The 72,089-nt window shown below is 38.2% G+C and overlaps 1 long non-coding RNA gene and 1 pseudogene across 2 annotated transcripts; one reads left to right on the top strand and one right to left on the bottom strand.

Annotated features, from left to right (window-relative positions):
• Nucleotides 1–17,413: 17,413 nt before the first annotated feature.
• On the bottom strand, nucleotides 17,414–70,505 carry LOC149215391 (uncharacterized; annotated as a pseudogene).
• Nucleotides 19,465–22,889, top strand: LOC149215392 (uncharacterized). 2 transcript variants are annotated; one of them, XR_016251029.1, is made up of 3 exons: nucleotides 19,465–19,634; nucleotides 19,729–19,827; nucleotides 22,202–22,225. It is a non-coding gene; the product is annotated as an uncharacterized LOC149215392 (long non-coding RNA). The 2 variants fall into 2 exon arrangements; XR_016251028.1 differs by lacking the exon at nucleotides 22,202–22,225 and adding an exon at nucleotides 22,393–22,889 and having other exon boundaries at nucleotides 19,468–19,634.
• Nucleotides 70,506–72,089: the final 1,584 nt, after the last annotated feature.

Genomic DNA, 72,089 nt, shown 5'->3' with positions numbered 1-72,089 from the left:
ATCATCTTGTATTACTACTTCTTCATGCCATTGCCTCAGCAACCTTGAGTCTTGCCTTGTTTTCCATGGAGTCTTGTCTTTGCTATCATGGAGTCTTGCCTTTGCCTTGCATCACAACAATTCAACTCAACTATTATATGCATATAGCAACATAAACAAGCCAACATTTGTCATCAACATCTGTCCTGCACACATTTGTCTCACTAATTTCTCAACATGAGCTTATGCATTAACATTTCTCAACATGTGTTGAGCAACCAACAAGTATTACATCTGCTTCTTTTCATACCTTTGTTGATATTTTTATTGCTCCTTTGCCTTTGCTTCTTTTTTGCTACTCCTTTGTCATCACGTATTTTGCTTCTCTTTTTCCATCACATATTTGCTGCTCTCTCACTGCTTCTTTGCCTTGATCACAAACATAAATTCTTTCTACTACTCCTTTGCCAAATGAAAACAATACCTTGCTACTCTTTTTCTGCTTCTTTGCCTTGATCACAAACATACATGCTTGTAGTTTCTCTTTTGTCATTAATGACAAAAATTTCATCAAGACATAGAAGAAGAAGGGGAGTATTGGAATTGAAGTGAAAAGGAACTCTCCCGAATTCATGTATTCATTGAATCCCACAATGTACATAAGAAGGAATAACACCAATATATAGACTGTGGTATGGGCTAAGACGATTGTAAAAAACTAGAAGATAGTTACTACTAGAGGCTTCCAAAACCTGGTAATGAAGGTTAAAGTGTTTGCAAGGGAAACATCACCATGTAGATGGAAGTCGCCATGTACATCACCAGTGCAATGGATAACATCCAAAATTCAAAAGCTACGTTCGTCGTCTAGAGTTGTTCAAAACCCCTTGATTCCAAGGTTACCGGCTTGACCGATATAGTGATCATATAAAAGAATTTGTGATTTGATATATAAAGTACTAGAGTGTCGGCATCTGACATAACACCAGAGTTGCAAAAGACAAAGGGATAAATAGGGTGAAAGCGAAAGTGAGTATTAGATCATGGTGGGAGGAGTAGAGAAGGGTATTGAAGGCCTCTTCCTCGACATTGAGTAATTGGAGCTCTTCTTCCTCTCTCTCCATGGATTTTTCTTTGACCGCATATTTTTATTGGAAATCCCTTGGATATGTGAATCTTGACTTTGAGAGAAAATGTAATTGATGTTTGTCTTGATCCTATCTACATTCAATATTTACATGTAGGAAATTCCTCTACTATAGGAATTGATTTGGTTCGGGCCATTCCTCATTATGCAAAAGTGTGAAAGTTTATATTCCTTGCTCCGCACACCATCCTTCCACACATATTTGAAAGCATTATGTTGTTATTTCGACGCAAAACTACCATATGAAAATGAAAATCAGTGTATCTCTTTATTATATTCACAACTTGATTCAGAACACTCTTAAACCTGTTGTTGATCCACACTTATATAATACACCACACCAGAAGGAATATGAATGAAAGGTTCATAAAATATATATGTTAATGTACATTAGCGAGGATAGTTTAAGGCGTATATAATATTTAGAATTGTAGATGAAATTACCTCACTCTTGAATATCAAAGAGGTCGCTCTTGAATAACAGAGAGGTTTAAAAAGCTCAATATTGTCACCAACGAGCTCATTAATTAACATATTGAAAAAGCTCAATCTTGTCCCCAACAAGCTCATTAATTAAGATATTGAAGAAAAAATGATAGTATGCACTTGACATCGACAACCATTTAACAATCCTTTGATATTTCATGACAATATTTTGGAGAATTTGTAAGATCATTAGTTCAAAGTACGTGCTAAAATTGGTTGAGAAGCTTATGGTTATTGCTAATGAATTGAAAAACTTGGAACATTAATACATTGTGTGGAGTGTAGAGGAGCCCCACTCCCCACCCCTTGTTTCTTCCTTTGCATGTCCACACTACGCACAATTTATCAACATTATGGAGATTTGTCCCACCACCTCGCCTACATAAAGGACCTGCAACCGTGTCAGTTCTGGCATCATTGGGCAGAGCAGTAGCATAATAGTGTTAGTGTAAGAGCACTCACCGGCGGAATGACCACTCACAAAATTGGTTTTTATTTTATTTTAAAATGAATTGTCAGGCACTGAAACATACCATAAATAAAATTCCCTCCACCGGGGGAATTATGTCCCATCAGAGTTCACTTAGTGAATCGAAAATTAGAAATAAGATTTCTAGAAAATTAGAAAATTATTTTGAGTTTATGGGAAACTAGAAATATTCAACGTTCTCCCAAAAATTTAGTTAAAACTACAAAAACATAGCAAAATAATTCAAAATCAATGCACTTTGACTGCAAAGCAAATGCTATAGTCCCTAGCAAGGCAAGGACTAATAAAATATATGTTTGTTTAATGAATGATAATTATCAATATTATCATTATAAGTTGTCCTACAAAATCTATACTTAGATTACACTTTTAAATTAATAAAATCTAATAAGAATCCACATCGATATACCAACCAATTCCCTTTTGATATGTTACCAATATTTGATAATCCTTATGCATTTTGATATAATAAGATGATTTATATGACAATGCAACCTCTATTTCCATAATTAATCTTCGCATATACTTTTGTAAGGTTCTGATTTTATTTTCCAAGATGCACAATCTTGCACTCACTATTCAGTATACATTTCCTAATATTAGAGAACATTGAATTAACAAGGATGATCGCTAAGAAACAAGTCCCTTCCAAGCAAGATGTGTATGTCGCCTTTTTGTGAGAACTAGTAGAGTCCATGGATTTTGTGCTTGTTCTTCTCTATGGGCAGGGACTTGTTGCTTAGATCAACCAAAAGGGTCAGAGCAAGCTAAAACACACAATAAAATATTGTATGCTTGTAGCATGTGGTTTGCACATTATTTAAGGAGCTTGTATGTTTGTTTTTGGCACATTTCCCAAGATACAAAATTTGAACAGATTCCTCTCTAAAGGGCCTTGAGGCCACCTAATGTGCTACAATGTATCTCCTAGATCATTTGAGTTGGTTCTTTTTGCAGTGGAAAGCTAAGGCAAAGATCTATCCATCACAGTAAACTTGCAGGAGTTTCAGTCAAGGCTTGTAGTTCCTCAATTCAAGCAGTTCTGATCCGATGATTCAACGATCTAACATAAAGTTTTTAGCATAGCCCGAAATTCAAACCAAGGTGTTGAGGAAGACAAATAACATCCCCAACAAAAATTGTTATTATCTTACTCCTAACACTAACAGTGGAATAAGATTTACCCCATGCACTAACAATGGAGGAAGTGGAGTGAAAAATGAAAGTGTTGGCAATGACAAGAAAGCTTTAGAGTTTGATATGTTGACAAACGTTAGTAGTCTATAGACTTCACATTTTTTCGAAGGGATCTACCAACAAATACTAAATTATACAAACCATCACAGGCCGATAATTTCAAGCCAATGATACAAAAGCTTGGTTTGTGCCAGAAGAGAAATGCATATACGTGAATCCTCATAACTCCATTCCCCACAACATAGTCTATTCGAAAGAGATGGGAAATCACAAAAGTGGCAAGAGCAATGTAGAACTATAGCTTTGACTAGAGCAGAGAAAAGAAGGAAAGATTAAGCACCTCTTTTGTTTAATAGAGAAGAAGACGTTAGGATGTTGGGAGAATATCTGAAGTGTTTTTCCAGCGTATGGAAATCCCATGGAGCCTGGAGGCAATCATCTACCTCTAAAAAATAACACATGATGCCATAGTGTTACGAGCATATAATATAGTCCCACAACTATCAAGGCTGCTAGTAGAAGTAACTCCATTGTAGCCATGTTATGCAATAGATGCTATCCAATTCAGTTGCAAATTCCTTCGTTCAACAACCTCTCAATCATATTATTTTTGTTTCAAATGTAGATGGAAATAGAGATTAAGAAAAATTGAGAGAGTGAACCATATCCACCACCATTAAAATAACTTTAGAGAGTAGAAAAATTACAGTAAAAAAAACCACTAAAAATAATAATTTATGAAGAATAACAAAAATTAACAAAGCATCAAAACATGTGTTGGAAATGAAAATCAGATGCTAAGTTTTAGACTGACAATGTTTCTTCTTCCTCCCTCTTCCACGACTTTGTGTGTGTAGAAGGAGGCTTTCCTTTTGGGTTTTGATGAGTTCAGATACTTACATGATGGTGTACAATGCCTTTCATGGACTGAAAAAGGATATTTTATTCCTAATAAGTTGTAGCTTAGAGTCTTTCCCCATAAGTGAAAGCAAATGGATGGATTGATTAGACAGTGAGGAAGCAAGAGAAACCACACCTCACCTTTCACTAGATAGGTTTAGTTGAGAGCTCAGAGTAATTGGACTGCCTAAAGACCGAACTTCCTTCACTTCATTATGGAATTATGAAGATAGAAATAAGAAGATTATCTATCAAGGCATAGCGGAAGGGGGGTAGCAGAAGAAGAGACGATCATAGAGCAAGATGTTGATCTGGTTGTTTCACTAGTTTCATATCTCGCATTTGATCTGGTTGATCCAGTTGTTTAACCAGTAGATCCTTTAGATCTAGTTGGTTCAGTCATTCAAGAAGTAGTAGGGCCAAAAGTACATTCAGTAGTAGTAGATAGAGCAGATAAAGACACAACAACAACCGTTGACTCAACAACATAAGCAACAATAGAATTTGGACTAGACTCGTATCCGAGTTAGTTTATTATGATGTTGTAGATGAAGCAACTATTGATCCGAGTTAAGAACAATCGTTTGAGAAGACCTTTGGCAACAAGTTTGTTCTCCCCACCTTACTTGTTGAAGCCTAGATGCCCAGTCAACTCTTACATGCTTAGACATGCTAAGAGTGAACATTATCCTTTCATCGTGCTCTCTTGAAGATTTTTTATCAATTGAAACCATGATTTTATATGAATATTATCAAATTATCTTTTTTAGATTGAAAATATGTCTTAGGATTGACACTAATTGATTATTGTTTTAGTTTCATAACATCTCAATGAGCTCAAGAGTGGAATAAAATAGAAGGAAAATTACTCATTGCACAACTCAAGGACTAGGTGCCTATGGGTTCAGGCCTAGCCTCTGATGTCTCGGTCATACAGATAGCCTTGAAAGCCTTAGTGCTATGCCAAATTTCCCAAAGATCTTGTGTTTATTTGAAAATGGAATTTGGACTAGGGATCTCCTCCCCATAGTTTGTGATGTCCAAAATATCATTTTTGTGTAAATCTGGATCACTTCATTCAAATACACACACACCAAACATAAAACAAGAAACAAATCAAATGAATGGAACTTTGTACCAGCTGAGTATCATAGCCTGAAATCTGACTATGCATGCATAGTACTCCTAAACCATATTTCTCTCGTTTGATATACAAATAGTGAAAGGATCACTTTGTTAAGCCAACTATAGCGTGCACTCTGTACTGCAGATGTTAAACCAAATACAAAGTGAATGACAAAAAACAATATACTATGTTGTTTTGAATGTATGTGTGGTCACAACACTCACTCTATTTTTCTTTCCCACATTTGGTCTCAATGCAGTTTCTGTGGTATGTCATCATACAACAAATCAATGCAATTTTTGTGCTATGCCATCACACAACAAATCAAAAAAGGGAAGTGTGAACTGTAGTTCAGGGAATAGAATGCCTATTAATTAAACTCAACAATCACAAAAATGATAGGTTGTGGGGGTCTTGATCGGACATTCACCACATCCACCAACAAATTAGTCAAATTGGAAAGGAATAAGGTTAATCTTGGATAGGGCATTGTCACATGCCCATTCTTCTACCTATTCACTGAGTGCTATAGGGTCAGTCCAATGACATAGGCCTAGAGCATATGGATGTAGGTGAGATTACCAAGAATTCCTTCTGTGTTTTAATAGCTTTGATCAACCAAAAATATCCGAGCAAACTAAAAAACACAACAAAATATTGTATGGTTGTAATATGTGGTTTGCACATTATTTAATAGAGGAAAGGAATATCAGTGAAATCATCAAGCTAGTAATTAACTAAGGAACCAAAAATGAAATCCCATACAATCTTCATAGTGTTGTAACCATGTTTACAAAGCACAAAACAAAGTTTCTGGACAAAATAAAGTATCTAGATGCTAATCTATTTTGAAATGAATAAGAGTTCATTTCCTGACAAATATTCAACATAAGGACAAGCCTCTAATTTTGGAATATTGAAAGCCATGACCTTGGTTATATCGGGTAAGGTCAGGTACATTGGATTCCCACTCACAAACTAGTAGTCTTGCTGCACAATCATTTGGTTGCAGAGAATGAATCAAACCCAGTAATGTCATAAAGAAGATCTCCCAAATCTTTGAACATTTCCTGCAATAGAATATGCAATCTTGAGACTTTTTGAAGAAGGATTTATTATTGTTGTATGAATAGTGGGAAAATGTGTGAAGAGTACTTACAACCTACAAGAGCTAAGTAAGTATAGGCACACTGCACGTATGAGACAATGTTCTTTAAATGACTACGATCACTCTTTTCCTGCCAATAAGTGAGGCATTTATGTCAGTTGGGTAAACTTGCTCTTTATCCTGGTGGTAGATTACTCAACATTAACATCAACAATTATCTAATCAACAAAGATACCAGTTTCAAAGCCTAAGAAACTGAGCATTGTGATGAAATGAGCTCTAAAACATCAATGCTTGCAATATGTAGCATTAGTATAACAATAAATGCCACATGATTGATGATTCAATTTTTTGCCAAAGAAAAACAAAGTATTAACATCTACTTGAACCTAGCCTATGTTATACCATAAGAATTTATCTAGATCGTGAAAGTTCTCAGAAATAATGTCTTACACAAAACAAAACCAACAAACCCTATTTGAAAAATATATAAAATCAAGTTTGTCATGCACCTCTGGTGCCATGCAAAATCCAACAAACTCTCTTTGAAAAAAATATAAAATCAATTTTGTCATGCACCTCTGGTGCCATGTAACCTAGATCGTGAAAGTTCTCGAAAACACTTAAAATAACTCGATATAAAATAAAATAACATGATATACAATACTACTACAAGTGTATTATATAGAAGATTTAAAATTAATATGCATTTAAACACGAAGATGATATTCACTACTCTTTATGTCTCATGTGTAGCGCATGTGCCGACCATTCATAAAAATGACAACTACGTCCCAGGCATGCTTCAACAACCATATAGGCACTTATTGATAACAAAGCACCATAAGTTGGAAATAGTGGCATTATGTGGGGATGCATTTTGACAGATCATGCTTGTTTTAATTCTTATTAATTAGTGCAGTGTTGAACGATTATGTACAGTGGGTGCGCCTGTGGTTAGGATGTTTTGGATCTTTATATGAAAAAATAGTGAAAAAGATGTATTGGATTGAGTCGCAAATCCGACTCAGAAGCTTACAAGTTTTATCAGTACCCTGCAATTCGTACTTTCCTGATTGAAAGCTTGACTCAAGAATAAGTGCCAAAATCTATTGATCCAAAACTAGCAATATAGGGGATCAAGTGATCAAATTTTCACTCAAAAATGAAAGTTCCCATAACTTCTTGAAACCAACACCAAATCAAAGTGCACATCGTTTTGAATCCAAAGATATTCGTTTCACCTCAATCCAACAACAGGAGCCCAAGTTATAGCCTGCTGACTGTTTTCCCAAATAGGCAAAAAAGGGCAAAATTTGGGTTTTCACTAAGTTTTTTGGGTTTTTGAGGGCCATTGACACCCTGCCACTTGGCCTCCCTTCATTGGTCGAAATTCACAGGCTTCCATTGGTTGGTATTGGTTAAGGTGAACTAATAGCAGGGAGCCACATGGGCCAATGAGAGGCAACTACATGGCCACGTGGCCTCCCCACACTAGTCTAAAATTTTATTATGGAGGCCAAGAAGCCCACAAGAGTTGAACTTGTGACCTCCCACCAAGCAACCACAAGACTTACCACTAGACCGTTGCATGTTCCTTGTTATATCTATGTCAAAAACTATATTAAAGTGTTAAGCGCACGAAGTATGGTGGAGGGGACCAACCCCTAAGGGCCTAGCCCTAAGATGCATGCACAACCATGTGACCATAGTGTGGAGCTAATAGGAAGAGCATTACGGATGGGGAGCCAATGCTAGGTTCCATGACCGCCATGTGACCCAACACGGAAGGAAAAGGGGCCTGACGAGAAGGGCGGTCGGTTAGCCGAGCCCTTGGCCCCGTGGCCCATATGTCCACATTTTTCGGCCCTAAGGCATTAGAGGGTGAATTAATGGTCCAACAAATTTCACCTGTGAAGGAAGAATTTGTCATTCATTTAGCAATTTTCAGGGCGGAATTGTAGAATCGTTAGCAAGAAGGGTGAAGTTGTAGGATGGTTAACAATAAAGTTCATGGATGAGCTTGGAGCTCATAACTTTTTGAGTTTTTCACCAATTTGAGCTTAGAAAGAGGCTAGGTGGGGGTTTTGGATGCTCTAAATCCTAGTTGGTGACCTCTTTTTTTATGGTTTGAGCACATCTAGTTCGCATTTTTTTTACAGGTTGAAGGCTAAGGGATGTATGGATCAAACAAGGATTGGTAGTAGATCTAGAGGGTGTTGAGCATGAAGAAGAACTTGTAGGGGTTTATTCACCTTTAGAATTCATTTGCAGCAGTTAATACTTATAGAGTTCAACTCTTGGACAATTCTCTCTATGTCAAGGTGAGGGAAGCTTATATTATGTCCTTCTTTTTGCATGTATGCTCATTTTCAGATGAGGTCTAAGGTCTTTGTTGAAGACTCCTTGTATTGTTGTAGTTTACATGGTGATTGTAGGTTATCATGTTGTTTTTATGTGAGAGTTATCTGGAGGAGCACATTTCCTTGAAGAGGAAATAGCCACATGGTCATCAACATACTTTATGTACTTCATTTTTACATCAAAATATGAGTGGTCTAGTCATGTTGACAGACCCAGAGATGTAGCCCAGGAGGGGTGAACTCCGTCATCAAACCTTGTGTTTCTCTTCTCTATGCCTACATGAATTATATGTGTTATGTTCATTATGATTAACTTGCACATGAGAACTAATTCATGCTTGAAGGGACACTAAACAAACATGTTGCTTATGAAGACCCATTTTCATGCTTGCAAAGTATCAACATAGTCCTAGTTTTTTGTTTCATTTGATTTTGGAAAGAGAGACAAAAATCACCTATTCCACTTTCAGATCAATAGGTAACAACCTACTTCACCACTACCTGCTTCACATCAAAGACAAAGGCGAGGGTAGCACCACCTTGTTTACCAAGCTGAGTTAGAAGCGCAATTGATCCAACATTTGCAATAGAAATAAAGGAATCTAGGCAGATATTAAAAAATTATAGAACCAGCTTCCGGGCTCCATCGCTTCGAGTTCTGGGCACTTAGCTTGCTTCAAGACGATTGAGATATGACAAAGAGAGTCAAAGCCCTTGTTTTGAAGCACATCATCCATTGAAAGATTGATGGGAGCCGAATTGTGAGTAGAGAAAATCTAAGCTGAATCCAATATGATCATTCCCTAGCCTTTAGCAAGCTTGATGGGAGTTGAATTGTAAATAATGGCCTAAGAGTATCATTGATATGCGAGAGATCGAGGGAGCCAATGGAGGAATAAGCCTTGCCTTGGTAGCTCTGCTCTTCTTGCCAAATGAACGTAAGAAAGAATGGCAACGACACAGGTATGAGTAACACACAGAGTTATGGGATAATGCATGGAGTTATGGGATGTCAACAACATTGAGATAAGATGAGCACCGACCGATGAAGGGGAATCCATCGAGTAATTCAACTAACCCTCCCTTCTGACTCCCTATCTTTGTTCTCTTCTATCTTCACAACCTTTGATGAGGCAACAAATATGTTTTGGAAGCTGACGAAACCCATGCTATCAAAGGGTAAGAATAACTTTGTTTCGCATGTCAAGAGAATCACAAAGAGTCTAGAGCTATTGCAAGCTAATAAATGAAAATCATTGTTGGCATACTTACCATCTTGCAAGTAAGGGAGTTAGCAACACCGAGAGCCCTCCAAGGCTCCATTGTAGCTAGCGTGAGGAATAAGTGCATCTGTTGCAATACCGAGACTGAGAACCCTTCAAGGGGCCATTTCAACTCGCCTGAGGAATAAGTGTGAACAACCATGAGCTTGAAGAATAAGTGTTTCCTAAGGAATAAGTGCATCTACTGCAATGCCAAGACCGAGAGCCCTTCAAGGGGCCATTGCAACTCGCATGAGGAATAAGTGTGTACAACCATGAGGAATAGGTGTGTGAAATTGCTATTCCATGCTCTTGACAACTCAAGAGCTAAGAGCAAGATGCATGTGACACCTAATGAAGTTGCTCTTGACAACTCAAGAGCCAAAAGCAAGGAACATGAAGCTTATTATGCATTATGGAATATTAGCATTAAATGTTCAAAGATTAATGCTGACATTAATTCAATTGAGTATAACATAGAATCGATTTGCTCAACTTTATGCTAAATATTGCCTTGATATGAGGCCCAATAAGATGCCAATTTTTTTGGTTGGACAATGTTGACACCTAGTCTTCATGATTGGGAATTTGTAAAATAAATAAATCAGGAATGTGAACAGTCATTGAAAGATGAACTGAACAATCACTCCTAATGTATAAAACAATAACATACCTATGGAATAAACACACCAATCGGTTTTTCTGCCTTTGGAGAGTTACTGCCTAGCCTGACATGGTATCAGAGCCAAGTTTTAAAAATAGTTGTAACTCCCTTATCTCTGCCACTGCCTCTGTCCTGAAATGCTCTGCCTCCATTGCATTGCATTCATCTGATTACTCTGTCTGAGCGCTGCCTCTGTCCTGCGTCTCAACAACGTTGATTCTCTACGCATGAATACTTTGACTGGATTGCATCGGTTATACCCTTTTTTCGCTGCCTCTTTGCGCATGAATACTTTGACTGGATTACATCAGTTATACCCTTTTTTCGCTGCCTCTCTGCGCATGAATACCTTGGCTGGTTGCATCGGTTATACCCCTTTTCACTGCCTCTCCACACCGTATACCGCTGACAAAGGCTCAAGATTCCATCGCAACCCAAATTCGCTGCCTCTCCACACAAGATGCTCGACTCAGCTATGCAAGATAAAGCCCACATCCCTGGCTCATGATACCTGCGTGCCCGCACACTGAATGGTATTCACTCAGTTTTAAATCCCAACTTATAGAGAGTCAGCCGAATCAAGTGCTCAACGAAGCGGTGATTCCTTGGTGTTGAAGGAGGCGTCTTTGAACGCTGTTATTTTCTTCTTTCGCTTCCGGATGGTAGCAGCAGCCGCTACAGCAATTTTATGAATTGCCTGACGGTGGAGCAGAGTACACTGTCTCTGCGCATGGGAGACTCAATCTGCTGTGGTATCGTATAGCAGTGCTCAACGAAATTGTAAAGAAGCAGCACTAAAGAAATAAAAGAAGAATGGCTTAACTACTGTGCCTCAAGCGGCATTGTCAATTTCGCCTTTCTGCAGTATTCACAATCGCAAGAGTTCCCGAGTTTCATCGATTCTGATATTAGAACCAGAGGAAATGTGAATGGAGTTAAGATTTTCTTCAAGTCTGTCCAAGTTCCCGGATGACGAGTTCTCTCCTTGAGTGAGGTCTGCTGGAACAGTGAGATCCATCCCAGGAGACTGAGATGCATCAGAGGCGCCTGCAGTGAGAAGAGGAGTGGAAACTGAATTCGAATTGCGATGAACTAAACCCGTGGACGTGTTGCAATCAAGGCTGTGCGCAGTGTATACCATTCAAAACGTTTGTTGAGTTCATAGTGTTGAGTATTGTGCAGTATCATTCAAAACATTTATATCATTCAAAGCGTTTATATATTGCGCTGCTTTCAAAGTAGTATTGCATGATATATTGATATATTGAAGTGATATATTGATACATTGAAGTGATATAGTGATATATTGCGCTGCTTTCAAAGTAGTATTGCATATTGATATATTGAAGTGATCCCTTGTGCGTTTTTTCAAAACATAGTAGTATTGCATGATATATTGATATATTGAAGTGATATGTACAATGAAATGCTAATGCTTCTATCAAACATTAGAGGAAAATAAAGTGCATAAGGTTGTAACGTAAGGATTTTTTTCCAGCAGAAGTATTTTTTTTACAGAATGCATTCAATCATCTCTATGGTAGGGATAGTTCTCACTGGCAAGGAGAACTATCCTGAATGGTCCCAGATGATAAAACACACCCTCATCTTCAATGAGTTGTGGAAGGGAGTGTGTGTCGGAGAAGGAGACAATGACCTAGTATAGCCTACATTAGACAAAGAGCTCGTCATTTGGGATAACAAGAACATCAAAGCATATGCATTAATCGCAACATCTATAAATGAAGAAGTAAGTCACCATATTTCATCATATTCAACTGCCTTTGAAGCTTTACAAAAGCTCAAAGAACTCTATGACTCACATTCTGCACTTGAAGTTGTTCAGCTCATGATTAAACTCTTCACTCTTGAACTAAAAAATAATGATCCTCTTGCTCTTGCATCTGAAGTAAAATCCATAATGCATGATATCAAATCCACTAAGGTTGAGCTGGACATCCCTCTTATTGCTTTTCTCAAGGCACTCTATCCTACTTACTCCAATTATCTTGAGTCTTTACAAGCAAATGGAAATCTTAAAGATATAACCTTTGACTCTCTTGTGAAAAAGTTTGCTGAAAGAGAGAAAGCCTTTGGAAAGAAGACATGCCTTGAATCTTCTGAAGAGACTGTTTGCCTTGCTCATTAAGAAAAGCATCCTGCTCAAGATTCTACAAGAGGAAGAGGTGGACGAAGAGGAAGAGGAAGATACTTCAGAGGCAGGGGGGCAGACATTCTCAAGGAGAAAAAGCAGATATGCATTGCATTCGTTGCAAACGAAATGGATCACATGATGCTTCTACATGCAAGCTACCATGGGACAAAATTGAGCAGAAAAGAAACCAGCATAAAGGTAAAACTGATGATACAGACAAAGGTAAAGCACCTGAATCCGCTCACTATATTGAGGCACAATGTAACATTGGAGTAAATGAAGATTTGTTTAATGCTTCAGTTGCTTCTTCAAAAAATGATTGGTTGCTTGATTTAGGAGCAACCTGTCATATGACTCATATGAAAGATTTTTTTGAAGATTTCACTGACAATGTTGATGGAGCAGTATACTTTGCAAATCAGTCAAAAATCAAGCCATCAGGGCTTGGCACAATCAGGCTTAAACTGCTTGGTCTTCCAGACTTCCTTCTGGATCATGTTCTATATCTCCCACAGCTCAAGAGAAACTTGCTGTCCTTAGTCCACATCCGCCAGCAAGGTCACTCCATTCATATGTTTGATGGCAAGCTTGAGGTAAGAAAAGCATCTAACCACTCACTTGTCATGAGGGGAATAGAAGAAGAAAGACTTCTCAAACTGCAAGGAACCTCGCTCATGCACAACATTTCTCATATATTTCTCATCATGAAGAAGGTACACTTTCATCAAGTTTATTATGGCATGCTAGATTTGGACATTTAAACTATGACAGTCTCCGCTTATTGAAGAAAAATGGTGTTGCTGGTTTGCCTACAATTCCTAGGAAACATAAGCAATGTGATGCTTGCATTCTAGGAAAGCATAGCAAACACTCTTTTCATGATTCACATTCAAGAGCACATAGGAAGCTTGAACTCATTCATTCAGATTTATGTGGTCCAATGCCTGTTCCTTCTACAAATGTAAATAAATATATCATGACATTTATTGATGATTACACCAGAATGTGTTGGGTTTATTTATTGAAGAACAAATCTGATGCTTTTCAAACATTCAAGAATTTTCATAAATGGATTGAAAATGATGCACAATCTCATATTGGGTCTATTCTCACTGATAATGGAAAAGAATATACATCAAATGAATTTGAAAACTATCTTCTCCAACATGGGATCAAACATCAAACAACTGTACCTTATAATCCCCAACAGAATGGTGTAGCAGAAAGAATGAATAGAACAATTTTGAATATGGTACGATCCATGCTTTTCTTCAAAAATGTAAAGATAATGTTTTGGGATGATGCTATTCTATGTGTTGCATATATAAAGAATAGATGTCCATCTAATGCTATAAGAAACAAGACTCCTTATGAATTGTGGTATGGACATGTTCCTTCGGTAAAACATCTCAGGATCTTTGGTTCCACCTGTTATGCTTTGATACCAAGGGTACATAGAAACAAACTTGGTGCTAGAAGTCGTAAGTGTATCTTCCTGGGGTATTCAAACACCTCTAAAGCATACCGCCTCTATGATGAAGTAAATAAAAAGTTTGTTGTATCTAGAGATGTCATTTTTCTTGAATCATACAAATCTGACAATGCTGTTGAGCGGCAACTTGATCGCTTGGATAGATTCACAAAAACGAAATCATTTCAAGAATTTGATAATCAGATTCCACATCTTGAAGGGGGGATTCCTATACTAGAACAACATGTGGAATCTTCTTCTGAAGAACAATCTCCCCTGCATGAAACTCCAACAACGGATGATGCTTTAAGTGATGTAATTGATAGAATTGGGAGACTCAATCTTGATTCAGTCCCAACTCAATCAACAGAGCAGCCTGGACCATCTCAGAAAGGTCCCCCAAAGTGGCTGACAAAGACACTTGAAAGTGTTCATCCTGATGAAATTGGAAAAGCAGGAACCAGAAATTCAAACCGACAAAATGGAGGTGATGTAGATGACTCTAATTCACCTGTTGATATGGATGTTACTTATGATTGTGAATTGAACTTGTCTACAGATTTTGAACCAAATTCCTTCAAAGAATTTGCTTCTCATGATGAATGGAAAGAAGCGATGAAAAAAGAGTATGATGCCCTCATAAAGAATGGCACTTGGAAGCTGGTTGATCCTCCATTTGGAACCAAACCAATTGGCTGCAAGTGGGTCTACAAGAACAAATACAAAGCCGATGGCTCACTTGACAAGCACAAAGCTAGGCTTGTGGCAAAAGGCTTTGCACAGAAGGAAGGGGTCGATTATGAGGAAACTTTTTCCCCCACAACAAAATGGGCCACCATCCGGACACTCTTTGTACTAACTGCTCAGAACGGTTGGAAAGTTCATCAAATGGATGTAAAAACTGCATTCTTGAATGGAGATCTAAAAGAAAATGTTTTTATGTCCCAGCCTGAAGGATTTGTTGTGAAAGGACATGAACATAAAGTATGCAAACTTGTGAAGTCCTTGTTTGGCCTCAAACAAGCACCACGAGCCTGGTATGAAAAACTAACTGAGCATCTTCTGAAACTCAACTTCAATCATTTTGATCTTGATGATGAAACTTTATTTGTCAAGAAAGTTGGCAAAACAGTTGTGTATCTTGTGGTATATGTAGATGATCTTTTAATGACAGGGAACAATCAAAGCTACATTGCGTCCATAAAGAAGGAATTAGGGAAAAGTTTTGAAATGACTGATTTGGGCTATGTTCATTACTATCTTGGCATTGAAGTAACCCAACATCCAAAATCCATATTTCTTTCTCAAAAGAAATACATTGGAGATTTGCTAAACAGATTTGGCATGACAGAGTGCAATCCTATTTCTACTCCAATGGAACAAAACTTAAAGCTCACATCTATTGAAGGAAAGGAATTTGAGGATGCAACAAAGTATAGACAGCTTGTAGGAAGTCTCATAAAAAATACCTCACTACTACCAGACCAGGCATTTCATTTACTGTTGGAATCCTCTCCAGGTTCATACAAAAGCCTTGTGAGGGACATTGGTCTGCTGCAAAAATAGTTCTAAGGTACTTGAAGGGAACTCAAGACCTTGGAATCAAGTATACACAGATGGACGACTTCAACTTGATTGGATACTCTGATTCAGACTTCGATGGAGACAAAGAAACTGGGGTATCTACTTCAGGATATGCTATGAGTCTTGGATCAGGAGCTGTCTCCTAGAGATCACGCAAACAATCAGTTCTAGCAGATTCCACAACTGAAACAGAATACGTGGCAGCAGCTGAGGCAACGAAAGAAATTGTGTGGCTCAGGAAATTTCTTGAAGATTTGCAGGTAAAACAAGTACAATCAACTCCACTCATGATTGATAACACCTCTGCAATAAAGTTGGCCAAGAATCCAAAGTTCCATGATCGAATAAAGCATATCAATACTAAATATCATCTGATTCGACATCATGTTGAGGCCAAAACAATCCATCTTCGTCATTGTTCCACAAATGAGCAAATTGCAGACATCTTCACCAAAGCACTTGGAAAGGAAAAACTTGAATGATTCAGAATGATGCTTGGACTCACCAACATCCCTTCAGATTAAGGGGGGGAATGTTGACACCTAATCTTCATGATTGGGAATTTGTAAAATAAATAAATCAGGAATGTGAACAGTCATCGGAAGATGAACTGAACAATCACTCCTAATGTATAAAACAATAACATACCTATGGAATAAACACACCAATCGGTTTTTATGCCTTTGGAGAGTTACTACCTGGCCTAACAGACAAAAGAGAAAAATTAAAACAAAACTTTGGTTAAAATGAAGTAGTTTACATTGCTCTCTGTGTGCAACTAATAGCCAGAGTAAAATTGATTACTATCGTCCCTAGCACGAAAGGGAAGGGACTACTAATAGTCCATAACATGAAGGGGCAAGGCCTAATAAAGGTATATATATGTAGGGAAACTTTTCAAATATAATGAATTGATTGTGATGACACATTACACTATGTATAGTGCATGGCAAGAGAATTAATTCATTGGTGTTCGAGAAAGTGGTTGTGAGGCAATAACATCGTTCCGTGTATTATCTGACCTTAAGGTTAAATTTGAGGTTAAATTTTGATTTAAGTTTGAGGTTAAATCTTGATTTGTGTTATTTACACTGGTTTTTTGACTATATGCATTCAACGCTCTCAAAACCTATAGGGCACTTAGATTGTGTAGGAGTTACCCATCAAACTTTGTGATTTCAATAAATTCCTGCCAAATTTAAGAGAAATTAAATTGGAAATACCCACCAGAAAAATTTCCAAAAAATCACACTAAAAACAAATTGTTAAATAAATAGGCATAGTTTGATTTAATTTGGTGTTAAATAAATAAGCATATTGACTATAAGACTTTAAATAGGGATGGTTTGATTTAATTGACTATAAAACTCTAAATAGGGACGGTTTTGATTTAATTGACTATAAAATTGGAGTGTTGCGCATTTCCGTCGGGTTCGAACTGATACCCTTTGGCTCTCGTCTCAGTCGCCATGGTTTGAACTTTAAATCACAGAGGCCGCAAATTCGAGTCTCCTTGAGAAATCGGCGTCGAGCCGGAACTCCGGCTGTTGCTCGCCGCTGAGCACGGAGAAAACCTCACCGCCTCCGCTGAATTTCACGGGAATCGCTTCGCCGAGGTACTTCTTGACCTCCTCCTTTAGAATTTCAAAGTTTTTCGTCGACGTCGACTCTTGCGCTTCCCCGATCCGTTGAATTTTCTCCTCGCAGAGAGCGCTCAGGCCAGCGAGGCAGAAAAAGCAGGCCTCCTCCTAGAGCTCTCGCAGGAGGCCGGTGTACTGAAGCCACACAGTGCCGTTACGGAAATAATTCAAGACGTGCGCAAACCTCTAGCCGTCCCTGTCGATTCTGATTATGGAATTACTATTATTACGCCGTAAGGCGTTCCCTCTGAGAAAGACATCCCTAAAATGTGACGTGTGCGATTCTGAGCCATTGATTTTGTGTGTTAGATGATTGGGGTGTTTTCTGCCGTTCGTTTAATCTGTTTTTTCATAGAAAAATGGTTTTTTTCCCATGGTAATGGGCCATGAAAGGCCAGGCCTGGCCTGGTGGCGACGAGACTCTTCGGAGAGACTGCCTGCTGGCGATGACACTCTTCGCAGAGACTACCTGCTGGCGATGAGACTCTTCTGCTAGCGATGAGACCCTATTGACCCTAAGGACATGAAGGGCGTCTATGTCATTCCCTGTTCCTGTGGGACCCCTTATATTGGTGAGACTGGTCGCTCTATCAATCAACGGATTAGCGAGCATTCGGCTGACTTAAGACATGGTAGGACCAAGTCCTCAGCCCTGGCTGAACATGCAGGGAAGACTATGCATCATGTTTGTATAGAAGATGCTCAAGTCATTGCCAAAGTTGCGCAGTTTCACCATCGCAAATTTAGAGAGGCCCTGGAGATTGAGAAAAGGCCGAACAATCTTAATAAGGATGATGGCTGGAAGATTAGCAGTTGCTGGGTCCCAGCCTTGTCTTCCTAGCCTCCTCATTCCCTTTTTGTTAGGTCTTAGGGTTTCTGTCTTCCCTCTCCTCAAGTTCTGTTTTTGGCGGGTTTGTCTTGGATTGCAGGAGTTGTAATTTGTTATTAAGTAATTTCGGGCTAATTATGGTATTAACCTTATCCCAGGGGGTAATTAAATTAGATTAGATTCTTTACTTTGATTTTTAACCTTATAAGTAATAACATAGTTAATTTTAATAAAAAAATTTAGTAATAAACATTGATTGTTTAATGGATATAAATTACTAAATTAGATAAACATGTTCTTTAATTATGGTTTTTACATAATAATGATTTGGCTAGAATACTATTTATAATATTAGAATTAAAAATTATTAAGTAAATATAGATTATTTAATATACATAAATTATTGTATGAACTTATTATTTTAATTTCGAATGGGCCATTACATTTAAATAATTAATAAAAATGATTTATTTTAGAAGATCTAGTTCACCATTGGACCCTTAATTTTAATCTTTATTATTAAATAAATACTCAGTTACCTATTGTAACTTTATTATAAGAATAATAGTAATTTAATACTATTTATTGTATTTAAAAAATTTTGGAATAATAATAAATATAGGTTATATGAAGATTTAATTTATTAATGACCATTATATTTAGTTTACCATGATTTAGTTTACCATAATTTATTAATGACTATTATATCTAGGTTACCATTGGACCCTTTGGTTTAAACAATTATTATTAAATAAATACACAGTTACCTATTGTAACTAAATTCTAAGAATAATAGTAATTTTATAATATTTATTTGTATTTAAATAATTTGGGGTTAATAATAAATATGAAGATATAATGACCATTATATTTAAACAATAAATTTATTAATAATAATAAATTATATGCTTCTATTAATAATAAAATCAGGGGTTTGACTTTGATCGTCAGGTCAAAATTAGCCGTTGCAATATAGCCGTTGGAGTCTCTGCACACTCTATTTAATCAAGCTAAGCCATATTAGTTCTTCAACTTGTCCTGACGATGAACCACACTGGTTGGTTCGAAACGTGTCGACAAAAGATTGATTATGTGATTTTGCCGAAGATTATCTAGACAGATTTTTAACCATTGGCATTTCACAGGAAATCACAAGGGTTTTATCCATGGACATTTGATGGGAATTTCGAAGGGTTTTAACCAGTGGCATGTGAATTTATGGAGATATTCTAGGTAAAGCTTGTCTGCTTTTTATTTTCTTGTCTGTTGCTTTTTTATTTAGTTTTGGCACGGCTAATGATTTCAGAAGAACTCTGCTCTGCAACAGTTGAAGGCAAAGAAGAGGGTTCATCATTGTCGAAGAAGATGAAACGTGGAGAGTTCGTATAGGTCCGAGGGATCAACCTCATTCTTCGCCTGGAATCAGGTCGGTATACATTTGTCATCTTCCCTCTGTGTATGCATTCTGTCACTCTCTTTTTCAAAAATAAAGAAAAGAAAACACCTAGGTGAAACCCCATAAGATAATGTGGTTAAAATTTATAAAGCTGAAATCATTTAGGGGTTAATATTAAGAACTAGATATATATTCTATCGTTAATATAGGGAAAAAACGGCTAGGTAAGCCCGTAACGCGATGTAGTTAATATTTAAAAATCTGAAATCATCTAGTGGTTAATATTAAGAGCTACATGATTACATTGGCCAGTCATGGTATGTGATAACTTTTAATTGCAATTTTCTTTCTGTATGAGCAGTGTTGTTCATACAACCTTTCGCGCTGGTACCTTGTAGATAACTGTTTTTAGTTATGATCTAATTCAAGGCCCTGGTTTGAAAAAACAAAAACTAAAAAACACATTATTTTAATCCAGTGGCTGCAATTGGAATATGTGCTTTTTCAGAGAGCATCTTAACCTGATCTGAATTTGGAATCTGTGCTTTATCGTTTAAATGCATAACAGAAAATTCAATAGCTAGATATATACAGACTCAGATTTCTAGAACAATATTGACTGCATATTAAAATATGCATACAAATCCCTAAATACCTAGAAATAAATGAAGGGATTGCAAATTCTACGATTTCTATACATTCCATATAATCCTTTGTCCATCAAGAAAAATAAACAAACCAAGAAAACAGATGAAATTCAGAATACAGAGAACAAAAAATTGAATCTGATTTAATGCTGAGGCATATGTCACTGGCAACCCAACTGAAATATAGCAACCCAATTATGAAAGAGTTTGACTAATTGCATAATATTAAGTATTAACATTACTTGTATTAGTATTCATTTTGCTTGGAGTGAGTCTCTAGAGAACATGTCTTGAATAAGTGGGTATCCTAGGTTTACCTTTTGATGCCTTGGATTCTATTTCAGACTGTGGGAATCCATTAGTGAATCTATTCTCGAGGGGGGTGAGAAACAACAATAGGTAGTGATGTTGTAGGTACATTTGGGTAGTGTTGTTTCGAGCGCTGGCAGAATTTTCATCCTTTTTATATTCTCTCTTCATTTCCATCTAGAAATTATATGCATCTATTATATGTTATATTCAGATTGTCTGAATAATTCGTTATGTCTATAGATCTTGTTTTGTATGTCATACTCAACTCTGTCACGGTTCTGGTTCCTTACCTGCATCCACATACCTGGTAGTAACTTTCTATTTTCCTTATATCTATCATAGTTTTCATTCATCAAGTTTAGATGCACTTCTACAGTTGAGCATGGGAAATGTTGTAATATAATTACATTTTCATGTGTTTGAAAAACACTTAAAAGTGACATTTCCAAGGGTTTAGTAAAATTATCGGTTGAACCAACATTAGTTCCCAGAGTTATGTTGTTAGATAAACTTATTATCGGTTGAACCAACATTAGTTCCAAGAGTTATATGTTCTTAGATAAACTTGATTATGTGATGGAATGGAATTGAGATTGTGTTAACGGTTGTGGATTTTGGGTATAGGTATCACTGACCCATGGTAATAAGCTCATGGTATTATATGTAGTTGAAGTCATTAAAAGGCTAGAGGATTCTTCATTATAGTGAGTTATGGTTGAGCGGTGAAAGCTCAGAGTGTTTCCCAGCATGGCTGTGTTTTAGCCAAAGACAATAATAAATCTATTATTGACTGGTTTTTCTGCAATTAAGATTTTCTAAGATAAATCATGGTACACATGGTACACATAGTTTGAATATTTGTTGCTTAATTATTATATTTACTTCTCTCTATTGTTCTGAATCCTAACCTAAGTTAGATTCATCCATTAAACCATTAAACAATCTACCTATAAGTCACATATTGAACCATTCCTATTTTGCAAAGAAATATATAAACAAATCCATTGAAAGGCAATTGCATTTTCACCATTCTATATTGTACTATCTTTTCAAAATTTTCCTTCGGTCTTGATACTCAATTACTGCAACACAGCAGGATCTACAAGAAACAGTCTATTATCACACACAAGAAATTGCCTATTGTCGCAAGAAATTTACAGGAAAGAGTTTTTTTGCAGGGCGGAATCAAAGAATAAAATAATGAGAATTCTTTAAGCCAATATTTCAAAAACAAAGCTTCTACTTTTATAGGAAAAGAGTAACTAATCCATTCCCTGTGTATCGTCAAATTTGAACTATTTACATTTTGTACAGCAATGTGAACAAGTAGATGTAAAGGCAATTGCATTTTCACCCATGATTTTTGTATTGTATCATCTCTTTAAAAATTCCCATTGGTCTCGTTACTTCCATTAATGTATTCCAGTTGTATTTTCAATAAACAGTGCATTTTCACATGCAAGAAACAGCCCCATGCCAAGAAGTTTACAGGAATTTTATTTTGCATGGGGGAATGAAAGGATAAAACCATGAGAATTCATTAAGCCAATATTTGAAGTCTAACTCATTTCTAAAACGAAATACTTCCATTGGGAAAGAGTAAGTGATTGTTTACCCATTGGATGTGCTATATTAGAGATCTGGCGAAGTCCTTCAAGCACATCACATTCTCCCACATTTACAGAGAGCAGAATATGGTGGCTGATCTACTATCGAAACGTGGCAGATCTATCATGCTGGTGAAATAAGCTACAATTATTTTGTCAATGGATCCATTTGTAGCTCTGGATGTTTCAAATATAATGGTATACACTGCATTGTCTGTCTGCCCTTCTAAAGCAGAGACAGAGTATCATCATCGCTGAAATAAACAAGGAAAGATGTTCATCGGGTTTTTTATTGAGTTGAGAGGTTTTGTAATTCTGTCTTTCTTTTATCAAAATTGAGATTTTGCTAATGTAAACCCAAATTTATCATGTAATCCCAGCCTTAAGCAGATTAGAGCTCTATCCATAGAGCAGCAGTTGTAGTACTGTGTCATTTTGGATTTCAGAAGGGTGAATATTGTAACTATTTTTTCTTATTATAATGAAAGATAGCCTGTTTTTTCTTTTGTGAAAATAGGTAATTGTTTACCCATCTGGGATTGGGTATTATAGAAATGTATGCGCGGCAAATGCAACACAAAATTCTGTTGTGTATAGTGGTGATTTCAAACGGGAAAAGCGATATTTGATGCATTGTAGTGCCTTAGCCCAAATTATAGTATAGGTATTTCGTCAAACACTTTGTGCACAACCTCAAACAAAGGCAAATTGCTTCGTTTAAGCGTGTGCTTCACAAGGGTTTTCACACCGCCATTGAACCCATTATGGGTACCATTTTAAAGTTCATAATCAACATAATGAGCATACATTGTACCTTAGGCAAAACTAGAGTTAATCAGCAAAAACTTAACACCGACAAAGCAAACAGAAACAAACTTGTTTCAGGAATTTCTCCAAAAATCTAGGCTGAGAAATTTATACGAACACGGGGTAATGCAGTAGAATGAATACAAGCAAAGGTTCATTTAACGGCCATTAAAACGGTTCCATTCAATTCCATCATTAATTCAGTACGCGACAACAAAATAATGAGGACGATTTTTTTGGTAGAACACTCCATTAATGAGAAACTATATTTAGCTAGCATTACCAGTCAACTAATTTTCAAATCAACTGAAAATGAGGTCAGTCGCCATTGTTGGTTTCTTTTAAGCATGCCAAATAGCTTGACTAAAACACGTTCCTCGCTTCTAACGCGTTTAATATGGCTGAAAAAATCATATTAACTATCAAGCTCAAGCCAATTCATTTTGCTTCAAAATATATTTTCCAGCTGCCAAATATATAGAAAGTAAATGACGAATGTAACTACACAGGCACTCACACAACCCATACCAAATGGATTTGCATGACAGAAAATCCACTGAACTCCGCAAAACACTTCGAAAACAGAATTTAATAATTCATACACGCAATTTGTTTTGCTATTTCTCCAGTCAAATTAATCTTCCACATAAAATAATTCATTTCCCAATTTACAATAACAATTCAAGCAATACAAAACCAATATGTGCATCGATTTGTTTCCATAAATCGATTTTCGCATTTATTTGGTTGAGGTGTAAGTTCAAACAGTGTGCATACATACTCATTTATGTAAATGGATGTGACCATTTTGTTGAAGCATAAATTCAAATGGTCTGCATACATCCTCACGGTGGCTGAAATTAACCATTGTATACCCGAAAACATATGCCTAAGAGCCAGCATATCTGCTTTCGCTCCAATATCAAGAGAGTATATAGCTTTCCTGAGAATCACTATCCTAGCTGAAATCTGGATTGCATTGAAATAAAGTGGCTTACCTTTGCATTAAACTGACTTTGTGAAATTTCAAACAATGGATAAATGTTAATGTAAGAACGTGAACTTATTCTTCCTCATTGTTTGTCCATAACTTATTATGGCAGAGTTTGAAATTATTACGAGGAGAAGGAGATGACCTACCTTATTGGACCAAGAGGTAATTGACAATGTCCATGGAATTAGATGAATTGATTGAGGATGAGTCTGGAGAAAACTCTGGGAGTTGTGACATCCAAACTCATCTATCACTTGCAATGCTTGGAGTTGATGATGATTTGGTATCAAACAGTAGTCCAGATCAAAGTGTAAATCTTGTACATGAGAGCATAACATTGGAAGATTATTTCTATGGACATTATAGCCGTTCAACAAGCTTTGATTGATTTAAATCTACTTCTCTGAGCTTCTTAATTTTTCTTACTCCTTGCTTCTGTAAAAGCTTAAATATTTTATACTTGGTGTATTACTGTGAGCCAATGCCACTACTTAGCTATGTTCAATTTCAATCACTCTCCATATTGGCTGAAGCTGCGTCTGAAGTTGAGTGGAATCCATGTAAAGTCCCTTGCCATTTCCTTGTATAAATGTGAAAGCCATTAGTGGTCACTCGTTTTGGTGACCCACTGGTGCTCACTAGAGCTGAAAAATTTTCTTGTCCTTGCCTTTGGAGCAATTGTATGTATGTGGAAGGAAAAGCAATTATGATATCGCTATTGATATGCCAAACCATTGTTATGTACTTTTTTAGGTCTGAAGATGTGTAACTTGTGGTTTAGCTTGGTACATTCTCTTGTATACCAGTTTACTTTGAATTTGTCAATATCATAAGCCCAATAGTGATTTAAGTGTATGTCTGCATGGCAGAACTGCATTGTGGTTGAACTTTTTCGAAAATTAAGTTGTATTTAAAGAATATGGTGTCTAAAAAGCATAGAACTCCAAACATCAAATCTCTTTGCTCCTTGTAGGCTTGAACCAACATCTCTTCTAGAGAAATTCAACAATTCTAATTTAATAATCCTATCAGCCTCTCTTTGTACCTTTTGAGACAATTGCTAGTTCTAGATGGGACATATAACTCCAATGTGCGTTGTCCTTGTTACAGAGAACACAAAAATATTAATGCAGGGTATAACAACTATACCACTAGCACTACAAATCATTTCTGCTCAAAAAGGGGGATTTAAATCATGCAGCAGCTTAAGAAGGGCAGGGTCCAGCTTAAGAGGGGTAGGGTCCAGTTTCAAAAATAGCCTTACAATTGGACTAATCAAAACAAAATCTGATTCGCTTCATAGGCGTAGAGTAAACAGGTACCAATGAGGTAACGTGCAAGTGGACAATTAAATCATATTCAGCACAAGACCAGCCCTCGGCATACAATGCAATTGAAAGTCTTGTGTTATGAGCTCCGAACAAGATCACAAATGATATATTATTCACCAAATTTTAATCTTCCACAAAGAGACAAATTGATCCTCTCTAATTTGTCAAACAAATAAAAAAATACCAAAATTATGCATAGAATCATCTTTGAACTGTAAACACTACAGTATATAGTAACCTGGGAAAGTGATGAAGCACTCAATACCATACAAAAATAAAATTCCTTAATAGAAGAAAACACCACTGAAAATTGTGAAAAGCTGCCAAATGAACTTTGCCAATCTTTTAGATTTACAGAAACAAAGTCAAAAAACCTCTTCAAAGCTAAGTGCTTACTACTAGCCACATTCAATAGAAAAGGTTTTATGGGGCCTGATAAGATCAGAACTTGCTTGACCACGGTAAGATAAGCACCGTACCTACCTAATGTATAAAAGAAGACTGATAAGCTGGAGGAGGGGCAGGCAGTCTACTGCCAAAGTGATGGCTGTTGTAATTAGTAGAGGAATTGTAAGAATCGGAACCCAACAACGAAGGCCCCATGTTATCTGATGGATACATATATGGCCTTGAGAGCGAGACTGGAGTCCTATTTCCAACACCATAGCCTGCTCCATATAATCCTTGGTTTGATCTGTCATATGCATTTTGGCCCTGTAGGTTGTAGGATGTAACACCTGGAGCTACACCAGAATATTGTACTCTATCCAAAGACCTATAAAAGCTTCTGTCTGCACCATTGGAAGAAGCTTAAAGAGTCGGAGTTCTTTCATCTGCACTTAACGGAGGCATATATACACCAGCATTTCCTCCATTAGCACGAGGATGCTTAGGTTGAGACTTAACAACACCTGCAGACCTTTTTCTGTCAGCCTTAGCTTTCTCTAGCTGAGCTACACACTTTTGAAGAGGATCTGGTGAGAACTGTGATTCAAGTTTGTGCTCCTCAATGCACTTTATAACAGCTCTGTAAGCAGAAATCTCTTTTGTATTTACTTCATTCTGTAGCAGCAAATAAAAATATCGGTCAAAAAAGGAACTTCCGATATAACCAACAATACTAAGCCAAAATGATCATCACATAACAAGACATTTTGTATAACAGTAATACAATCGTACTTGTGCAACAGTAGAGTTATTCCCGCTTTTTAAACTTGCCTGAGAAGCTTTCTTAGCATCTTTCAGATATTCCTTCAACAAAGGAACAGGTGCAAACTTCTCTGTCAGCCCAAATGCATGAGCAAAGTTGACTGCCTCAATTTGTTTTCAACAAAGGAACAGGTGCAAACTTCTCTGTCAACCCAAATGCATGAGCAAAGTTGACTGCCTCAATTTGTTTTCCACTATTGACCAGGGTTTCTACAACATCTGCATGAAATTGTCACAAAATTTTCAGTTAATCTGAATATGTCACAAACATTTGAAATACCAAAAGACAGTTTACTGTGAAAGAAAAAACAATACAGACAACTTCAACGGATTTGTCAATAAAGATAACAGCTATGCCAGCTTGAGACCATTTTCGTAAGTAAACAGTTCCCCACTCATGAAAGGCCTTATGACACTTTACCATAGCTGATCATCTTCAGGTGCCTTTATTAATATCAACAAAATAACTTACATACAACTTTCTACCTCATAAAAAGATGTCTACCTAGTAGAGGCCACTCAGTATCTGCCTTGCATATGAAATGTTGAGATCTAAAGAAAAGACTACCAATCCCGTCAACTTAGAAACCCGTTCACTGGACTAAACAAAAAATGTTGGGAAGGTTTACTACAGCCAGGATTACCAAAATTTATCTTCAACTCAATCAGCCACAACCAAGTATACTGATAAAATCCACCAGTCCCTCAAAAAAACCAAGCTAGCCATGAATGCCAGAAAAACAACAAAAATCCTATCTACCAAAATGGATGGAAATTTTGCCAGCCTAGCCACTGAGGCTAACATTACATAACACTAGCCAACCAACTTGGCATTTTTTATTCAAGTCCAAGGGAACGACAGAGTTCAGGTGTCTGCCTGCACCGTGCAAATGCAAGAACAAGCTTGCATAAGTCATCTTTATCAAACTCTGACGCAATTCCAAAAGTAGCTAGAAGTTGCAAGAAGGCCTGGGCCTCCAACGAATTGCCATTGGCAACATCTCCTTCAAGGTTTATCTTCGACTTCCATTCATGTGCAATACTTTTGGCTTGCTCCTTTATATTTAAGGGCAGAACTGGATGTTCAACACCCAAAATAGGATCTGCCAAAACAGGTACAAGAGATTCCAGTAATAATGTACAGGCCCGGCGTAGAGCCGGGAGCCCAAACTCTTTCTTGTCACTTGACTTTTGTTCAAGAGAATAAGGACTCCAACACTAACCGTGGTGGGTCAGTTGCAGAGTTTAATGCAGAGGGAACCTGATTGCAAAGCCCTATTTCCAATTGCAAAAGTCATTAAGAATGGGAAGAAAGGATTTAGGGATTATAATATCTGAAAATTTCTATTTTTAAAGTATTATAAAATGAGTTTAGATATTTATATAACAATAATAAGTGGAAATCAGAAAAAGAAAAAGAAAAGAAAAGAAATTGATTGGAGATAAACTTTTTATAATTTTGTAAATGTTATTGAGTTCCAATGCTCAAACAAAATATTTATAAAAGGTAATTCACTGGTTTGTGGATGAAGCAAGCATTTGGAGGCTAATTCGTGAAGTCTGACAATAAAAGAGGTGAAATTAGAATGAGTAATGATAAGATAGACATCCTTGTATAGAAATTGCAATGAGGTTCTTCTTAAAGGTGACTTAATTGTATCACATTGATTTTGACATGACAACATCAGCGAAATGATATAAAAGTCGTTGCAACTAGTACATCTGTGTTTGGTGCATTAATCACTATATGAGATTGAAGGAATCTGGCGCATTCTCGATCAGAACTATTGCTTGATTGACAACAACATGAGTCTTGTGTTGTACAACAATTGTATAATTGGTGCATTAATCACTGTATGAGATTGAAGGAATCTGGTCGCATTCTCAACAGAAGCAAAACCCCCTCTATGCTCAGGAGGTTATCTTGCCATTTCTTTAATATTCATATATTTCTCAAGTGCATCTTGTAGCGTATCAATTTTCTATTATGTTAAGGGGGTTTTTGTCAATGGAAACATGGATTTAATGAACCAATTGCTTTGGTGATTAGGATCGATACGATAACCCAATTTACCAATTTCATCTTTGAATTGATGCATGCATACACATGCCATTTCTTCTTCACATTATTTAATATCCCATAGTTCAGATAACCCTTGTTCATTTGTCTGGGGGAGTTTAAATTCTTGGAAAAATTCTTTCTTAACTTCATCAAGAGTGGGATTCTGATGTAATGCAGACCATTTAATAAACCACTTGAGAACTCTAGCTCTCAAAGTAGTTTGAAACTCAATAATCTTAGTAGTGTTTGGCATTTTTTAGCCCTCCATATGGCTTCACACAAATACCAATGTGATTCTACATCCTCATTCCCTCACCTTGAAAATTCGAGATACTAAGTGAATGAACCTATTATGTTACCGACCATTGCAGAATGACCAGGTGAAACTAATATAAATCGTTGAAAACCAAGCTGCAAATATCCTGAGGAACTTATTTGGAAACCACCACTACTAGAAGTACCAATTGCGTACATATTATGGAATTTCTGGAATTTTAAATTCATAACTAGCTTTGAAACAAAATAAGTAAGATTTTGATAAAGTACTAGGGGGAGGTTATGGGGGAGAACTACCAATGTTATTAATCGACAAACTGGTACTTGCGAGATATACATCATCTTCAGAAAACAATCTCCCCATCACAAAGCGCATTTCATCATAAGGGGGAATGCTTTGGTCTACAACTACAACTGACTATTTAGGCATTTCTGGCGTTTTGATTCCTGGAGGGCTCCATTGATTCCATTCATATTTCCTATTGGATTACTTCCAACACCTCCTATTTTTCTATAATTTACTCCACTATTGACTTCTATGCTTCACAACTCTGAGCTACCTATCCCTTCTGTCTGCAGTCTTAGACTGCTCAACACCTCTCCTATTTGGTGTAACTCTCATTGTCATCTCTGAATTTTCTGCAATGTATTTTCCCACTACAAGTTTGTTATCTAAGCTCTTTTATTTACCCTTAAGTCTCGATCTCTTCGCGACTCATCTGCATCCTCCACAACAGACCTTCATCCTCCATAACAGAGTAGCGTTTCTCCCCTAAACCCTATCACTAGTACTTAGGATTTTAATATACCATATTATTTTCTTGAAATAGTACTAGGTTTTCCTCTGCATCAAAACCTTAATCCATAAGGTCATTTCCTTCAAAAATCTTCCCCGAAACCTGTACTTGAATACTTCTTCAGTTTTGGAAAATTATTAATGATATTCTATGAGAGAATTGTGTGCATCTTCGTGGGTTCGACCATGTGTTTTGCAATGGCCTCTCTCGTAGGTTTCAGGTCCTTCTAAGCAATAACCTGTTTTCTTACATCCATCATCTCTTGATTTTCTTCTAGATTTCTTGTTCTAGTCTTACTATTCCTCATGCTCCAATGGAATCTATTTTTTGAGACTTGATAAGGTCTTATAATGCGATATGAAGTTTCTGATAGATACTTAATGTCCTAGCAACATCTCTTCCCAACTTCTCTTAGGATTGCACAAGAATCTTAAATTTTGCTTTATCTCATTCCTTACCCATTCTATGCTTTCTAGATAAGTCAATTGGTGCATCATGATACCTTGCACCCCATTCATACATGAGGTATACTACAATTGAACTTATTTTAAAATTGAACCATTTCCCTTGAGCTCATTTTGGACATCCATTAATGAGGGTTTTTTTGAAGAATATTCATCTCCTTATATAGTTGTTTCATGATGTCTTCTAACACTCTTATCTCTTACCTATTTGGAAATCCTCCTCATGAGAACTTGAGGATGTAAATAATTAGATTTCTATGCAAAGCCTTTTATTCTCTTGTTTTGAATTGACCAACTTATTTTTTAGTTTTTTTCACCGTGTTCAGTAGATGCTCAATGTTATTCTTTGTTGCAAGAGAGAATGTAGATCCTATGGAAGCTATCACCATAATAATTTTCATAGTATCTGCCACTATATCTCAGTGGTCACCAAGATCAGTTTGACCAGTTCTCATGCTAAGAATCTGCCCCTTTCTTGAACAATCTTATTGGAACCACAAGCAAATATGATACTTGAAATATCTAACACTTGATTTTCTTCATCAATCGAAATTCCCATCTCCCCAAGTGGAATATATCCTCCGGTTAGTGGTGTAGAAGGATCAATACTCATAAGAGGCAATATGGCTTCTACTTCCTTTTAATCTTGCTCCTTTTTTATAGCTTCTTCTCGTGCTTACTTATCCACCATATCTCTTGCAAGTCTTTCTTCTTCAAGCTTCCTCCCTGCTTCCTCTTGTTTTTTAATCTCTTCCTCTTACTTTCTTCTAGTTTCCTCTTACTTATTTTCTTCTTCTTCCTACTACCATCTATCCTCTTATTGTTTTTCTATTTTCTTCTTCCGACTTCTTATTTTCCTCCTGTTTCTTAGCTTCTCGCTTGGATTTCAACTTTTCCAATCTTTCTTTCTTTACTACCTCCTTCTCCTTTTCTCTCTTTAAGGAAACTTTATTTTCTTGGGATTCTTTGCCTAGATAGTATTCTTCGTTTGTAGGTGTAAGATTTTTCATGGGTTGAGAGCTACCAATTCGCTTGATTGCATCCATAACCTTGGAAACATTCTTAAAATTATTTACCTTATCTTCTTCCTCTCAATGGTCAGGGTGTATGGACATCTGTACTTTATATTTTTATAATGTCTTGCAATGATACCTCTGGAATCATATCTATGGAAGCTTAGTTCACCAAACTTAAAGTGGTCTATATCACTGGCTTCCACCTCTGCTTCTCTAAAACTTATAGCACAATATGTGCGTACATATAATGGAAAAGCGGGCCATGGTTCCTTCTTTACTTGAACTAGAATGACCTGGAATGAAACTTCCTACAAGAATATTTTATTTGTAACAAACATAGGAAATTGGTGAGGAGGCTTGCAAGCTATGAATACTCTGATATACGTTGAATTTGTGGGTATGAACTAGTCAACTATATCCTGTAATGATACTTTGGCTCTATCTGACATACATAGAGATTATGTGTCAAAGAGTATGTGATATATGGGTGAAATAATATTCTCAGCAATTTGATGGTACATCCCCTTGTAGCCAGTGTCCCATAGAACCTTGTAGCATATTTGAATAGGTGGTATGTTTAGAGAAAAGTTCCACCTCTATCCTAATGACTCAAATTGACAGCTTGCACTTATGTCATCCAATAGATATGATGCCATGAAAAATTTAGGTTGTTGTCCCTTTGGTGGATTTTGGGCTCATTTTACATTTGTTGTGATGGAAGCTGCTGGAATCTCTACTAAATTAAATATGCTCCCATCTTGAGTAGAGGTGCACATCATTGGTACCTAATTCTTGAACATTTTTGCATCTTGCCTACCGTACAATCTACAACACATTATTGCTACCATCTTATATTCATTTCTCAATAACTTAGTCTTATATATCCCATTGGATCAATGTAAAAAATTATTGAGATATTTCCACCAAGTCTTAAGGATATTCTTGATATCTAAAGCAAAATCACAAAATCACTTAGCTATAAGGGACACCTAGTAGCTTGGCATCTTGTAATATTCGGTGATGCAAGGATATATGTACGTTGCTACATCAAAACCATGGTTGTCCTAAACAATTATATCTTTTATTTCTATCAACTTGATTATCCATTCAATAGTTTCAGCACATGGTAGAATGACAGGGTGAGATACTACTTTGTGGAGCCAAGAATTATTGAAATTATGATACACTTCACTATCCTCTTCATCTCCAGGAACCTCTTTTTGAGTAAATGATTGATATATACCTGACCACGTCATTGGCATTGATTTTTCCAGATAGCTACATCGGTTGGAACTGAAATTATAGAAATTTTCATTGCCCCTTCTTCATTTCCTTCTACAATCTCCTTGTCTAGTCTTTTCTTCATGGGTGGATTCATATCTCTTGTTGATGAGGAGATGTTGAGGCGCTCCAAGTCTACGATACCTAAAATCTCAAAAATATTCATGATAACCAACAATGTTAGGAAAACAAAATTAATTTAATGTGTTGCACAAACTATATCAATTTAGTGTATTTCACGACCGATACACTCTATGTTTAATAGACCAATGTGTTGTTGCATAAGCTATATAAGGAGGCTTCACCAAGGGGGAAATGTGCTACAATGGCATGAAAAGAGATAGTAGTGCAAGGAGATATGGTAGGTCGTGATAAAGAGATTGTGTTATTGCACAAAGGGGAAGACATACACTAAGCTTCACATTGTAGCTCATAGACGAGAGGAAGAATACATCATAAAAGGAAGGGAAAAGTGACAACAGTGGAAAAATCACAGTAGAAATTTGGTTTGGGAGCATCATTGTGTAAGGAAAGGGAAGTTATCTAATGGTAAAGATTACACCACTCCACAAAGGATTGTGAGGGGATTTAGCTGAGCCCGACACTATTGCGTAAGAGCTAAGTAGAAGGGGGAACCATTGCATGGAGATATGCATACGCCTGTGCTACGAGGTCAAGGAAAATAATAAAATGGATAAGTGTAGAGAAATGTAGGCTCATAGGATGAGGGAAATTTAATACCAAAATATGTGAAATGAGTAGCATTGAATTATATAGAAAGTGAAATGGGGGCATTGGAAGGTAAAAGGAAAGAAGGTGAAGGGTTGCACAAAATTTGAAGCACCAAGAGATAAAAAATGATAAATAAAGGCGCATGAAGTTACTCAATGCCTAACACAATGATATAGCTCCTGGAAGCAATCTGATCTCCAACAAAAGAACACACTCTATTATGCTTTCTTCCACCAATGATCTAAGGGATTCAGAGACAAGAGAGCAAGGTAAAAATGTGTTGGGTCCCTATAATACTAGTGATTACCCCATTACTATTGTAATTATACCCCTTATTAATATTGTTGTGCCCCTATTATCCCCATATTGTTATTATTGTGCCCCATAGAATCCCTCTATTGTTATTTTTGTGGCTTTATATTATTATTGTTAGGTCGGTTGGGTTATATTGTGACTCCTTAGACTCCTATATATGGAAAGGAGGTTTTGTCATTTGTATCATCCAAGAATTGTTAATTTATGTAATGTAAAGGAGGTTTCCCCCTCGAAGAGGCTGAATTTTAAGGTTTCAATCTATCTTTTCTATCTTTTTCTTGAGCTGGTTTCATAACATTTGGTATCAGAGCTTTGGATTCTAGGGTTTCGCTACTCCAAATAGGTCATCGTGGAATTTTCGCTATAAATTTTTTTTTCTGCGATGTTTCAGAAGCTAAAAAAGAAACCCATTTGAGAAGACATCACGCTGAAGCTCAGGTTTGAATTTCAGATCTTTTCGTGCTATATTTGCAGAGATATGACCTGAGGAAGTTGGTCTTTCTGCAGACTCCTGAATTACATTCCAAACAGGTGACTTGGGGAAAATCGTCATAACTTTCTCTCTGAGCATTGGATTGAAATTTCGTAAGAAGGTATAGAAAGAGGACGGACTGTAGTTTCTTGTATATATTTTGCAAAGCTAAAGGTCGAAACAGTGACTTGTGACACGTCGTACAAGTTCGCTCTAATGAACTAGTTTATAATCAGGTCACTGTGGGAGATTTCGCATAACTCTTCCTTGGAGAATCCAATTTGGATCAGACTGGTGGCATTGGAAAGAGGACAAAGAGGGATACTATAAGTCACAATTTCAGAAAGTCTTGATGATTTGAATGTACATAGATACATTAGAGGCAATATCGAGCTCCTACAAAGTGAAAAAAGGTGTGTAGATTCTTTTAAATTTTTTTATTTTTTTTTCTATGTAAAGGCTACTAGTATATTAAGAAAAGAAAATATTTACAGAGGTTACATCTCGCGAGGAGGCCGAGGCCAGTCCTCAAGCTGAAGAAGCTTGACAATTCTGTCTATCTGCTTTAACTGATTGTCAAAACTAAGTCCATAATCATGGTTTTTGGACAGCGAATAGCCTGGACTCCATCTAACATAGACATCATGGCTACTGGCAAGACAGTGCCAGTTTACATTGTAAACATTGAAACAAAAAGAGCTGACTGCTGAGGCTTGAGACTTACAGCAGTGGCTATAATGAGACTGTGAACTGAAATATAGACTAGAAGAAGACAACATATGTAATAACATGATTACAAAAAGACAGAACAAAGCACCCGATGAAAAACTAGGCTGGCTTGCTGGTCGAGTCCGTCTGCACGCCATTGTCCTGGCTTGGCGAGTCTAGCCAGATGACCATCCCCTCCTCGTCCCGAAGCAACTCTCCTGGATCTGGCTGAGCCTGAGCGCCGAGGACCTCCGCTTCCATGTTCAGATTGGGCAATTGCAGAATTTCTTGGATGGAAACGTCATTGCCCGAGACATCCTGAGGCGATGCCTGCTGGACCAGTGCATTCTGGGTTGGTGCAGCCTCGAAATTGCGGGTTCTGTAAACCAAGCCGGTCATATCACCCACGAATATATCACTGTCATGAGCCCTTGCAGGGGAGCTGGAATTATGCCTTCCAGGGTCTTCCTCCGTGATAAAAACAGTAAAATTGACCACAACCTCTGGCCTGACCAGTCTGCTGGGGAACCTGAAGCGGAACGACTGGTAGGTTCCTTGAGGGAGCAGACTTTCCTGCTCTGAATCGTCTGTCTCGGAGGAGGGTGGTGCCGAATTGATGGGTGAAATTGGCTGCACATTTCCCCGATCAGAACTGACCCGGACCCCAGATCTTCCACCGCGTCTGGGGATACCTCTGCTTCGCGGCATGACTCTAATGGCTTGAGAACCCACGCCTTTGTAACGCCTTCGACAACCAGGAGCCGAGGCGACCTTTGCTTGAACGCACAGAGCAGCAGTATACAGGTGCTTGGCAGGAGTTATAATGTGGATTTCAATATATGGAATCGCCTCCATGTTTACCACGGGGGGAGGGCCTTTGGCGCCTCTCCTATCCTGCCTTGAACGCTGAGCAGACATGCTTGGCATGAATGCTGCGTCCCTCCTACCCTGTGACCACTTGAGAGCAGCGTCCCTTCGACTCTGCAACGAACTTAATGCACTGGCGTTGTGCATTAAACCTCCAAAACCTTCCACCGTCCTCCGCGTGCTGGGCTGGCAAGCCGTCCTGCGACCATGTGGCATGGCGTAATGCATCTTAAAGACGAGTGTAAGCACCCGCATCCGGGTGCGAGTTCTCAATCAGAGAGATTTCCTGAGAGACCATTGCATTCAGCTTATCCACCTGTTCTCTGGAGGGTAGGCTATCTATTGCGCCTTCGTAGTGGATTTCTTTTGCCTCCACTCCAAGGTTGGCTAGAAGATCAGCCAACTTATTTCCTTCTCGTCTGGTATGTTTGAAGGTAATGGCTTGGTGCTGTGAGAGCCAGTGATTGATCAACTCAAGCCTCTGTGACATTCTCCAACTGCTACTTATTTTATGGATTGGCGATCCATTCTGGAGCTTTGTGGCCATTCGGATTATGATCTGCGAGTCTCCTTCGATAATAAGGGGAAAGAAGTTTCTGATGTGCGCAATTTTGAGTCCTCGCCATAGGCCTTCCAATTCTGCGGAGTTATTAGTGTCCCAGCCTATCGACCCCAGGAAGATGCCTAGAGGATTCCCCTTGTGATTCCTGAAAACGCCTCCATAACCTGCTTGTCCTGGATTACCTTTAGAGGCCCCATCAAAGTTGAGTTGGATCATGCCAGCTGGAGGTGGGTTCCAAGAGCTAGTCTCCTGTCTGCGCTTGGTGGGATGTCTACCGTTGATGGAGGAGTGATTTATGCTCATTTGCCAGTTATCCCAAACAGCTTTTTCTTGAGGAAGAGTGGGGAGGTCTTCGGGATTCCATTCTTTGAGGGAAAGAGTTTCCATAACGTTTTGATGGAAGATGGTCCAGAGTTTTTCCAATGGCAGTGTTTGATCTTTGAATATCCTCCTGTTGCGTTCTTTCCATAGATTCCACATCAGGAGCCCCGGGAGGAGAATCCATAGCGCATTGAGAATGGGACTTTGAAATGGGGCTTGACTTCCTTTATTGATGGTGCCTTTAAGGTCATCTTGTTCTCTTCTTTCTCTTTGACATCGGAAAGCAATTCTCTCCCATAATTTCTTTCCCATTAGACAGTTCTGCATGAGGTGAAGTGTTGTTTCTTCCTCCTGTCGGCACATGTAACATATGGAAGGTCCTGAGAAACTCCTCTTTCTGAGATTATCCCAAGTGAGGATTCTGTTATGACAGAGAAGCCAGAGAAAGGTGGACACTTTCGGCCAATTCGATTTGTGCCATACTTTTTCCCATAAACTATCTTTGTGTATTTGTTCCTGTATGATTATGTTATAAGCCTCCTTGGTGGTAAAAATTCCTTTTTCTCCGTGGCCCCATCTGAGGATGTCCGGTTCATCCGAGACTCTTATCTTCCTTTTTTGTAACTCTGTTTCGAGTAGTTGTTGGAGTGGTTCAGTGCTGTTCGGGAGGAGCAGAGTCATGTCTTTCCACTTTCGGTAGTCCTGTGTGGCATCGGAGGTCCAGCAATGATGAACCCTGGCTAGCTGGTTTATTCCTCTCGCATTGGCTGGAAGATCCTGAAGAATGTCCTTGATTTTTGGCATTTGCTGCCAGGAGTCTTCCCAGAAACGTGCTACAGTACCATTTTTTATTTCCCAAAAACAGTGATCTTGTATAAGAGATCTGTGTTGTATGGCTGCGTTCCAGATGGCAGATCCTGAGCTTGTTTCAGTCATGCGCAGTCTTTCCTCCATTGGATAGTTGCTTGCATACTTGGCTGTCCAAAGGGAAGCCCATGGAGTGCTAGGGTAGGCCAACCATCGCCACCAGATTTTAGCTCCCATCGCCTTGTTACTATGTTCAGGATCTCTAAGGCCTATGCCTCCTGCATACTTGGGAAGACACACTTTCTCCCACTTGAGTAGAGCCCATTTTCGGTTCTGACCTGATCCTCCCCATAGAAATCTCCGCTGAAGGATCTTGATCTCTTTAAGGACCCATTTGGGGGCAGCAAGGATGGAGAAGAGATACAAAGGCATTGATTGAAGCACAGCTTTTATAAGAATTATTCTGCCAGCCATATTCAGGGATCGGTTGGTCCATAGGAACAGACGAGCTTCTAGCTTTTCTAAAAGTTGCTTCCAGGAGGAATGCTTAAGAGCAGAGCTCATAAGCGGGGCACCAAGGTATTTGGAGGGCAGGGAGGCAGAGGTGAAGCCTAGAATGCGCTCAATGGCTCTTTGGGTAGTGACAGGAGTATTGAAGAAGAAAATTTGGGATTTGACACGGTTGATGAGGGCGCCAGAAGCTTCAGAGAAAGTGGTGAGGAGAGAATTGATGCGACGAGCTTCTTGGACAGAGGGGTGCGCAAATAGCATGTTGTCATCGACAAATTGCTGGTGGGTATGAACCGGGGAGTTGTGAAAGGCAAGCCCTTTTAATCTTCTATTGAGCTTAGCTGCTGTAATGCTTCTACCCAAGCCCTCAGCCATGATAACGAAAAGGAAGGGTGATAAAGGGTCCCCCTGCCTTATGCCTCTAGAGGGTCGAAAAGTGGCTGAGGGGATGCCATTGATAAGAACTGAGAAGAAAGCAGAGGATATTAGACTGTAGATCCATCTAACCCAGGAGGGAGCAAAGCCAAAAGCAGTTAGAATTTTATGTATGTAGGCCCAGCTGAGGCTGTCAAAAGCTTTGGAAAGATCCAATTTAAGCAACATACCTGGTTTTTTGGTCACCTTGAGGGAGTGAATCAACTCATGAGTGAGAATAATTCCATCTGTTATTTGGCGTCCTTCAACATATCCCGATTGTTCAGGTGAGATGATGAGAGGAAGGAGCGGTTTGAGCCTGTTGGCAATGACCTTTGAAGTTATTTTGTATATCATGTTGCAAAGTGCTATGGGCCTGTATTTGTCCGGGGAATTGGAGTGTTCTTCCTTGGGCACTAGAGCAATGAAAGTAGCATTTAGTCCCGGGTACATCCACCTTAGCTCTCTGGACTCCTCTACAACCTGCCAAACTTCGTTACTAATCAGGTCCCAGAATTTGTGAAAGAAGTTTGCAGTAAAATCGTCCGGTCCAGGCGCCTTTCCTTCCTTCATTTGCTTTACTGCTTCTTCCACTTCCTGTATAGTGATAGGCTTGATCAGAAGACTATTGTGTTCCTCCGTTATGACTTTAGGTATGTTTTGTGTGAGTTTGTTGATCGCCGGCATTCTGTTGAGATCGGGCTCTTGGAGGGCGTTTTTGAAGTAGCTGATGAATTCCTTTTCTATGCCCTCATGCGTTTCAATCTTCTCTCCCTGCTCATTGTTTACATGAGTTATTTGATTTATCATTCTTCTTTGAACAGTAGTTTTATGAAAGAATTTTGTGTTCTTTTCTCCGCTTTTGAGCCATCGTATTCGGGATTTCTGCCTCCATAGGATTTCCTCCTGCTTGGCGCGTTCCAGTATTTTGGATTCTATGTCTTGTTCCTGTTTGGAGAGTTCCTCTGTTCTGCCCTCAGTGATGATGGATTGTTGTATTTTCTTCATTTCATTGTTGAGAAGAACTTGATCGGCAAAGATGTTGCCGAATGTCCTGTGGTTCCATTGTTTGATGTCTTTTTTGAGATTTTTGAGCTTTTGTTGGAATCTGGCCATTCTGGTCCCCGCGGTCACATTGAAGTTTATCCAACTTGTTCTAACCATCTGTTCAAAATCTGGGTGCGCAAACCAAAATTCTTCAAAGCGGAAGGGGCGCCTGAGATTGTGTCCTGGCCTGTTCCATTGGAGTTCTATGGGCCAATGATCCGATCCGGAGAAAGGGAGGATGGAGGCCGTGAATTCTCCACCCACATGGGTTGCATTATCTGAGATTAGAAAACGATCAAGGCGGGAGGCGATTTGATGCATACCTACTCTCTTATTTGTCCAGGTAAAGATGCCATTGCTCGTTGGGACGTCCATTAACCAGTTGCTGTTGATGAAATCCTTTAGTAGGCCGTCGTCAGTGTTTGCAGTGCTTCTGCCTCCTCTCTTTTCATCCATATTGGCTATCATGTTATAATCTCCACCCGATATCCATAGGGGGAGAGGTCTGTCCTTGTTGAGGTCTGACAGAGTATTAAGTAGTTGATTTTTTTGAGCTGTTTCCTGTGGGAAATACACGTTTGTTAACAACCCATGGGCATTCGTACCTGAAAGGTGGAATGTGGCCTGGAGAAAATTTTTATTGGCTTGAAAATTGCTGAGGTTGATGATCCGGGCGTCCCAAAGAATAGCCAAGCCTCCCGAGGCGCCTTGTGCATCCACTGCTGTGACAAGCCCTCCTGGCCAAGCTTTTGCCGCTATTTTTTCCAAAACTGTGGAACTGCATTTTGTCTCCTGCAGAAAGAGGATACTGGGTTTTTCTTGCTTTAGCATGTTTTTTAAGATTCTTCCTTTCCTGGGGCTATTAAGCCCTCTAATATTCCAGGATATTAGCTTCATTGAGAAGGATGGGGGTTTTTGGCGAAGTACTTAGACAGTTTGGCATATTGCCCTGACTCCACCAGTATTTCTCCTACCTGGATTGTTCTTTCTAGGGTAGTTTTCCTTCCCCTCTTTTTGCTGTCTTTGGTGATGAATTTTCCATCCCATGGGCTGCCAATTTGGACTCCTAGAGAGTATTTTTTCTGTGCTCTGCCAAGCACTTCTACCAGGTTGTCGACCTGCTGTTCCGGGATTTGTCCAAAGTTTTTCGTACGACATGCCTCCTCCAAACCTATGATATCCAGCTCCCCTATGTCCAGGGGCCCCTGGTCTTCATCCATGACTTGGGGTGACTGAAAAATGTCTTCAGTTTCAATCAAGGCTTTTCCGCTTGGCTGAGGGGTCTCCGTATCCATTTTTTCTATTGGCTTTGACATGCTTTGTCTTGGCGCTATCCGGTGCTCTGGACTTGCGTTCTTTTGTCCTCCTTGCATTGATGATTCCCCCGCTTGCTGGTGCTGGACTGCTTCTTCATTCTCCTGGTCTTCTTCCGAACCCCTCTCATCAGATTTATTTAGAGCTGCGAATCTGTTGCTTGTTGATGTCTTGTTGCTCGGATTTACCTTGGGATTATTGTTGGCTTTTCTGTTTCCTCTTCTTCTGTTGACAACCTTTGTGAATCCATCAGTGGATTGAGTATTAGGTTTGTCCAGAGAGGAAGGTATCTTATTTAGAGGGCAGTCTCTATAAAGATGTCCTATGTCATGGCATCTCCTGCATCTAAATGGCACCTGTTCATAATCTATGACTTGAACCCATTCAGAGTCTTCGTGAAAGAAGCTTACCTTGTCTGGCAATGGTTGTTTGAGGTCCATATAAACACAAAGCCGGGCGTATGAAGTGTGTTTGCAGAATCTTGTTTCCTCTGCTATCCGTACAAATTCACCAATAGCGTTTCCTATTTCCTTCAGCGATGTTTCGTCCCAATATTCCAAAGGCAAGGAATAAAGCCTTATCCACACTGGCGCATAGCTCAGATCTTCCTTGTCTGGGTTGAATCTTTCCACCCACCCCTTGAGAAACAGGCCTGCCGAGTTAAAGAAATATGGTCCTTCCTCCAGGATTCTGGTTCGATCCTCCAGACAGTTGAAAACAGCGGTGAAGAAGCCCTTTGCTCCCAGATGCAGAGATATATCTCCTTTTGGATGCCAAACAGTGCTGATCCAAGCTCTCAGAGCTCGTTCTGTTGGCCAGATCCCTATAAACTTGCCGATCAATGCATGATCCCGCATGTACTGTATTCGAGCATTAATTCGTTCACTTGGGAAGAATACCTTAGGTCTTTTAGTAGCAACAGGTTTGCAAGTTGAGGAACTTACTTTTTGCATGTTCTCTGTCTCAGATTCCTGATGCTTTTGCTGGTGGATGTTCGTGGTGCCGCTGCCGTCGCCATTTGGATTTTCCCAGTCCTCTGCGTGACGTGTTCTCGCATCTGGTGAAGGGGGAGGCTCATGGCCCTCCCCCTGGGGGGGAACCATACCTTCGGTTCGTATGAGTCGTCCTCCTACACTCTGTCGTTCCTGTGGTACCACAGAAACCTGGTTCAACAGTCCTGCCGCCTGCAGGCTCTGTCAAAACCCTAGAGATGCCCTGACTGCTCCGTTCGCCATCCGCTCCCTCCCCACTAAATATTCAGATTCTTTTAAATTTTTGCTTAAGATTGGTTTGAAATTTATTTTGAAGGAATTCAAAGGGCATAGTAGAGCATTATTATTGGTAACTGATGCCTCGAGGAAAGAAAATGCAAAAAAGCTCTAGCATGACTCATGAAGAAGAGGAAGAAATGCAACATGATATATCAAAATTACAAGACCAAGTGCAACAACTATCCCTTGCACAAAAAGGAATAGAATCTAAGATGGATGGTTTAAAGAAAGATGTAGAAGATAAAATGGATGGTTTAAAGAAAGGTGTAGAAGCTAAGATGGACTATTTAAAGAAAGGTGTAGAAGCTAAGATGATTGACGTGGAAGCTAAGATGGATGATTTGAAGATAGATTTGAAGACAAGCATGGAAGATTTGAAGACAGGCATGGAATATTTGAAGACATATTTGAAGACAGATTTAACAAAGTTTCTACGAGAAATGCTTACTAATGGTGAAAGGGTAGTAAAGGAAACTCATGATGAGAACAAAAGAAATGTTAATCATGATTTCATAGACTCTAATGTTGGATCGAAGACCCACCATATTCCAAAAATTGATATGAGGAAGTTTGATGGAAAGGATCCCGCAACATGGATATTACAGATGGAGCAATCTTTCGATCTCAATAATGTGCAAAACACACAAAAGGTATGTATTGCAACTTTATATTTGGAACCAAATCAGTTTGTATGGTATCAATGGCTTTGCTCTCGTAAACAATTTATCACTTGGGCAATTTTTAGGGAAGAATTGATAGCACATTATGAGGATACAAAAAGCAACACTTTCTTTAGCCAATTGATAAGTCTCAAACAAAAGGGTTCAATAATGGAGCACATTGAGGAGTTCCAAAAGTTGAACATAAGGGTAAAAAATATTCCAGAGGAGCATAGGATTGATGTGTTCATAGGGTCTTTAAAGGATAATATCCAACATGATATTCGTCTTTGGGAACCTGATTCATTAGAGAAGGCATTCAGGTTAGCAAGAAAAATGGAAAGCAAAATTATGGCAACCAGGAAGCATACCACTCACAACTATAAAGACGAAAGTGTTGCTGCCCCTAGTCTTCCACAACCTATAAGTTTGGCACCACAACAATTGGAAGAAAAAAGAGCAAAAGGGCTTTGTTACAGTTGTGATAGCAAATACACTAAAGGTCATAAGTGTGCTGAGAAGAAATTATTCTACATAGATTGTGAAGAGGAAGAAGAAAAGGAGCAAGAAGGGTCAAAAGAAGAGGATATATTCCAAGAACAAAGCCTAGATAAAGAAGAAATGAATCCGACCATATCTTGTAATGCATTGGCAGGAATTACCACTCCTCAAACCATCAAGATAGATGGACAAATCAAGAAGAAAAAGGTAATAGTGTTGATTGATTCAGGAAGTACCCACAATTTTATTCATTGTAAGGTAGCAAAAGAATTGAATTGCTTCTTATATCCAGCACCAGAGTGTCAAGTGATGGTTGCAAATGGAGGAACAATAAATTTCTCTGGAAAGTGCCATAATATCAAGCTATCCATGGGAGAATATGTATTGACTAGCCCAATGCTTTCCATTCCAATGGGAGGTGTTGATGTTGTACTAGGAGTCTAATGGCTACAATCCTTGGGTACAATAGCTTTTAATTTTCAAGAACTTTTCATCAAATTTTCTACGTGAGGAAATGAAGTTGAATTAAGGGGTACTGTAGGGAAACCAGGAAAGATAATTAGCTCTAATGGTATGACAAAGCTTCTAAAAAAGGAACAAAGAGGTGTAATTGCACAATTATGTTCGCTAGATGTTTCCACATCGGAATCATCTATTTCTCTAGATCTCAAAAAATTCATAGACAATCATTCCAAGGTATTTGAGACTCCCAAAGGTCTCCCACCTATGCGTGATCATGATCATGCAATTCATCTGATTCTAGGAAGTGTTCCTCCAAACATCAGGCCGTACAGATATCCCTATGCCCAAAAGAGTGAAATTGAACGTATGGTTGCAGAAATGCTAGAGGTTGGTATAATTCAACCGAGTCAAAGTTCTTTCTCTGCTCCTGTAGTATTGGTGCACAAGAAGGATGGATCATGGTGCATGTGTCCGGATTATAGGGAGCTCAACAAGCTCACTATTAAAGATAAGTTTCCCATTCCTGTCATTGATGAATTACTGGATGAATTGCATGGATCAATTTACTTCACCAAGTTGGATCTTCGATCAGGATATCATCAAATCAGAATGAAGATTGAAGACATTCCGAAAACAACATTTAGAACTCATGAGGGTCATTATGAATTTTTGGTCATGCCTTTTGGCCTTACCAATGCACCTTCAACATTTCAAGGTTTGATGAATTCAATTTTCAAACCATTCCTTAGAAAATTTGTGTTAGTATTTTTTGATGATATACTAATCTACAGCAAGTCTTGGAAGGATCATGTTGAACATGTTGACAGGGTGTTACAACTATTGGAGGAAAAACAATTATATGCAAAAAGATCCAAATGTTTCTTTGGAGTCCAAGAGGTGGAATATCTGGGTCATATTGTATCTCATGAAGGGGTTAAGGTAGACCCTAGCAAAATTAAAGCCATTAAGGAATGGAAAATCCCCACATCCATAAAGCATCTGCGAGGATTTCTTGGGTTGACAGGGTATTATCGCAATTTTTTTAATAATTATGGGAGAATAGCAGCACCTCTAACAACATTATTGAAGAAAGATGCATTTTCATGGACTCCAGAAGCAAAAAAGGCCTTCGAACATCTTAAAGAGGCAATGTGCCAAGCACTGGTCTTAGCTACACCGGACTTCACAAAAACCTTTTATTGTGGAATGTGATGCTTCAGGAAATGGAATTGGTGTTGTTCTAATGCAAGATGAAAGACCCATTGCTTTTGAAAGTCGTCCAATCAAGGGAAAGTTTTTACACAAAGCTATTTATGAGAAGGAAATGTTGGCAATACTCCATGCACTTAAGAAATAGTGACCCTACCTAATGGGAAGACACTTCAAGGTAAAAACATATCATGATAGCCTTAAATACTTTTTAGAACAAAGATTATCCTCTAAAGAGCAACAAAAGTGGGTCACAAAGATGTTGTGTTATGACTTTGAAATCATCTACAAAAAAGGGAAGCAAAATGTGGTGGCAGATGCACTCTCAAGAAAGGATGAGGATGTGGAAGCATTGTTGTGTGCAATTTCTATTATCCAACTAGATTGGATAAACGAAGCAAGGGAGGAATGTAAGAATGACGAAGAAGTGTGGGCACTTATTCGAAAGTTACAACAAGATTCTAGTACGTCTGATACATTTAGTTGGAAAAGTGATTCGTTATGGTACAAAGATCGCTTATACCTCTGTAAGAATTCTCAGCTAAAACAAAAGATTCTTATGGAATTGCACACTTCTCCCTTAGGAGGGCACTCAATATTTTTAAAAACTTACCACAGGGTTAAGAGGAATTTTTTTGGGATGGCCTTAAATCAGATATTCAAAAGTTTGTGGCGGAATGTTTGGTTTGCCAACAAAATAAAGTTGAAACAATTAAGACACCGGGTCTATTACAACCTTTATCCATTCCAAGCCAACGTTGGGAGGAGGTTTCAATGGATTTTATCATAGGTTTACCCAAGTATGAGGGAAAGAGTGTCATCATGGTGGTAGTTGACAGACTTACCAAGTATGCACACTTTTGTGCATTATCACATCCATTTAAAGCCAGTACAGTTTCTATTGCATTTATGGAAACAATTCAAAAGCTACATGGAAACCCAAAGATTATTGTAAGTGATAGAGATCCCATTTTCACTGGAAATTTTTGAACAAAATTATTTTCTTGTCTTGGTACTCAGTTAGCTCATAGCTCATCTTATCATCCTCAATCTGATGGGCAAACTGAGATAGTAAACAAATTTTTGGAAGGATATCTTCGTTGCTTTGTATCTGATAAACAGACACAATGGGTCAAATGGTTGCCTCTGGCTGAATGGTGGTATAACACTTCCTTCCATACAACAACAAAAATGACCCCATTTATGGCACTTTATGGGTATCAACCACCATCCATCACATCATATTTAAGAGAAAATCCTAAGGTTCAGGCAGTGGAACATCACATCGAACATCAACAACAAGTCCTCCAACTCTTAAAGAATAACCTCGTGTTGGCACAAAATAGAATGAAACAATAGGCAGATCAACATCGCAGCGAAAGAAGTTTTGATGTAGGTGATTGGGTATTCCTATGGCTACAACCATATAAGAAAATGTCCCTCAAGCAAGCTAAGAAGGATAATAAATTATCACCAAAGTATTATGGTCCATACAAGGTGTTTCAAAAGATTGGTAGTATGGCATACAAATTGGAGCTTCCTACAGCTTCTCGATTGCACCCAATTTTCCATGTTTCATGTTTAAAGAAGGTTATAGGCGACAAGCTCCTAGTTCAAACAATATTGCCAGAACTTGACGAGGAAGGAAAAATTATATTGGAACCAGAAGCAGTCACAGAAACAAGAACTTGACAGATACGAAATCGATCAATTTCGGAGTATCTTATCAAGTGGAAGAACTTATCCGCTGAAGATTCCACATGGGAGGATGAGAATTTTATACAGAAGTATCCAGAATTACTCAAGCGTTGAGGACAACACTTTTTTGAAGGAGAGGGGCATGTTGGGTCCCTATAATAGTAGTGATTACCCCATTACTATTGTAATTGTACCCCTTATTAATATTGTTTTGCCCCTATTATCCCCATATTGTTATTACTGTGCCCCATAGAATCCCTCTATTGTTATTTTTGTGGCTTTATATTATTATAGTTAGGTCGGCTGGGTTATATTGTGACTCCTTAAATTCCTATATATGGAAAGGAGGTTTTGTCATTTGTATCATCCAAGAATTGTTCATTTATGTAATGTAAAGGGGGTTACCCCCTTGAAGAGGCTGAATTTTAAGGTGTTGATCTATCTTTTCTATCCTTTTCTTGAGTTGGTTTCATAACAAAATGACAGGGGCCTCATCCTCTATACAATGTTCTCACACATGCAAGGGTTTGAATGCAAATTAAATGCATGAGTGGAAGAATTCTTGCAATAATACTTAAGGTAATGCGCTAAATGGAAGTTCTGCATTGTGGTGTGCTAAGGAGAAACATTGCACTGCCCTAAGGAGTAGCGTTGATGGGTTTTACTTGCGATGTGTCATGCTAAGGAATAATGTCGCACTACACTAATGAATAACACTATGTTGCGCCAAGGATGAATGTGATGCGCCATGCCATAGATGGACACGCTAAGAATGTCACCTATAATGATTTTCATTGAAAATTCTCTTAAATTGTTGGTTTAGGGTTAGACATGGATGTTCATTCATTAAAACTCAAAATGAAGGGGACTACAAATTTTAGAAGTATGCCAAAATTTGGGGCTATTGTAGCTGCTACAACAGATGGTGATAAGAAGATATGCTTTGATCAAAACATAAAATATTTGAAAGAATTCCTTAGGAATCCCATCCAAACTAGGATTCTTGTCCTTTTGCATAGTGAAAAGAACATCAAGAACCTTAGATTCTGAAACAATGTATATCATGGATTTTTTCATGTCTTCCAAGATCAATGAGGGGAAAATATTGATGATTTCTAGAATATCCTGAATAGGGAAACCATCATGATATTTTAAAATTGAACTAAAATTCTTAATTCCTTCTGTTGACATATCCAAGAAAGAGGAAAAAAATTCTCCAATGGGTGAGTTAATGTGCCAAATAGTGTTCATTTATCTTCTTTGGTTTGCATAATTATGAATACTTTTTTATTTGTTATCCCCTTCCTTTAGCCAGAGCACTCTACTTTTTAGCCTCCATTCAAAATCTTCCTTGTCTAACATAGATCGTCTTGTGGTTTCCATTGAGCAAAGTGAGGCCAAATTATAGGCCTTGAAAGGATTTGAAGATTTATCTTCAAAGAAGACCTTGATCTTTCTTTGAATGTCCAATAGGGTTGATTTGCATTGCTCCTTATATGCCTTCATCCATTTCTTTGCCATCAATCCAACCCTAGAGATATTTTATGCAATTTTTTCATGAAGGACTTAGGAACATAAGGGGGCAAAGTAATTCAATAAGATTCCACCAACTTCCTGAAGGATTCCACTTAGAACCAATCCCATTTGAATTTGAAAAGTGGAGGAGGTCTAGAGTTAACCATGCCAATTTGCAAAAGGATAGGGAGATGTTTAGAAATCCCTCCAGTTCAATATCTTAGCACAAGATTATTATTTATGTAAAGATTCCTCCAAGTGGATGATAAATTAACCATTTCAAGATAAATTAAGGGATTATTATCAAACATAAAGAAAATGAACAACTTTGAGGATTTTTTAGTAGAGCCCCAAATTCCTCTAAGAGATAGAGTGGAATTTAGGTCCCCTCCAATTATTAGAGAAGGAGAAGAAAATTCCCATACACCCTCTAATTGATTCTATAAAATCTCTCTGTTAGTGGAAGGCCCTTAGATATTGTGAAATTGGAAATATAAAACTAAATGCTTTTGTTCAAGGAAATTTTTAGGTGCGAAATTTCACCAATTGGATATTTTTTGGAAATTTTCTAAAAGAAATTAATTATTTCATTTGGTTAAAAATTTACCTATTATATATATGTGTGTGTGTGTGTGTGTGTGTGATTAAATTGAGAATATTCACCAAAACATTACTAGTTTTAATAATGAATTACATGTTTTTATTGAATATTCACCTATTCTATGTCAATGGTATTTCAACCTGTAACATCCCTGGTGAAAATTCCATGTAAAAATATATAAATACCACAGATGATGGGACACATATTCCAAGCTGAATGTTTGGCAGGACATCTTAGGGGGGTGTTCATTTGGTTGTTTATGACTAAGGAAATTTGCAAAGGCAATGGCTAAGGCATTAAAGAGGCAAAAAGGTATTTTGGAACATTTATTTATGAAAATAATGTAAATTAGGAGAAAAGGAAGGTGAAAGGTCACATTTTGCATGTGAGGAGGAAATTGAAGGAAAATAATGGAAAATGAAGAAAATAGAGGCCTCATTAATAAAAAGGCTTATGAGGATTAGTGGGCAAGACTTGGTCAGTTCAGTTTTGTATCTCTCTCATTATTCTCTCTCTCTCTATCATAATCTTGGTTACTTAGAGTTTTCTTGGAGCACTCTTGGACGGGGTGGCATACTTGGATTCTTCGAGCAAGAAGGCAAGGAAGAGCAGGAAAGCACAAGAGGGTGTCGGCATCAGCAGCTACATCAAATTTTCTTGCAGGTACCGAGTTGCATGTATGATTTCTTCACTAGTTTTGGCATGCATGGCACATGCATGTGGTTTCTTGGTTATGATCTGTCATTGGCATGGAGGATGGCCGGGATTGACAGTGGATTGCCTAGTCTTTCCATTTCCTAGATAGCCATGGTGATTGTGGGTTTACTTTCATTGCTTTGTTTTGGTTGGTTCTCATTTTTCCATAGCTTGGGTTGAGTTGCTAGTCCTGGTGATCTGAATGGAAAATGGCATCAACCCATGGTATTCATCCACCGATGTTATTCATCCACCCATGGAATTGACCCATGGTATTGTAACCGAAAATAACTATAAAGGCTACATTGTGGCGGACAATTTGTCCTTTTACAAAATGCGACTTGTTATTTATAGTATTTTTCAGTTACAATACCATGGGTCAATTCCATGGGTGGATGTCACAATACCACGGGTCAATTCCATGGGTGAATGAATACCATGGGTGGATGTCACAATACCATGGGTCAATTCCATGGGTGAATGAATACCATGGGTAGATGTCACAATACCATGGGAAAATACCATGGGTGAATGAATACCATGGGTGGATGTCACTTGCAATACCATGGGTGGATGCCACTTACAATACCATGGGTAAATTCCATGGGTGGATGAATACCATGGGTTGATGCCATTTTCCATTCGGATCACTTGGATGCCCTGTAACAGCTTGGGTTGAGTTACTAGTCTTCGAAGCCCTGGTTGGACAAACGCTCTGGAAGCCCTTGGCGGGTTGAGTTACTAGTCCTGGAAGCCTTGGTTGGACAAACGCTCTGGAAGCCCTATATAAGTTGTGGGTTGAGTTACTAGTTCTGGAAGCCTTGGTTGGACAAACGCTCTGGAAGCCCTGGAAGGCTTGGATGGAGACCAATTTGATGATGGTTTTTGGTGATGTCCGACCGTGAGGTGGAATCACTGTTTGATGGGTTGAGGTGGGTGGCCTTTGGAAGCCCTGGATGAGTTTTGATTGATGTGTTCTATGAGATCCCACATTCATGCTTGGAATATGGAACAAGGGTGATTCGCTGAAGAGAGACTTGGCTCAACCAATCTATGGTCGGGTGGAATGTGGTAGTCCCATCTCCAGTTGGTTCATTGCATTTATTAATGAAAAAAATCCATTCCTTTGATTTTCATGTGTAAATGTACTAATGTATATATGAATTTGATGGCTGATATGTTTAGTGTATTTCTTTTCCTATTATGTTTTTTTTAAATGCACATTTACCCTGGAGGTTGTTACAGAGTGGTATCAGAGCATGGTTCAAACATTTGGACTGGATGGGCTCTATCATAGGTAAAATGAAGAACAAAGGTTATTTTTGGACCTTTTCTGTCATATCTGTTTAAATTTCTTCTGTGGAATATTAGAAGTTGAAAATTTGTCCATACTGAAAGTAAATCCCATTGATAATGTGGTAAAAATTTCAGATATTGGTTCACAATACTTTAGGAATTATGATCTAAGGAAGACGACCTTCCTAAATGCACCTTTAAACAGGTCATTTTGGAATTTCTGCAATAATTTTTCTTCTATAGGCTTTCAAAAGCTGAAAAATTGTCCACATTGAGGGGCAATACCAATGATTATGTGGTAGAAATGTCAGATATTGGATCGCAATATTTTAGGAGATATGAGCAGAGGGAATGTAGCCTTCTGAATGCTCCTAAAATCAGGTCTCAAATAAGTCACGCTGACAGTTTTGTTATAACTTTTCTTCTGGGAACTCTCAGGAGCTGAAATTTTTTCCACAATGAGGGTAAATCCCATTGATATTGTGATAAAAGTTCATACATTTATTCGCTATATTTTAGGAGATATGACCAGTGGAATTCGAGCTTTCTAGATACTCCTAGAATTGTGCACCAAATAGGATTGTGTTGGTATTTTGTTATAGCTTTTCATCTATGAAATCTCAGAAGCTAAAACTTGAACCATAGTCAAGAATAATTCCACTGATCATATGGTTCAGTTTCCATAACTTGTACTAATACAATTTAGTATATATGCATTGAATCATTCGCTATATTAGTTTGCATGCAAAGTGTTTGATGAAATGATTAAATGGTTCAATGATTAATTGCATACAAACTGTTTGATAAAATGCCCCAATGAGTATGTTGTTTGTGGTTGGGGATAGTATTGATGTGTAATAGTATTTATGTAGTGATATATTCTTACTTGTATCCAAATAGTTTTCTATATTAGTTTGCATGTAAAGTGTTTGAAGAAATGCTTACATGCAAATGTAATAGTATAGTAGTTGTTTGAAGAAAATGTAAAAGTATGGTAATTGTTTGAAGAAAATGTTACTTTTAAATGGGATACTATTGTGGTATGATAATATGTATGTAGCTGATCTATGCCTATTTGCATGCAAAGAATTTGAAGATTTGTATGTAAGGAATTTGAAAGGTTGCATGCAAGGAAGTTGAAAGTTGCATGTAAGGAAATGGAAAAAGTGGCATGTTTTTAGTTATTATGTTACAAGTGGAATAAGTAAAAGTTTTGACTTAATCTCATACAAATTTATGAGAAATAAAAACAAATTTCTTTTCAAGTGTGGTTAAATTTAGTAGAGCTTTGGAAATACCATTTCCATAATTGGACATTGGAGATCGGGCCATTATAGTAACTTCCTCCTTCTACCTTAGTGTGGACCATGGATAGTAAGGGGGTATGCTTATAGATTGTTAGTATTGGTGAATGCTGATTTCAAATTAATAGACACGATGTCTTGATTTTTGTAACATGTGACTGACTGTGTATGAATTATATGTCACTTATGCATATTGTTGCTTGCATGTGGCAATGTGTACAATGGAGTAATGGTTGTTGTTATGCATGTATGGTCGTGGCTATGATTATGCATGTATAGTAAGTCAAACATGCCTTGTGAAGTCATTGTATGAAATTTAGGTCATCATGATGCTATTGGTTGTTGTGATGTTAATGTGTTGGCTGAGATAGAGCAGGAGATGCAGATCATCATAATGAAGTTGCAACATTGGACTTTGGGGTAAGAGTAGATCATCATACATGTATTGTATGTTCGGCATGCAGGTATGTAAGTTAAGAATTTCTATATGCATTAGGTTTATATACATTAGGTTAATGTATATGTCTTTTGATGTTATGGTTACATTCATGATAGTTGTTGGTTGATTAGTGTAGTTATATGCACATGTGTCGGATAGTCAAGAATGATAGTAACATGTAGTTGTATGCATTGCTATTATTGTTTTATATTAGTTAACCTGATGATTATGCTATATGTTGTTGATGAGTAGGTTTTAGGTTAACTTGTTGATTGTTATATGACATTTAACTTGACAATTCGATTTTATGTTGTTGATGAGAATCATATAGATAATATTTTTGTTATATGCTATTAACTTGATGATTAGAGTTATTTCATTGAGATCTTGACGCCATAATTTGGATTGGCCATATGTGTGATGGTTATGTTCATTGCATTGAAGATCTTGATGTTATATGTATTGTTTTAACATGGTTTTACCTATGTAGATGGTTATGGTTGCGATACTCAGGTATGAGATGACATATTTGTGATGTGGTGTCATACTAATTTAGACTGATCATACATATGTGATTATTATGCATGAACGACATATGCTTATGAGCTTGTAATATGAACATGTTAGTTATTTACTATTATGGATATCATGATTTATGTTGACATGTTGTAAAGTTATATCTCACTAACTAGATTGATTATGCAGTTAAGATCACCTCCCTTGAGATACATTAAGGTATCAGTTGCTTATGTCATATATTTGGTGCTTGACTATTTTTTTTTTCTAAGTAAAAGTAATCTATTAATATGTACAAAAAGATACAAATAGGACAAGGCCTTGACCAAGGTATCGTAGAGTATCAACAAAATCTGTACTGTCCCAACATTGGGGAAACCAGTCCAGTGAGAGCAAAGACCTCAAAAATGGTATCACTTCTCAAGTACAGACCCCACAAAGAAACAGTAAGATGGTTCCTTGACAATTAGTCCAGATAGAAAACCAGAACCCAAGAAACACTAGGAAAAAAAAAAAGACCAGATAATGAACACCTGGGCAGCCACAGCCGGCCTCGAACTATCATCAAGCAGCCCCTGCCTATTCTTCGTCCCTTGGTTTCCACCAATGCGATATTGCGATGCGATCTGATCGCAATCGCATATCACTATATGTAAAGGCCTTGCCCTTTGGTCTCCCCATGTTGTGATCCGCCATCGGGTCCGCGTCATCGCATCGCACATATGAAGGTGTAAAGGCTTCACCCCTTGGTTTCCGCTAATGCTATATTGCGATGCGATCTGATCACAATTGCATATCGCTATATGTAAAGGCCTTACCCTTTGGTCTCTACATTCTGCGATCCTCCGTCGGGTCGCATCATCGCATCGCACATATGAAGGTGTGAAGGCTCCGCCCCTTGGTTTCCGCTGATGCGATATTGCGATGTGATCTGATTGCAATCGCATATCGCTATATGTTAAGGCCTTGCCCTTTGGTCTCCCCATTCTGCGATCCGCCGAAATTGCGATGCGATCTGATCGCAATCGCATATTGCTATTAATTACCACTTGCATCCGGGGGTTGAGCTTCCTTGTGCACCAGGTCAGTGCAAATTTGCAGTTGATTGTGATCATCGATGATGTTGAGAGGGTCGTAATGTAAGATTTGGTCTTGATCAACTCCAATGTTTGCTAGGAGATCAAAAATTTTGTTACTGTCCCTTTTAACATGCATAAAAGTTATTGCTCTCCTATTTCTTATCCATGTCTCTAAAGTTTCAAGCCTTGCCAATAATCTCCAGCTGTGGGAAACTCGCGAAGCCGCATTTCCTTGTTGGATTAGTGTGGCCATGTTGAGAAGGATTTGAGTGTCTCCTTCTATAAGTATGGGATAAAAATTGTATTGATCAGCTAGCTGCATACCTTGCCATAGTCCTTCCAGTTCCGCCGAGTTGTTCGTGTCCCATCCTATGGATCCAAAGTACAGTAGTAGGGGTTGGCCCTCATGATTCCTGAATATGCCTCTGAATCCTGCTTTGCCTGGGTTTCCCTTGGAAGCACCATCAAAATTAAGCTTGATCACTTTCTTTGGGGGGTGAATCCAATGCGAGGGTGGCTTGGTTGCATTATGAGGTCTATTGGAGTTCAATTGAGCTTGTGGGAGCTGTATATTCCAATTATCCCATATGCTTAGTTCTTGTGGCTGTGTCGGAAAGTCCTCAGTCGTCCATTGATGTAAAGCAAGAGTTTCTTTGATATTCTGACATAGGTTATTCCATATGATTTCTATGGAGGTTTTTTTATTTTTGAAAATTCGTTTATTTCTTTCCTTCCAGATTTTCCAAAGTAGGAGACCTGGCAAGATGGTCCACAACTTGTTGAGAATTTTGCTATTGTATGGCTCTGGAGTCTAATTGCTAATGGTGCTTCTGATATCCCCAAGAAGTCTGCAGGGTCTCTGGCATCTGAAAGTGAGCTTTTCCCAGAGCTGGTTGGCCATGTGGCAGGAATCCATGAGGTGCTGAATGGTTTCTTCATTGTTCTGACAATTGGGGCAGTAAGAAGGACCATGAAATCCTCATTTGATTAAGTTGTCCCATGTGAGAATTCTCCCATGATACAACAACCAGATGAAGGTGGAGACTTTGGGCCAGATCCCAGTTGTCCATATACGATTCCAGGTAGGATCAATTGGATCCTAAGAGTGAGACATTATCTGGTAAGCTTCTTTGGTGGTGTATGTTCCTCTCGGTGTGTAACCCCATCTTAGAACATCTCTACCTGTATTAACTTTAATTTTCCTGTTGGTAAGCTCTTTGTGTATCTCCATGTTGTAAGCTTCCGCTTCTTGTTGTACTATTTTCTCCACCGGTTTCCATTGCCTGAATCCCTGTGTATTGCTAGGATTCCAGTAATGTGCTACAGTGTTCTCCTGATTAGTGTCATTTCTATTATGATTTGTGCCTGGTATGAGTACTGCAATTTTGGGTCGTTGTTGCCAGGAATCTGTCCAAAAACGTGTTGTTCTCCCATCCCTTATCTCCCAAAAGCTATGCTGATGGATGATGTCTTTGTGTTGCTTGGCCGCGTTCCAAATTAAAGATCCTTTGGGCATGGTAGTTATCCTTATTAGTTCTTGTTGCGGTTGGTTGTTGGCATACTTTGTTGTCCATAATTGCGCCCATGGCTTCTGTGGACCAGAGACCCATTGCCACCATATTTTGGCTCCCATCAAGATGTTGCTGTGTTGTGGATCACGCAAGCTGAGACCCCCCTGCTTTTTAGGCTTGCAAACCTTTTCCCATTTGACCAAGGCCCATTTTCTGTTTTGTCCTGTAGAACCCCATAAGAAGTTGCGTTGCAGATTCCTAATTCTCTTTAGTACCCATTTCAGAGTAGCAAGTACAGAGAACAAATAGAGGGGCATGGATTGTAGAACTGCTTTAATCAAGACTAATCTGCTTGCCATGTTGAGAGTCCTATGAGTCCAAGACTGGAGCTGACTATCCATTTTCTCCAAGAGTTGATGCCAAGAAACATGCTTTAAGGCGGAATCTATGAGTGGTGCTCCTAAATACTGAGAAGGAAGCTTGGCTTGAGGGAAGCCTATGATTCGAGCAATGATTCTTTGGGTGGTAATAGGGGTGTTGAAGAAAAAAATTTGAGATTTGGTGGTATTGATGGTTGTGCCGGAAGCAGCTGAGAATGTGTCTAGAAGTACTTTGAAGGTTCTGGCTTCATTAACAGAGGGGTGACCAAAGAGCATATTGTCATCAACGAATTGCTGATGTGTAATAGCGGTGGAGCCATGGACAGAGAGACCTCTAAGATCATGAGAATGAGCAGAGTGCTTTATGAGATGGCCAAGACCCTCAGCCATAATGATGAAAAGAAATGGGGACAGAGGGTCCCCTTGACGAATTCCCCTTGACGGGTGATACGGTTTAGAGGGGATACCATTAACAAGGACAGAGCATAGCGGAGAGGAAACAAGGGTCATTATCCACCTTACCCAGGTCGGGCTGAATCCGAAGGCTGTTAGCACGCTTTTTATGTAAGTCCAGCTGAGCTTATCAAAGGCTTTGGAAAGGTCGATTTTCAGTAGCATTCCGACCTATTTGCTTTTTTTTGAGAGAGTGGATGGTTTTATGAGTGAGAATAATGCCATCTAGAATTTGGCGACCTTTGACATACCCAGATTGCTTTGGGGAGATGAGAAGAGGGAGGAGCGATTTGAGGCGATTGGCTATGAATTTTGAGATAATCTTATAGATAACATTGCAAAGGGAAATAGGCCTGAACTTCTCCGGAGTGCTTGGTTGAGCAACTTTAGGAATAAGGGCAATGAAGGTTTCATTGAGTGAAGGGAGCAACTAGTGCATGACTCTAGATTCTTCTACCACATTCCAGACATCTACTTTGATTAAATCCCAAAAGTGGTGGTAAAAGTTGGACGTGAAGCCGTCAGGACCCGGCGCTTTCCCAGCCTTCAGTTGTTTTGAAGCTTCTTCGACCTCCAAGATGGTGACTGGTCTTAACAGAAGTTGATTATGCTCCTTCGTGATGAGTTTAGGAATATGCTTGAGTATTTCATTGATTGCTTGCTTTCTATCTGTGTGCTGCTCTTGATGAACAATTTTGAAGTGATTTGTGAGCTCTTCCTCTATATCTTCCTGTTTCTCCATTTTGTCTCCCTGTGAATTTTGAATGTGAGAGATTGTGTTATTCATTCTTCTTTGTATGGTTGTACGGTGAAAAAACTTGGTATTTCGTTCCCCTTCTTTCAACCATCTGATTCTGGACTTCTGTCTCCATAGCATTTCCTCTTGTCTGCCTCTTTCATCTAGTTGTGTTATCAGTATTTGTTCTTGTCTGGCATACTCCTCTGTTCTGCCCTCTAGGATGATCTTTTGCTGTAGCTCTGCCATACTCTGCTCAAGCGCTTTCTTCTCCTGAAAAATGTTGCCAAAGATTGTATAGTTCCATATTTTGATTTGTTTTTTAATATGCTTCAATCTTTGTTGGAATTGGTACATGAGAGAGCCTCCATTGGGTATGAAACTTTCCCACGCTATTTTGACTACTGTATTAAACTCAGGGTGGGTGAGCCAAAAAGCTTCAAACTTGAAGGGTTTTCTGTTTGAGTTTCCTGGATTTTTCCATTGCAGAGAGATGGGCCAATGATCCGATCCAGCTAGGGGTAGGATTGAAGCACATATGTCGCCACCAAGATGGACGAAGTTGTCTGAGATTAGAAATCTGTCCAACCTGGATGCGATTTGCTGAGTACCAGATCTCTTGTTGTTCCAGGTAAAGATGCCGTTGTCAAAAGGTAAATCTGTTAGTCTATTTTGTTGAATATAGACTTTGAAGTCATTTCTTTCTTTTTCCAGTTTTCTTCTACCCCCCAATTTTTCCTCCAGCCGTGTGATCATATTGAAGTCGCCACCTGTTAACTGGAGTGGATGAGTTCTTGTAGCATTGAGAATTTCCAATGTTTCTAATAGCTTAAGTTTTTGTGTACTTTCTTGTGGAAAGTAAATATTGGTTAAATACCCATGTATGTTGGTGCCAGGTAGGTGGAACATTGCCTGTATGAAGTGATGCGAGGCATAGAAGTTTGTTAAGGAGACCTGCTGAGTGTTCCAAGCTATGGCTAACCCTCCCGAGGCACCTGTTGCATCAACTGTAACTGTTTGACATCCTGCCCAGGCTTTGGATAGTATGGATTCTAAAGTGCTGGAGCTACATTTTGTTTCTTGCATAAATGTAATGTATGGTTATTCTTTCTTAACCATTTTCTTCATCATTTTGTACTTCCCGGGACCATTAAGTCCTCTTCCATTCCATGAGATTAGCTTCATGGTTGACTGGTAGGTAGGGACCGATAATATTTGGTCAACTTAGAGCATCTACCCAATTCCACGAGCATTTCCCCAATTAAAATGGTGCGTTGTAAGTCTATTTTCCTACCTCTTTTCTTCCCCTCATTGATGATATGTTTTCCATCCCATCAACCTCCTTGTTGTATGCCCAGAATGTTATGTTGATGCATTCGTGTGATCACTACTTCCAGATTCTCCAATTGTCTTTCCGGTATTGTGTCGAACTCCTTCCTTTTGCAAGCTTGCTCAAGACTGAAAATGTCTATTTCCCCAAGATCAAAGCTTTCTGGTTCTTCTTCCATTGAGCTTTGTTGATTGCCTTCTTCCTGTTGAGTGAGAGACTGAGTAGGTTCTGCCTAAGTATCATCAATTTCCATTATCTTTTCGGACCATAGTACTTTGTGCTGAATAGGGTTGGTGTTGTTTTGCAGATCTGAAGCAGGCTTTTCAGAGGAGATGATATTCGAAGGATGACTGGTTTTGGAGTGGGTAGGAATGGTGGATGTATGATTGTGTGGATCTGTGCTTGTCTTTGCTGGCTTGGGCGTATCTGAATCAGGTTGTTCCAGATTTGTCAAGATATCAAAGCTGTTGCTTGAGGACGGCAAATCAGAGGCTGGCACAGCAGTTTTGGGTGCTGAGGGGGGTTTTTTAGTATGCCTTTTCCGACCAGCTACCTTGGTGAATCCATCAGAATCAGATTTGTTTCCAGTTTCTATGTTTCTAAGAGGTGACCATGAGCATGGCATCTCCTGCAACGGAAGGGTACATGTTCATAATCAAGGGGCTGAATCCATTCAAAGTCATCATGCAGTAGACTTACCATGTCCGGTAGTGCATGGCCCAACTTCATGTAGATGCAGATCCGTGCATATGAAGTGTATCTTCGAAGCTTAGTTTCCTCCGCAGCCTTAATGAACTCGCCTAAGCCATTGCCGATGGCTTTTAGAGAATCCTCTTCCCAGTATTCTAGTGGAAGCGAGTACATGCGGATCCAAACTGGCGCCCAACTGAAGTCTTCTTTGTTGGGGTTAAATCTTTCTACCCAGTCTCGTAGATAAAGGCCTGCTGCATTGAAGAAGTAGGGTCCTCCGTCCAGTACCCTGTTTCTATCTTCAAGGCAGTTGAAAGTGGCTGTGAAGAAGCCTTTAGGGCCCAGCTGTAGAGTTACATGACCTTTGGGCTTCCACTTCAAAATTATCCAGCCTTGCAAGGCTTTTTCAGTCGGCCAGAAACCTATAAATTTTCCGATCAGTGCATGATCTTTCATATATTGTATTTGTGCATTGATTCTATGGCTAGGCAGCTCAATCTTGGGCCTTTCTGTAGCAATGGATTTGCATGTTGGCGATGAGGCTTTCCTCGTTTGACCTGATGTTGCTTGTCTGTCCTCTGTCTCTTGTACCAGATTTTCTTGTTCATTCTTCTGTGTCTGTTGTGCAGGTCGTGCCTCAGACTTCTCTGGATTCTCTGTTCTGCCCTCTGTTGGGTTTTCCGTAGTATTATTTTTGGGGGGAGGCACTGATGCCTCCCCCATTGGACTGTTCATTATTCCTTGCGCTCAGAACTACAGTGCCAGTCCTGACAATGTTTTTGTCTGAGCTTGGAAGACTACAGGTTCAAGCTGTGTGCCGTCGGTGGTTATGATAGGAACCCTAGTTCCTTAGTGCGCCATTGTAGCCTCACCTTTCCTTCATAATCATTACTTATTGATCCACATTAACCCTGAAAGAGTATCACAATTATGAAACAAGTATGCATCAAAAGGTAGTGGGCTTGGCCCAGTTTAGACTAACTACTCGCACGACGAGCTACGACCTTGCTCGGGATCGAACACAAGACCGGTCTGTCATGATGAGGCCGACTTTACCACTACGCCGCCTCCACGACCTTATTTAGTGCTTGACTATTGATTATGTCATCTGGTTTATTTATTTAACATGGTATGTTTGCAAGTGGTTGAATGATTGATGAATTGCTTAATATGAGTATGTGTTCAAATGATTTTGTTTTAATATGATTGTACTAACATGTATGTGTTGAGACAGTTGATATGTACTTGAATGTAGTTGATAGTTGTAGTATTATGTCTAATTACTATGGATTATGACATGATTGTTTGTAAAAGTTGATTTCAAATTGATAAATATGATTGTCTTGATATTTGAAACATGTGGTTGACATATGTGAGCATGATGCAGGGAGTTGCATGGCAAGAGAGATTGCCATGAATTGTGAAGAAGGCTTAGGTTGAGCTTTCCCTTGGATGCACTGGGAACCATGGGGATTGAGTCATGGTGTTTGTTGTTAGTCTTGTGCTTTTCTTCTTTTGTGATTTTCTTGCGCTTGATTTGCAGATTTGTTTATGTCTAGAGTATGGTCATACCACTTTGTTTGTGGAGTCGTGTTGTTATTGGTTTTCATGATTTTCTTGTTTTTGTTGTTTTCGTTCTTACCTTTTATGTTTTGAGTCTTGGGAATTGGTTGGGAAAGAGGAAAGTTGATGGAAATCGGGAGAAGATGTGTGGTACCCAACCGATGATATAAGACCCAGATGAAGCTTTGTGCATGAGTAAGCATAACGGAAGGTAAGACTATGACAATTGGTTGGACTGGTTGGGTCCATTGTGCTAAATGGAGAGTAGTAGCGCAGACACAAGAAATGTAACCAGAAAAGGTAAAGTAAATAGATCATCGATGTCATATGTTTTGGATATGTTGGGAACTATTTCTCTAAATGCTTGTGCATAAATAAGGAAGTTCCCTTAACCTAGACCTTATGTTATCTGGTAATTATTTTATGGTCATGATTATGTTGAAGTTTATATATGTATACATGCATGTATGTATGTATGTCATTGTTTGACAAGATCATGATTGTTTTATGCTAATGTTTATATATGCACGTATGTATCCATGTATTTATGGTACTATCTAACAGGGTTGTTAGGGACCATTCTTGTGGAGGAATGATTGCTTATGCAGGAGAACGACATGAAGAGGTTCTTGGTCTTACAAGGAATGAATTGGGAAGAGTAGTCACGACAAACATACGAGGTCAGTATCATGTGGATATGATTTGGTATTGTATACTTGCATTATGCCTATGTTTATGTTATGATAGGTAATGTTGAAGGATACATCAACAAAGTGAAAGTAGTGTGGTCTGCAGCATGCTAGGATAAGCATGGATGAGATACTGGAAGCAAGCTTTCTTTGTAAGGACAGTGTGGTTTTGGATGTATGGTACTATTCTTATGCATATACTGTATATGTTGTACATGTTTCATATATGATATGTGCACATGCGGTGTTGTGTATATATAGTGTGTGTACATATTGTTTATGCAGTGTTATGTACAGGATGGTACAGATAGTGTTATATGAATGTTACATATTCAATACTGGGTTTAAATGATGTTATGCGCATGTTGGATATGAAGTGTTGTGTACAGATGATGCTATATATGTGTTGGGTGTGCAATTCTATGTACAAGTGGTGTTGCGTGCATCTAGTACATTGGTATTATGTACATATGGTGTGGTGTGCATGATTGTACAAGTGGTGTCGTGTGCGTGTGGTGCTATGTACATATTGTACAAGTTGCACTGTGTGCACATGGTGTTAGGTACATGTTGTGCATGTAGCACTGTGTACATGTGGTGTCACGTACATGTCATGCATGTGGTACTGTGTACATGTGGTATTGTGCATGCATTGTATAGTGGTGTAGTGTACATGTGGCGTTTTGTACACGTTGTGCAAGTGGTGCCATGTACATGTGATGTTGTGCACAACTTGTGTAGGTGGTGCGGTGTACCGGTGGTACTATGTACATGTTGTACATATGGTATTGGTGTACGTGTGGCATTATGTGAATTTCATCCATGCTATGTTATGGGCATGTGGTATTATGTATGTTCATCATGTAGTCGTGGAATTGCATCATGTGTATTCGTTGTGTTGCAATTTGTGTAGGTACATCTATTGGGTGGTATTGCACATCGAGTATAGATGGATGCACTGTGTTGTACACTGGCTATAGGTGTATGTGTTGTACGTCAGGTGTAGGTGCATGTATTTCATGGTGTTGTGTGTCAGGTGTGGTTGTATGTGTGTGATGCACACTATGCGTATGTGCAACTGGTAGAGGAGAAGGCATTGGGTGTTTGCTGGGTGTGGAAACCGATCCGATGTCTATACAAAAGAACAAAGGCAGAAGTAAGGATCGATGAAGGATAGGTATCAATATTTTAATTCAATTTTATTATGCATGAGATTTATGACTATGGTATATGATGATTATATGTGATCTATGATTTTGGTTTATGATCGTTACATGTGATTTATGATTTTGATCTATGATGGTTGTGTTTGAGCTAACCTGATGTGATATCTTTATATATGTTGATTTGGTCAAATATGCTAGTTTGACTTGTTGTGACAGGAAGCAAACAGGATTGAAAATGTACCTTATTGACGAGCTACCAATGAGGTATGATGTGAATTTATTTTCAATTTATTTCAAATCTAATGGAAGTTATGTGTTTGGTACAGGAATTCATGAAATGCCCGATTGGGTAGTTGAAATCAACTACAAGAATTAGCAGCTTGATATGGTGGTTTGGTGGTTGCTTATGGTGGTTTGGTAGTTGCTTTATGATGGTTTAGTATTTGATTTATGTTGGTTTAGTATATGCTTTATGATGGTTGATATATGCTTTATGATGATTTGATATATGCTTTATGTTGGTTGATACATGCTATATGATGTTTTGATATATGCCTTATGATGTTTTGATAGATGCTATATGATGATTAGTGTATGATTGATATATGTTTGGTATATTATTTGGCATATGTTTTGGTATATATATTTTGATTAGGTTTTTATATGTACACCCGTGTATGGATGTAAATACCATAACGAGCTATGTTATAAGGCTCCACTATGCGGTATGGGTGTTATGTTATTATGCTATCATGTGGTTATGTTATCATGATGTTATGATGTCATATGAGTTTTTAAGCAGGATGATCATTGTAAATACCGTAATGAGCTATGTTATAAAGCTCCACTATGCGGTATGTTGTCATGTTTCATGATGTTATGTCTTGAGTAGATCTTTCATTGTAAATACTGCATTGAGCTGGGTTATAAAGCTCCATGAGCAATATGTTTTCTGTCAGCAGGGTGCTGATATATATGTGTGATTGAACACTGAGGATGGTGTCCCCCAAGGGGGAGGGTTCTGTAACATCCATGGTGAAAATTCCATGTAAAAATATATAAATACCACAGATGATGGGACACGTATTCCAAGCTGAATGTTTGGCATGACATCCTAGGGGATGTTCATTTGGTTGTTTATGGCTAAGGAAATTGGCAAAGGCAATGGCTAAGGCATTAAAGAGGCAAAAAGGTATTTTGGAACATTTATTTATGAAAATAATGTAAATTAGGAGAAAAGGAAGGTGAAAGGTCACATTTTGAATGTGAGGAGGAAATTGAAGAAAAATAATGGAAAATGAAGAAAATAGAGGCCTCATTAATAATAAGGCTTATGAGGATCAATAGGTAAGACTTGGTCAGTTCAGTTTTGGAGCTCTCTCATTATTCTCTCTCTCTCTCATACTCTTTGTTACTTAGAGTTTTCTTGGAGCACTCTTGGAGGGGGTGGCATACTTGGATTATTGGAGCAAGAAGGCAAGGACGAGAAGGAAAGCACAAGAGGGTGTCGGCATTAGTAGCTACATCATATTTTCTTGTTGGTACCGAGTTGCATGTATGATTTCTTCACTAGTTTTGGCATGCATGGCATATGCATGTGGTTTCTTGGTTATGATCTGTCATTGACATGGAGGATGACCGATATTGATAGTAGATTGCTTAGCCTTGCCATTTCATGGATAGCCATGGTGATTGTGGGTTTACTTTCATTGCTTTGTTTTGGTTGGTTTTCATTTTTCCATAGCTTGGGTTGAGTTACAAGTCCTAAAAGCCCTAGTTGAACAAACGCTCTGGAAGCCCTGTAACAACTTGGTTTGAGTTACTAGTCCTGGAAGCCCTGGTTGGACAAACGCTCTGGAAGCCCTTGGTAAGTTGAGCTACTAGTCCTGGAAGCCTTGGTTGGAAAAACACTCTAGAATCCCTTGGCAGGTTGAGTTACTAATCCTAGAATCCTTGGTTGGAAAAACACTCTGGAAGCCCTGTATAAGTTGTGGGTTGAGTTACTAGTTCTGGAAGTCTTGGTTGGACAAACGCTCTGGAAGCCCTGGAAGGCTTGGATGGAGACCAATCTGATGATGGTTTTTGGTGATGTCCGACCGTGAGGTGGAATCACTGTCTAATGGGTTGAGGTGGGTGGCCTCTGAAAGCCCTGGATGTGTTTTGATTGATGTGTTCTATGAGATCCCACATTCATGCTTGGAATATGGCACGAGGGTGATTAGCTAAAGAGAGACTTGGCTCAGCCAATCTATGGTCGGGTGGAACGTGGTAGTCCCATATTCGGTTGTTTCATTGCATTTATTAATGAAAAATAATTCATTCCCTTGATTTTCATGTGCAAAAGTACTGACGTATATATGGATTTTGATGGCTGGTATGTTTATTGTATTTCTGTTCCTATTATGTTTTTTAATATGCACATTTACCCCGGAGGTTGTTACACAAACCAAAATAGTTACATATAATACTATACATAGGCATAATATTCATTTTTTTTACAAAATACCTTGCTTTTGTTCCAGGGAAACCAAAATGGATGATTGTGCACAGGAGGATGTTAAGGAAAAGAAATCTTGGGTCCATCTAGTAATTAAAATTCTTGAAAATCCATCTGTATCTAGAGACACAATGATCCAATCTTTTAACCACTTCTCAAAAAAATATTGAGCCTTTTCCCTAGAAGTCATCGTCTCTTGCACAAGAATAATGTTTGAATTATGACTCCAGATAATCCTTTTGAGGGAAAGTTACTTTTGGAGTCCCGCAATCCACTAAGCATTGAAGGAGAGGATTATCATGGGGGACCCTAAGACATGGCTTTTCTTGCTCCAAGGGCCCTAAATGTAGTGTATGCCGACGCAAATCTTGTCACGCGAAATAGACTTTGTATGCTCCCAAAAACATGTTCTGTTCATTTTCCAAAACATGCGAATTTGGAAAAAAAATTGACAGGCCAGTCAGCAGTCTACTGCTGACATGGAATAGATGACTATGTTTTCTTCAATAGATCTTATAATATGAATATTTACCATAAAGAAAATTACAAATAAGAAAAATTTAACAAGATAAATCATCTCCTCTAACCTCTCTATTTTTCGACATTAAATCTATATCATATCTCAAAAGGCTGGTGTCATTTTCTTTCATTTCAGAATAAATAAAAACCTCAAACCAAAGAGAGCAGGAAGAGTGATTTATAATTAATCAATGTGTAACAACCCCTAGTTTATTTTCTATGTAAATAAAAATATAAGACCCAAGTCATGGGACACGTATTCCAAGTTGAATGTTAGTTGAAACATAGTGGTGGGCATCACTAGTGATTAATTTATGACTATGGAAATTGACAAAGGAATTGGAAAAGGAAAAGTGGCAATAATTGACATTTTATTTATGAAATAAAGAAAAATCGGAGAAAACAAAGGTGAAGAGTCATAGATTTGCATGAGAGGGAAATTGAAGGAAAAATGAAGGAAAATGAAGTAAATAAAGGCCTCGATGATGAAAAGGCTTTTGAGGATCAATTCATAGTTTTTTGTTGGTTATTCATCTGACAATTTTTGGGTGGAGTTCTCTTCTTTTCTCTCATACTCTTACATTGGATTTGGAGAAAGAAGGCAAAGGAAAGTAGGAAAACACAAGGGAACAAGTGGATCAACAACTACATATGGATTGCTTTGCAGGTAATAGGTTGCATGTGAGATTTCCTTGCTGATTTATGGATGCATGGTATATGCATGTGATTTTTTGGTTATATGTTGTAATTGACATGGAAATTTCCTTTAATTGACAGTGGTTTTAGCCTTTCCTTTCCATTTCCTAGATAGCCATGGTGTTGTGGTTTTCTCCACTTGATTGTTTTCTGATTGGCACTCATAATTCCTTATGGCCATGGGTTGGAACAAACACCCTGGAAGCCCCGAAATAACTTGGGTTGAGTTACTAGTCCTGGAGCCTCGGTTGGGACAAACACTCTAGAGCACTTGGTGGGTTGAGGTGCTAGTCCTTGAAGTTGAGTTGGAAAAACGATCTAGAGCCCTAGAAGGTTGTCGGTTGAGTTACTAGTTCTTGAAGCCCTTGACAACTTGGGTAGAGACCGATCTGGTTGGTGTTAGTGATGTCCGACCATGGAAGTGGAGTCACTATGGTTGAGGATTGAGGTGGTTTGGCCTCTAGAAGCCATGGTTTGGCCTCTAGAAGCCATGGTTTGGTTAGTCTTGGTTTATTCCATGAGATACCACATTCATGCTTGGAATATGGCATAGGGGTGATTGGCTGAAAGAGAGATTTGGTTCAACCCAATCTATGGTTGAGTGGTATGTGGAAGTCCCTAACTTGGTTGGTATTTTCCTATGGTAATATGAGGCATTTCCTTATTATGATATATGAGTGTTTGTAGTATTATATTGGTGATATTATGGTTGAGTTGCCATGTTTTATGTGTTGGTTATTTTCTGGTTATATGCTAATATGAACGTATGGACTAATAAGTGTTGTTGCAGCTATGTGGAGAGGGCATAGAGCCTTCTTGGTAATTCTCATATGAATCTCAGACTATTATGATCAGATATGCATTTATGACTTGTAGCTTACATGTTTTCCATGTGTTTGACATAATTTTTAGTGTGTTATAGACGTTCTAGGTCAAGTTCTGGATTCAAGTTTGAATTTTTGGCTTTTTCCTCATATCAATAATGATTATGGAAAGTCTCAGACAACTATGGGCAGTGGTCTAGATGATGACCTGGAAAAGTGGCTCAAATATTGGGACCGCACCCTCTAAACTGGAGATTTTGGGCTATAACTGCATGGAAGTAGTGTCATGCATGCGGTTGGAGCCCTATAACCACAACCTTGCCTTGATGTGCATGCGGTTGGAGCCCTATAACCACAACCTTTCCTTGATGTGCATGCGGTTGGGGCTTAAGATGTGAGAAAAACAACCTCAACTCAGGGTTTGGTCACCTAGGTGGTCCTTTGGTCCTTGAGTGTCCTATAGCCCTAATTGATGTTTGTGATAAGTTAGTTGTCGGCCCCAATTTCTTAACTGAAACTTGGAGGTTGGGTCATGTCATAGTAACTCTTCGTCTCATGTTTACCTTAGCAAGTCAGTGAAATCAGGTAAATGTGGGAGGGGGTGGTTACACAATGACATGCTTTTCAATGTTCAGATTATGATGATCACATCCACTAAGATATAAATGGTTTACCAAACCTTAAGAAGGCAAGAGATTAATCATAATTCTTTAACATTTTATTCCTTTGCTCAAAGGAACCACGAGAAGTGTTTTCAAAACACCATATTTTTGTTGAGTTAAAAGGTCAGGAAGGTTGCTGACATATGTTTTGAAAATTAAATCAAATGTGATTATAAAATGGACAAACTAAACGAATTTTCTTTTCATCTTCAACTCTTCTAACAACATTGTTAGAGCTTTTATAATTTAAAAAATATTGATATATGTAAACATATTATCTTAAATACTATTATGATGGTTGACTTCTAAATAATAATCTTCTAATATAAGAACATTTTGTATCTAATTTTTAATTTATTTAGTTAAAATGATAGTAGTAAAATAAAATCATTTGAAAAAAAATAAAAAATAAAAAATTATTAAAAATTTAAATATTTAAAATTTAGATTATATTTTTATATTAAAATGAATTGATATATTAGATATCATTTTTGGGATTCAACTGCGTTAAATAAGTCATTCAAACGTATGACCATTTCCATGAGAGGTAGTCGTAACTAACTAATTTCTCATGATTTTTGAATAGTTCACTTAGCACTCATTGCATCGGGTGATGCTCACAGGGGTGAAGAAGTGGGATTGAAACTAGTGAAATGTGGAGAACGAATCACATAGCATCAATCATCACTTCCGGGGCTTGATTGTGGGGAAAAACTCCACAGTTAAGCGCGCTTGAGCCAGAGGAGTTCTGGGATGGGTGACCTCCTGGGAAGTCCTGGTTACCGGGTGCAAGCCCCGGAAGTGATGATTGATGCTATGTGATTCGTTCTCCACATTTCACTAGTTTCAATCCCACTTCTTCACCCCTGTGAGCATCACCCGATGCAATGAGTGCTAAGTGAACTATTCAAAAATCATGAGAAATTAGTCAGTTACGACTACCTCTCATGGAAATGGTCATACGTTTGAATGACTTGCCCCGGAAGTGATGATTGATGCTATGTGATTCGTTCTCCACATTTCACTAGTTTCAATCCCACTTCTTCACCCCTGTGAGCATCACCCGATGCAATGAGTGCTAAGTGAACTATTCAAAAATCATGAGAAATTAGTCAGTTACGACTACCTCTCATGGAAATGGTCATATGTTTGAATGACTTACTTAACGCAGTTGAATCCTGGTTACCGGGTGCAAGCCCCGGAAGTGATGATTGATGCTATGTGATTCGTTCTCCACATTTCACTAGTTTCAATCCCACTTCTTCACCCCTGTGAGCATCACCCGATGCAATGAGTGCTAAGTGAACTATTCAAAAATCATGAGAAATTAGTCAGTTACGACTACCTCTCATGGAAATGGTCATACGTTTGAATGACTTACTTAACGCAGTTGAATCCCAAAAATGATATCTAATATAATGCACTGCGTAAATCCCCCATACATGAATTGATATATTCAAAAAAGTTTTTAGCTATAGTTGAGTTACAAATGTTGTTATTTGAAAATGATTTTAAATGATTAATTAATTAAACTTTATGATTTGACTAGTTAAATATATCGGTAAAACAATATTAATACTCAATAAAAAAAACAAAAACACTAAAAAAACATAAATTAGAAACACTTTGGTAAAAAAGTCAAGTTACATCAATAAATGTATTATTTATTTATAATACATGTACATATTGATAAAAAAAATTAATTAAACTTATAACGCTGAAAAAGTTTTTAGATAAATAAAATAAAAATCAATTTTTCATAAAAACTCAAAAAAAAAAAAAAAACAAAACAAAAAAACTTAACCGATTTTTTATAACAACATCAAAATAAAAATCAGTTTTCTTTAACAAAACAAAACAAAAAAACTTAACCGATTTTTTATAACAACATCAAAATAAAAATCAGTTTTTTCAAGAAAACAGAGAAAAAAATAAATTTAATTAAACTTATAACCCTGAATAATAATAATAATAATAATAAATAAATAAATAAATAAAAAAACAAACAAACAAACAAACAAACAAACCAACCAACCGTTTTCACCTAGAAATTTTCTATTTAATTAAACTTACAACCCTGAACACAGTTAAAACATATAATCACTTACTTAAGTTTAAGCTCTACCAGATTTCGTAATTGATCTTAAATTATAGACACGTTACCATCTTTTGAATCGAAACGGCCAGGGTTCGAAACACAGAACTGACCAATGCAAACATCCTCTGAAAATCCTCATTGTGACGGAACCTCAAAGCCAGCGACCAAGGCCGCGGCGAAGCCTTTTTAGAATCGCCTCAGCCACCACCGAGACACTTCTTGGCCTCTTCCCTAAAATTTCGTTATACATGCTCCGCTTCGCCTCCTCCTTCTCCTCGATCCCTTGGATTTTTTCCTCGCAGAGGGCACAAAGGCCGGCGAGGCAGAAGAAATTGGCCTCCTCCTGGAGCTCGCGCAGGAGGCAGACGTCCTACACCCACACGGTGCCGCTGCGTAGATAATTCAAGACGTGCGCGAACCTCTGACCATCTCTGTCGATTATGATGACGGAATTCTTGCTATTCTTATCATCTTTGGGCCAATGGCGGAGCACCAGGGCAGCGAGCATAGAATCTTTGTCCGCGCACAGAGTCTTCCGCGAGGTTTCGAACACCTGACCTCCCACCCGCAGCGTCAACCAGTCCTCCTCTCTGTCATTTCTTGGCTCTTCCTGCCAGTTGGGAAGGACCGTCTGCTTCATTGAGTCCGTCATTTTTCCTGATCAAAGCCTGAGTATTCTGTTTTGTCGGTGCTTTATGGACTGAATAGGATTCGAACCAGGAACTCGAGATTGAAAATGATTTTGCAATCTGCGTGACACGTGTCTTCACCAATGGAAGTACAAGAATGAAATCACTAATGAGATTCAGAGGTTTATGGGTGGATGATATGTTTTAATTAATATGCTTATGTGTATTAATACATTTTATCCACTAATTTTATTAGGTATTTGCCGACATGAAAATAATGACTGAAATGTTTAACAACTACATTTTATTTACAAATTAATAAATTTAAATTTAAAATTTCGTATCTGTTTGAAAAAAAACGCTAAGAGTAATAAAAAAATAATGAAAATTTTAAAAAATAAAAAATAATTATACAAAACATTTAAATAACACGTGAAGAAATTGGATTCCTCTTAGCTCATGTTAGATCCATATTGATCTATGCTGGTATAAATTAATTGATTGATAGACATCAATCTATAATAAGCATAGAAGCACTTGCTCTATGTACTAACATATCTTGCATATAACACGAGGTGATATGACATTTTTATAATTGATTAATTTGAGATACATCAATTAAAAGAACATAACTAACTTGGACATAAATCTAAACCATTGATTTATGCATATTATTATGAATATTCTTGCATATTTTGTGGAAGTTAAATTTCTATCATCCACCTAATAATTATTGATAATTAATTTAAAATTATGAAAAAACTATTCTGAAATAGACACGCCTATGGGCGTAATCAAAATTCTAGAAGGCCTATTTTGAAATAGACACACCTATCGAGATAATTATGTTTGTGAATATTTAATTATATTTAGAGTTTTTTAGTTTAGTTGTTTGTCTTTGGCCAAAGCAAAAATTAATACTATAATTTTATTTATAAAAATGGTTGGATATAACATTAATTCTTCATCTTGAATCTCGACAATAAGTTTTGAGCTATGAATCTCCAAAATCCTAGTTGACCTGTTGCAATCCCTAATGGCATCTAGTTCTATGAGGCCTGCTCCCCTTAGGCCCTGACATTGATGCATTTAATGCTCTTATATCATCGCAGTCCAAAATCCCAAGATCACAACTTGCCAAATTTGTGAAAAAGGCCAAATAAATTTCAAAAGTCACGATGAACACTAAAAAGTTTGATGGTTTAGCTCATCAAGATTATCCCCTCCCCCAAATCTCTTAAAGGAAAAGTCTTAAATAAAAACTAGAGGCCTTTGATTAAAGGAAAAGTCTTAGCCTCCATTTGCGGAAGAGGTTTTTTTACCTTTTATTTTGTAGATAAATCTAAGAGTGACTTAATATTCATAAGTGTTCTTTATTTTAAGGTAGTTCAAGGCTTATATGTAGACAAATCGAGTCCATATTCAACCTTGAAAATGATGTTCCTTTTACTATTCTTGTCCAGGTAAAACTCCCCTAACTTCCCCTCCACCACTGGAATGATGAAACTTCCAAAAATATTGGTAATCCCATGAGAAAGTATTTAGATAGAGCAAAACCAAGAATAAAATGTTTGTTTGTGCCCACATTTGAGTTGAAGTTGATTTGGAGAAATGCGTCTCAAAAGTAATACAACTATCTTTAAATAATTAGACCTTCCTCTCGGAAGTTGACTATGACCTACTTCCATTCACATGCAAGGTCTATCATGAATATGGTCATTTTGCTAGAAA

The sequence above is a fragment of the Pinus tabuliformis genome, chromosome 1_1, assembly GCF_031772625.1.
Source record: "Pinus tabuliformis cultivar Carrire ecotype Pingquan chromosome 1_1, CPIR1, whole genome shotgun sequence".
Classification (NCBI taxonomy): Eukaryota; Viridiplantae; Streptophyta; class Pinopsida; order Pinales; family Pinaceae; genus Pinus; species Pinus tabuliformis.
The sequence above is the reverse complement of the archived record's forward strand: the minus strand, read 5'-3'. Positions and strand labels throughout refer to the sequence as shown.